Source organism: Salminus brasiliensis, chromosome 1, assembly GCF_030463535.1.
Source record: "Salminus brasiliensis chromosome 1, fSalBra1.hap2, whole genome shotgun sequence".
Classification (NCBI taxonomy): Eukaryota; Metazoa; Chordata; class Actinopteri; order Characiformes; family Bryconidae; genus Salminus; species Salminus brasiliensis.
Genome location: NC_132878.1, coordinates 64,774,266 through 64,835,213, shown reverse-complemented (window position 1 = coordinate 64,835,213; position 60,948 = coordinate 64,774,266). Strand labels below are relative to the sequence as shown.

The 60,948-nt window shown below is 37.7% G+C and overlaps 2 protein-coding genes across 2 annotated transcripts; both read right to left on the bottom strand.

The window, feature by feature from the left end:
* Window positions 1-10,122: 10,122 nt before the first annotated feature.
* clvs2 (clavesin 2) lies at window positions 10,123-41,995 on the bottom strand. The gene is made up of 5 exons (XM_072686466.1): window positions 40,781-41,995; window positions 38,010-38,184; window positions 23,115-23,225; window positions 22,422-22,642; window positions 10,123-14,411 (listed from the first exon to the last, which is right to left on the bottom strand). The coding sequence occupies exons 1-5, from the start codon at window positions 41,167-41,169 to the stop codon at window positions 14,318-14,320; spliced, it is 990 nt and encodes a 329-aa protein (XP_072542567.1). The 5' UTR covers window positions 41,170-41,995; the 3' UTR covers window positions 10,123-14,317.
* A 9,987-nt stretch (window positions 41,996-51,982) lies between these two features.
* Window positions 51,983-59,359, bottom strand: smpdl3a (sphingomyelin phosphodiesterase acid like 3A). The gene is made up of 8 exons (XM_072656586.1): window positions 59,197-59,359; window positions 58,494-58,713; window positions 57,105-57,249; window positions 56,016-56,112; window positions 55,690-55,853; window positions 55,028-55,208; window positions 53,630-53,754; window positions 51,983-52,939 (listed from the first exon to the last, which is right to left on the bottom strand). Exons 1-8 carry the CDS (start codon window positions 59,297-59,299, stop codon window positions 52,622-52,624), a joined length of 1,353 nt encoding a protein of 450 aa, XP_072512687.1. The 5' UTR covers window positions 59,300-59,359; the 3' UTR covers window positions 51,983-52,621.
* Between the last annotated feature and the right edge of the window lie 1,589 nt (window positions 59,360-60,948).

The following is a 60,948-nucleotide window of genomic DNA, read 5'->3' as shown; positions in this document are numbered from 1 at the left end:
AGAATCTTTATTTTCAAGAGTGGAAATGAACGGTACAGTATGTGAAATTATTTATGTACCTTTTGAACTGCACAAATTGCTCGCTTTGCAGTTATAATGTTTATGTTTCTTATCATCTTTAATTTACAGAGGCAAACAGAGGATATTACAGAGGATATTTTTTATTGTGCAGGAAAGTCATGGCCTTGTTCATACCATAGATAATTAATCCATGACATTGCATTAAACCAGAGAAAGGGCGTTTAACAGCAAAGTGGAAAAGTCAGATCATCCTTCATTTATTTACTTTCCAATGAAAAAGGTAATTAAGTGCAAATTATTCATTGTTAATTGTCTAAAAAATAAGAAAACATTAAAATATGTTAAACAGAACATCACACAGAAGCCATACTATACAAATTTATGATTGTGTTTTAGTGTTTATAGAGTCCACCCACTAGCATTCTTTAAGATTTACTGTCTGTGTTTCCGCAGAAATCTGCAGGAGATTTTTCCACTCTTACAGAGTTCAGTCTTAAACGTTTGAGGATTTTTAAAATGATCACCATCTATGTCCTTCCAAGCACATTCAATAATGTTGAGGACTGAAGTCAAGGGTGGCCAGTCTATTGTTCTAAGTGCTGCAGCAGTTTTTTATTTTTTTTATTATTTTTTTTAATCTGTTTGATTTTGTCAGTAAGTGCTTCTTCATTGTCTTCTCCTTAAATAATGGACACAAACATCTATAGCTAAAAACTTCAACTGCTCTTTATCTGATCTGTTTTGGTGGCCTACAGAGGGTTTATAATAATTTACATTTCCTCTGAATATTCTCTGCAACTCTTTGAAAAGGTTTTAAACTTTTTTTTACTTTTCTCAGTGATATAAAATGTAGCACCTAATGGCAGTTGTGACTGAAAATCAAATGAAGGTTGGTCTCTCATTTTTTCACAGTATTGTAAATCAATCTGAATTCCGAACAGACAGTGCAGCATACACAAAGAACTAAACCCTAAATTAACCTAAACTTAATTTGGTGCATATAGTAGGGATATAGTAGGGGCATAGAAAGCAAATCAAAAGTTAAAATGTTTGAATGTAATGTTTATCTAAACAAATGTAAAGTTACAAATGATCTGTTTACATTTCTTTTTGTTTTGTTTATTTATTTATTTTGTCTGCATTGGTTTATTTGAAATCTAAGCATATTTCATTTTTAATTGTCTGACATAAGTAATTTAAATATGTATTTTCTTATTTATTAGTCATATAATTTCACATTACTGAAGGAAGTTTTTTTTTTTTTTGCTGTGTTGGATTCTAGCCACGTAAACACAGTGGGCCTTATCTCCTGGCACAGGCCATTTCCGTTGACCATTCATAATAAGATTATGTAAAGAGCATCCGTGTTTGGCCACTAATATGCCTCTATCACCCTCATCTGTGTGTTGAGTGTGCTCATAGACTGTGGCAGGAGGCCTGAGTCTAAATTATAATTGCTACAAAAAGCTTATCTATATTAAAACAATACAGACAAACAGTTTCTGATGATGAATTTGAAACCCACAGTGCTTGACTGAAAGTAAATGACTTACACCCTTAATTTAATGCCATGATACTTGCTTTAAATGTCAAGAGTGTATGCTAATGCTAAACGAGAACCTTTGTGTTTGTAGATCATATTTTTGCTCTAATAAAAAGCAGAGCAAAAGTAGTATTTAACCACAGACTGCTCTCACTAAAGGAGCCTCTTTTAGGATTTGCATTGTGTACAATTGCATGTGATCGATTTGACTTGTTTGACATTTATACTGTGACCAATAGATGCTTTACTACAAACATTATGTCCTGACAAGGAGACAGTATAATTCATATTTCTCATTATGAAACCATGTTTTATTAGATTATAATGACACGTAACCAATTTTACCATCACTACATCTGTTATAAACATGACGCCCTGGTGTCCCGAAAGTCATGGCTGATATTTCTAGTCTGAAGTCTAGAAAAACACTTTTCTAATAATGTCTAATCCTTGGACAAATTCCAAGTCACTTGGGTGGATGTTTGAGGGCGACCTATTTAATAGTTTTCTGGTAACTGGCTAATGCAGACAGAAACCACATGACTAACATTGCAGCTTGTAACGTTGCAAGCTGAATGTACTGTTGATTAGTCCTGTTTATTAGTCTCTGTTCTTTTGTGTCATCATTGCAAACAGTTCCTGAAGGATGTACAGTATGATGTGTTTGTGTAATACATCTGGAAACTGTAGTGAAACAACACTGAAAAAAATGAATGCTGAATAATGATGATGCTGAGGGATACAATGTTGTGTTATTGAATATTACATGATGGGGCAAATAACATAGAAAATGTTATTTCAAGGCCACCATGATCCTTTAATGTAAGTTTATATGTCTAAAAATAGGCAGGATGCTTGTGAAACCCTGCAATAATGAGAAAAATGAGATAAATGTCTATATTTTTAGGCTGTTCTTTTTTGCTGTGTTGAAGATGGTGGTGTGGCGTGACTGTGTTGTTTGCTCACACACACTCTGACATCATCGCTGCTATGCTCCTGGAGTGTTTTCCAGTGCGTGGTAAATGTTCTAGGCCTTTAACTTAATTTTCATCGTCTTATTCAAAGCGACTTATGGAAGAAATGAATCTTTCATTTGTGTATATGAAGTATAGCTGGACCTAAAATATGAGGTAGCTTGTAAAAACATCAGCCTTTGTGATAGCAATGAGCCTTATTGACAGATGAGTAAGAGCAGAAAAGCAGAAAGCAACCATTTGCATACAAAGCATATGCCTTCATATGCTTACAGCGAGAATGGGCTGTGTAGTGACTGTACAGTTGTACTGCCATATGGTTGAGTTTTTGATTGTGATGGAGACAGTCAGCTGTATCAGCATGACTGAGAGGAGAGAAGTAGGCCACAGGAATAATCCCACTTTGAAGTTGCTGGGTGCTGTTTGCTGCTCACAAGCATTAAAGAGTTCTGTTCAGCAGTGGAGATGTCAGTTACTTCTCTCTAAACTATCAGCAACACTGACGGATAACCGAAATGTTTCAGTTGTGTCAGATCATTTACGTTCTTAGGAAACTAATGTCCAAGCGTATACTTGAGTGTGGATACTGATTTGATGCAAACGTAATGTTTCTGTGCACTGAAAGTGTAATGCATTAACAATTGCTGTGACTGTATTAAGCATAACTACATAGTTAATAACTTAATAATGCCTCAGTTAATCATTAACTAACTTGAGATGGCAGATTGTCTGATCCCTGTTCCCAAAACATCCTGGTGTAATCCTGTGCTTTCCTTTTTTTCGACTAATCTGCTCATGTACAGTTAAAGTAGGTGTGATAGAAATTAAAACGTGCTGGATTGTAAACTCTAGGAACAGGTTTGGGAACCCCTGGTGGATGGCAATGACTGTCTATCTTTACGAAGATAAGACTTGTTAAAGACTGATATCTTTTATTCAAACAGATTAATTCTAATTTATTACTTTCTATAATGTGAGAGCAATGTAATGAGTTCTTTATTAAACCCCCTTCAATGAATTACTCAGATTTTCTTCTAAATCTTTCTTTTCTTTATATATGTTCCATAAATGTTCTAAAAATTGTCGAATTTTTAACTGAACTTATTTAGCTATCAATTCATTTTTAGATTTAAGAATCTGTATATTTAAAAAATATTTAGGAAATAATTAAGAAATTATTTGTCTTTGTGACCCTTTTTGTAAAATAGCGAAAAAAAATCTACTTTTCCAGACAGAACAAGACAAGACAAACACTAATTACTGCAGTATTTAAAAAGTCATCATAAACTAATTAGACACAATGAATAATCTAAAAGAATCTTTTTTTCATCATTAGTGGATTAACTCATTACATGCCTATAGACATTTTCAAATGAATATGTTACATAAACAGACGTAACGCCAAACATAGTTAACCTGAAAGTCAAAGCTGTATATTGTAATACATTGTATTCATCATGTGGAAGTAATGCACACATTTGACTTAAGAAAAAATCTGCACATAGTTATTCATTATTTCGTTTCTGTTACTGTAGATATAACATGATTATAAAGAGGCATTTACTTTGACTTTCAACACTTGCTTGATTATTTCATTGCATGAGAATTTTTTGTTGTAGATATTTCTGGCATGTTGTCACATGTTAATTAATAAAGTATATTGATGCATCAATATAAATAAGGGGCGTTAAGGCTTACTGCTCTGGAAATTGACCCTATCCTGCTTTGTTGTGTTTTCCCTATTCTGTATGATCTTGCTTTCTTCCCTATTTTGCCCAATGCAAACACAATCAGACCGATCTGATCTGATCTCTGCAGTCAGATGGAGTTTGGTTGGTCGAATGTATTTCTTATGATATATGTGTTTCCTATGACTGTTTACTTGTCTGACATCAAGGCTGATTGGAAAAACAGTCCCCCACTCCTCCATTCAGAATTCTTTCAGCTGTGTAATGTTTTAGCTTCAGTTTTTGCACAGATGCTCTCACATTTTCCTGAAACAGCCTCTGATTCATAAAAAAGGATAGTGGGTTCTATGATGTAGAGCTTAACAGGCCCTGCTTGGTCTATGTGTTCTCTGGAAAGCTTTAGTCTTGCTTTGATGTTTATAGATAAACAGATGTTTCCTTTTTGCACATCTCCCATTAAATCTAACTTTTTTGGTCTCTTTCTGATGGTAGATGCTCTACTTTGGCTCCTCCAAAATCTTCTCTAACCATGTTCAAATCATCTGCAGTTGATGTGCTTAAAATATTAAATATTATTAGAATATTATTTATATTTGTTTGTTTAGTGATATTACCTCCATCTTTCAATATGTGGTAAACATCAAATGTTCATATGTTTAAATAAGTCCAAAGATGGGGATAAGGTAAATTAGAAAAGAATCTAAATTGTGCTCTAAAATAAAAAAAGTCATACATGTTTACATGAGATGATTTTTAAATGTATTTATTTATATGCATTATATATATATATATATATATATATATATATATATATATATATATATATATATATATATTACTGCTAATTGCTGTTGGAGATTATTTAACATATATTTATGTTATTTCGAGGCTCTAAAAAATCCTGCTTTTGAAATGTATGTTTATATTATTTAGTTCAGTTGTTTCATATATTTTTTCAAATGTAGGCATTGATTTCAGTCAGCTATTAAGGTTTCAGTGCTTCACTATACCTCACTTTTCGTCCAATGTTTCCAATAGATTTGTCTGAGCTGCAGCATGCATCACACTTGAAGTGGAAAGCTCAGCTTTAGCTGCTTGGCTTTTAAGGGCGAACACTTCTTGAACGTTTTTCTCGAGGGTATTTCTCAGCTGTTGTCTGGGCCCCCTTGTTAGAGGCATTCATGTTTTTAATTGAATCAAATGCTCTGAATTATTGGGCAGAAACGGAAGCAGATGGAGCAGTTCTGACTCTGCCCGGCTCTAATTCCCTTCAACTCTGTCTGACTTAGCCCACATCCATTAAGATCCAGCAGAAAAGGAGCACACTATTTTGAGCTGAATTCTCCACGGCTTCCCAGCTAAAATAAACATCATCTTAGCTGAGGTGTGGGCCTCCGGTCCCCAGCCTGTGTGAGCAGCCCAAGCAGGCCAGCATCAGCTGATGAGTGTGGATATGTGGGTCAGCCAGAGGACTAAATTACTGCAATGTGCTTTATGCTCAGTACTGCACTGCCTCCACATAAATAATAAAGATGAGGCACTAGCTCTGAGATTTTTTGTCTTTCATTTTAAGCCACCCAGTTTCTCCAAAATATCGTCCACTATAGCAACCAGGCACAGATGTCTAACCATTCTGCAAGATCTTACGATCTCTCCCTTCCCCAAATGCTGCCAGTACATATTTAGGACACAATGCCTCAAACTGCATGTGTTAAGTAATATAATATATATGTTGTTTAACATTGTACGAAATAAAGAAACTTATATGTATATATATAAAATAAAATAAATAAAAAAATAAAAATATATATATACTCCTTTATTCCAAACACCCACTATCACACACAAACGCAAATTTAACAAGACATAATAGCCCTAATAGGGTCTCCACACATGTGTCCAGTTTACTGGGACTTTGCCAGCTCAGCCGTTGTGTGCTTACTGTGGTTTTCCTTTTCGTTTAAGCAGGCCATTTAATGCCGTTCACCTAGGCTCGTTAGACTGAACAGCCACAGGTGAATGGCATCAGGGTGGTGTTGGGTCCCACCTCCTCATCACCACAAGTGACATACATTTACATTTACATTTATGGTATTTAGCTGACGCTCTTACCCAGAGCGATTTCCAGGTTTACTTGTATTACAGAGGTGGGCCAATGTAGTGTTAGGAGTCTTGCCCAAGGCCTCTTCTTGGTGTAGCGCAGCATAGTCACCCAGACCAGGAATTAAACCCCAGTTTCACACATGGTGTGGTAGCTCAGTGGCAGGTAGTGGTATTATCTGTGGCGCCGCACCAACCATGAGAAATAAAACAGTTTCAGAAACAATATAATAAACATATCAGGCCTATTATTTAATTCCCTAACCCATCCACACAGTATAATTTAATTACAACAGTGAAAATGATGCATGTGTGAGCTGCTTTAATTGAGATCAAGAGGAGAAACAAAAGACAAATGTCAGGCACAGATAAACAGCTCAGAAGAAGCTACAAAGAAGAACAAGAACAGAAAAAAGCAATGAATGGTAGCAAAATCCACAACGTACTAGCAATGATACAGGTCAAAGACAAGGGCTTTAAAAAGACTGACAGAAAACAAGAAACAACTGAGAACATTGACTGAGGAGCAGGGTCACAAACAAAACACAGGCGGACATGATAATAAGGGGGCGGAGCTATGGCAAACAGGAGAGGAGAGGTGGCATATGCTGCCTTCAAGGCAAGTTGGAAATATTGTGATTATGAGATGAACACACATAAATGCTACCACAATGATGTGAAAATCCTGTAGTTAAGTGAAAGTGAATATACCTTTTGTAAAGTGTTAACTGAGTAACAGTAGAAGTCTTCTGTGTATATTTGTTCTTAAGCTAATGGAAGGAGAAGTACTTGCAGAGTCCAGAGAAAATATCTACACTGATTGAACATGTAGAATTAGCAATTAGTTGTTGGCTGGATAAGCCTTTCTATATATTTTAACATAAATTAGCAGAGCTTTCTTTATATTACAGCAATGCTAGTATCCAATGTATAAGAAAACCAAATTGCTGATTAAATACATTTGGAGTATGAAGGTAATTGTGAAAATTAGTTATTGCACAAACTGACTACAAATAATTAAGTCTTACTAAAGTAAGAGAGCAAGCTTGCATACAATTATATTGTTTCTGAGAACTAATGCTATCTTTGTTATCTAAGTAATTCTGTCACTTAAATAGAGCATCATGACAATGATATGACACCTATGTTTTGTATAAAGTAAATAAAATATAATGAATTGCAAGGAATAGGTACGTGGCCTGTTTGAATGACATCATTTATTTATCAGGGGGAAAAAATCACCCGGATGAAAAATGTGCATATGCCACATTCAATAGACTGCTCCGTATGCCTGAAAATGTGTGAGTCACGAGCACACTGCTGCTGCACAACACTCCGTAAAAACAAACTGTCTCATGGGCAAGAGCAACAGAAAAGCGTCCTTAGGGCAGCCTCGCTGCCTCTTCTCCGTTTCAGTGTGTCCACTTCAGACTGAGGCGATTGCTACAATATGGAGGCTGCTGGTTTGAGTGGACAGAGTGACTGTGAGCTTCATATTAGCTCTGGCATCTCATGCTCTCAGTAGAGAAATAAAGGCCCCACAGATAAATGCGGTATGCTCAATGGTGAAGGAGCTTCTGTGCCCCTCGAACTGGAGACTCTGGACACATGCAGATACTAGAGAACTCAGCAGAACAAAGGAGCATCAATAACATTGTCAGGCACAGTCCTGGATTTAATAAACACATTTTTTTAATTAGTGTAGGTCCTCTAGTGCTGCTCATTATAAGTTACTAGAAGAGCAGCCAGGCGCCTAGACACTTTACAGAAGCTCCTCCACTAAATAATATATGAAGAACAGACATTTTCTTCTGCATGAGGACACAGAAGACTGGAGAGTGTTCTGAGTACTGGCAGAGGAGTGCATGAGTGGGTGGCACAGAAGGTGAGTGGGGGAAAAGGAAGGATCCTGCTGTGGGATGTCCTGTGTAAGCCTACGACATCACCTGCCACCTTTTTAAAGAAAAATTATCAGGGCTACTCGGGCATTAAAACGATGGTTCAGAGAAGATTCTAATTTGCACATTTTTTCTCTTTACTTAGATGTAGTTAATCAGCCAAGAGTTATGGAGGTAATGTACAGTTTGGGTCAACATTTTCCATACACTCATCATGGAAATTAATGTCATGGCAAAATCTTAAACCATCAGCTAGATGATTGAAACTTTGACACAACTGGTTGATCCAACAGGACCGTGACCATAAACACATAAAAAGTGACGGGGAAACGGCCTTCCCAAAGTCCTGACCACAACTCTATCAATTCTGCCAAGAGGAGTGGTCAAATATTCAGGCTTGATGATTAAGCTTGTTGATGGCTACCAGAAACGTGTGGTTAAGACACAAAACTCGCTAAGAGACATGTAACCAAATATCAGGAGAGCTGTATGTATATTTTTGATGCTGTATGTATACAGTTGACACTGTGTTGATTTCAGATGTCTCAAGTAAAAAAATAAGGCGAATAAATAATTTAAAGCCCGACTTTGCCTTGACATTCACTGGCCATGTTGAGTGCATGTAAACGTTTGACCATAACAATAGCTAAAGAATCTATGAAAGCTTTTAGCTGGCAAGTTAGTACTGCTATTACAATGTCAGTAGTTCTAGCTAACTTCTGCCAGAATCAGACACCACAGAAGTGCTTCCCCTTCTTTAAAGCTTACACCAATCTTTATTTTTGGGGTTTCTGTTAAAATAAAATACCTACACCAGAATATAGCAAAAATAAAATAATTACCCTTCAAGTAGAAGCAAAAGTAGCAAAATTTGACATTAGTCTGTTCTGGATTGGCATTCGTTTTTGTCTGCATGCTTTCTTTTCTGCAGCACTGCACTTCTAACTGAATGTCAGTATTCTCTGAAAATTATAATAACAACCTTAATCCTGCACTTATCTTGGGATCTAGAGATTAATTTATTCAAAGGTCTGCTACCTTTTGTGTCTTTTTCTATCAGCTTTCTTTGCATGTACAAAATAAATGACAATAAATGAGGATCACCCCCCAGAGGTTTTCTGGTTAAAATTACTGGACTGGCTGGAAATCTTTAGTTACCTGCAGAGCCGCAGAGCTTTGTTTGTTTCTGAGAAAAACATAAGTTCTAACAAATTGTGAGCACAGTTTGAAGCAACTGTGTGATGATTTAGGCACATAGTTTGAACAATGCTAAGCCAGAGGCTATAAGCTACACTCTAAGCAAAAATGGTTCTGCAAGAAGTTTTCCTTGCATGCGAAGGAATCATTCAAATGGTTCTGTAAGTGGTCTTGGTTCTAAATAGAACAGTTGCTTTTACTAGACCTTTTTAGGGCTGTACTGTTTCTGTAGCTGTAGTCACTGTACTGTAGCACTTATTGGACCTTTAGTACAAAGGCAAACTTTATCAGCTACACATAGGGTAAAGTGGAAAACTAAGTAACTTTGATTTTTGGCAAAACCCATCCTCACCTGCCCTGTGGGTCAGTGTTATCCAAAACAGAAATAACTTACAGAACCATTCAAATGTTGGATGCATTTATCTTAATAATTGAACAATAACTTATACAGTGTATAAAGGCTTATACAGTGTTTCAAACATGTTAATGTTCTGCTTGTGATAACCACATTTACTTACAATCAATTCTAGATATTACTTACATTATAATCCTTTTCTTAATTGTTTAACAATTCAGTCATTTAAGAAACAAAATAGTTTTGTACTAGTGCTGGTGATGGCAATCATTTAAACACAAGTGTACTTATGAATTCTTAAAATCTTTAAAAGTGAGAACATAAATGAATGTAAATATCCAAGCCATTTAAAGGTGTATCAATATTTATTGGTTCTATTTTGCTTCTTTCATAGTTCCGTTTCAGTTACATAACTTTTAACTCAGCATTTTGTTCATAAGGACATATACACATATTTACTCCTGCTCAACACTTTCCTTTCTGTCACAAATGGTTTTCTTTCTGATAACATCTTCATTCTGTATGGGCCCTTTCATCGTTATTAATATTATTATATACAATCAAGGTGATATGAAAATTCAACCAAACAGCTAAAGAAATAAAACAATGCTATGAATACTGGAAATATTATAATATTGAAATATACCTACAGTAACTGATCTTTAGAAAAGCAGAGGACTATTCTTTGTCTCATTGAGTGGGGTAGCTTTGGTTGTAGTGGTAATACATTTTAGTACTCGTATGAGTGCTTATATAAAGCAAGGCCTATAAATGAAGACGATTTGAGAAACATTCCAGATGCTTACAAATATCAAAAACAAAAAAAGGCTGTCCACAACGGTGCATAACAAAAGTACAAATGACAAGTGATCTTAAGACACTAGTCCTGATGGTAATACTAAACCCGGTTCAATCCACAGCACCATTGGAGGATTGACAGCTATAAATACTTTCCTGGTAAACATATTCCACATTTTGACAAATCACTACTTCATAAAGACAGAGAAACTAATACTGACTGGCTGCAGGGAATCCTCTGACAGAGCACAAAGCAGCATAAGAAGAAAAAAAAAGTTATGTGACATTTGTTCACCAAATCTAAAATGTCATTTTCTGCATTTTTTATCGCTCAAGTCTGCTGAAGGCCCGTGTTGGCCTACAGTGAATCTGAATACGGATGGAAGAGAAACGTGGAGGCCCTTTAAAAGTGAAATGTACAAAAATCTTATGCACAAAAAACTTAAGCACATGTCTAAAGTCTAAACTTCTAGCGTTGTCTTGAAGCTCTATTGCATTGAACTTTCGTTAGGCAGTCTTATTGACAGTTTGTGAATTTTTGTATTTTATATGTACATACATGATTTATTTTCCTACATTCTTTGCATGTACACAAAATACAATCTTGATGCTACCCTTTTGGTTTTGTTTTGAATTTGTATTACTACACAACAAAAATGTTTCAAAATTGCATAATTAAATACATAAGTAGATACACAATGAAATTTATTTACATTCAAACTACACTCTGTATTGACAAGCTTGAGTCTGCACTTCTGACTTACTTCTGATGTGGCTTTTTTTATGTGAACACAAGTGCAGGAAGACTTTCCTTCAAATTCTAATAAATGCCTTTTCTTTTACTACAAAAACATATCTGCTATGGATTGAAGCTGCCTGGTTCAAAGAGCTACTAGGGAGAAGTAATACAGTATATGAAATTGCAACCTGCTTTTAGATTTCTAGGGATTAATAGATTCAGTTTTCTCTCAATGAATTCAATGCATCAGCAAATCTTGAAACCAGTAGTTCTCTGTCTTTGTCTTGCACAGCTGATTGGACTCGTCAGGTAATTATGAAGCCCTTAATAAGCTGACAGATGTATTACAACAAAAAAAAGTAAGCAACATTCTCGCCCCAGGAATGCATTGGGAGCTACAATCTTAAACCTTCCACAGTCTGTCTTAAAGGAAGGAAAATGTTTAACTGAGCTGTGTGTGGTACTCAGTCTGGAATGACAGTCTAAAGTAAAGAGGTGCTATTCATGCCCTATTAGCTCAGATTTTTTCCCCATTGCTCCCTTATTAGGAGTAACTGAAAATAGTCATGCATAAAATTCACTTGGCCTTGTGTACAACATTTCCATAAGAATAAGACATATTACATTAACACAGTTACTGTGCAATGTAAGTGAACTGAAAAACTTGATTGTGCCCCCAGTGGTCTCTAGGTAGATACAGACGATAAAACCATGCAAGCTAGTTAGGTATTCTGCAGCTTGACAGTTTAAACACTAACATAATTAGAAATTAGAAAGTGATTTTTTAAATAGCCTTGTTTAATGTAGAACACCCAAATGATGCTCATACATATCAGTGTTACCTTAATGTAAACACACACTGGGACGGCTTTGGGGTGGTCACAGTTCTCAATGTTAAGTCTATTTTGACATTTTAGATAAAAAGAAAATCGAGTTGAACAAACTTTACACTGATTTATCACTGTGCAGTTTCTATCTTCCACTGTAGTTCGAGGTTGATTTGTGGTGCTTTTACTTGAGTAATTATTTTCACTAAAGCATAACTTAGCATGGGTTAAGCAAACTACCTACCTTTAGTCTTCATCACACTGCAGCTTATGCCAATATCGGACAGCAAGAGATTGAATAAAGGACTTTTCTGATTCGTGAGGAGGACTGACTGATTAAAATTCAATGCAATAGAACCAAGCTAAAGCACAGAGCTAGACAATTACACTATCTGCAATGTTAGCATTTCTCCTTTGAATCAACCAGAGAAGATCACGGCCCAAACCCAGAAACTGCTGTGGACATCTCCAGTATAGGCTAGATGGTTAGGTGAATCCATGCGGTAAATCATTACGACAAGCTGCTCTATGAATCTAATATTAATGTGCTGTAATTTGTACCAACATTCAATTCACAATGAACACTAGGGGTCAATATGCCCAGTGCTAAACACATTTTAGAGCTAAATATAAAAAATTCAGTGCTGTTTGACCCACTCTCATCTTCTTATTTGACCTTGCAATTGGGTAAACCTTAAGTTCGAGGTGTTTTCTAATTTCAACACCTGTCGAGAGCTTGTTGCACTTAAATAAAATAACACGTTTAAAGGGAAATTGAAATAACTCGAATAATCCGACCATAATAAAAAAATTCAGCAATAATTGGTTGATATTGTTCCTGCCATGCCCACTGCATATAAATCACTTCCTCACAGGCAATTTTCTCACTGAATGCTAGCAGGCCTAATCAGCACAGACAAGACTTCATTACTGCCATTGTAGGGTTAGCACAATACAATCCAACCAGTCAAGATGTTTGCCTTGTTTCCTTATAAAGACCCACAGCTTAGGCTTGTGGTAAACAAACAAGTGATTACTGCAGTCAGAAAAGTTTTCTAATACGATCTACATAATCCACATTAAAAATAGCCTAATTACAGCTTGATTTTGAATGCATTCTTCAAAATCTATGCAAACATAAGGAATCATATGATTATGCTGCAGGCTGTGAAATGCTTTGGTGGCATTTGCTTTTGGTAAATCTGCGAAACAGGCTGGTCATCTACGATGCTGCCAGCGTGCCGATAATATTATCTGAGGAAAAGCAGGAGATAAAACATCATTTTCATGTTGATTGGAATGAAAAATAATTGATCTAGCCAACATGAAGGGGTCTGATGTCTGGAGAACAGAAGTGTGAGGCTTTCATTAAACACAGTCCTGACTCAGCAGGAACACCTCTGAAACACTAAACTAATACGATTGTGTTACGGTAATAAATGTGAACAGCCCCTGCAGGCCATACTCAGTGTTGGCACAGTTCAGTCTGTGCATAAATCGAAATCATATCTGTAAATCATAACTCTAATTTGTTATGCCTTGCTGCGGTGTAAAGGGGTATTTGCTTCGAAAGACTACAACCTGAACCACAGACGTTTGACGCTTCACCCTAATGAAAGCAGCAAATGCTTATACGACACGGTTAACCACCATATGCTTTTCTGTTTTTTTCGATCTTTTTTGAATGTACTAATCATTAATCATAAATCCTGAGCTGCACTTGGTGATTTGGACGATCGAAATACCAAAAGCTCCCCCCACCCCAACCCCGCCAACAGTCTCCTACAACACCACTCTCCACAAACTTATCACGAGAAAGCACATACAGAAATATTCACAGCAGTCTTTTACAAGTGTTCATCTCACGATTACTCCCCGAAATCCTAAGCGTAGATCCACCCGTGTATTTACAGATTTAAATTGGCACTTAACAGTTACATATGAATGTCTTCCATCAGCTCTTTGCTTCAAAAATATCACTTTAAATGCTGTCTGTCCCCAGTGTTTCCACAAACTCTCCTCATCTTCCGTCCTTTTCTTTCTTTCAGCATTTTTTTTCTTTCTTTTTCTTCTTTTCTGTCTTTGTACATTTTTTTTCTCAGGTTGTGGAACTGGGTGCACTCGTCCCTGGCGTTCAGCGCTTGAAGTTTGCTCATAGCCAGGGGAATTAAAAGCCTTTAGTCCAGCGAAAGCAGCGGCTGCATGTTCTCCTCTTCGTTTTTCACTTTTTCTGGCCGTTTAAGCACTCCAGGCTCCACCACCGACTGGGACCTGCACACATAAATAAAATATGATCAGCATCAGAGGAAGCAGCGCTCAGCAACAAGCCACGGCTAACAATGTCTTGTGTTTGTTATTGACCGGCAGTAAAAAGTGCAAGTAAACATACCCCAAATTACATAGGCTAAAACACACAGGCACATACACAGAACTGTGCAAAGATGTTACTAAATATTTAACAAGGCTGAACAAACATAAAAATGCATAAGAATGTACGTTGTGCTTCAGTTTAGCTTGAAAACTAATCCGGAAGAAGCCTTTCCCCAGAAATGGGAAGTTTTATTCTCAGTGTAATATTTTCATGGTAGAACAACCTAAAAGTAGGGGGCAGCTGTGCCCTAAAAAGTTAGGAATCAGCCTTGAAAAGGGAAGGTTGCTGATTCAATATTCTGGACCGTCAGGACAGGGAGGTGAGGGAAGGGAAGGAACAGTACCTTCTTCTCCCTCAACATTCACAATGTGCTCATTGGGCGCTGAGATGACTGCCCACTGCTCACTGCCTTATTCACTCTTGTGAGTGGTCTGTGTTCACTGTCATTGATGGGTTAAAGGCATAGGCTGAATTTAGTTGTGCTGTTGGGTGATCACTGTAAAGTGTGTTTCAAATTCTTCTAAAAAAAAAAATCACTGTTTCAGCATATCCCTGTAATAACTGACTATGTAACCAATTACTAAAATATATTTTGAAAAGAACATAATGTCAAGGAAAAATACCTTGTATTGTGCATGACTTTGTATGAAACTACAAAACAAATAAAAGCGAATGCAGCTCAACCAGCTACCGTTGCTTTTGTGCATTAATATAATGTGATTATTAGAATGACTGAGCCGTGTCAGATGTAAGCTAAGTTGTTGTTAGGGAAGATAGGGTTTAACTCTGTTCCCAGAATAATAGGAATGCATAAAATGGCCATGTTGGTCACAGTAAAATGGGTTAGCACGAGGATTGGACCTTCTTGTGTGCTTTCTGTTTTCTAACACTATAAAAAAGCTGCCTTTGTTGTTGGATACCCTGTGGATTCCCACCACTATAGAAACAAAATTCACATTAATATGGAAAAACAAATGAATGATTAAACAAGGCTATTAAAAAAAATATGTTAATCTAATTATGTTAGTGGTTAAACTGTCAAGCTGTAGAATACCTAACTAATAGGAGAACTTACATGGTTTTATAGGCTGTATCTACCTAGAGACCACTGGGGGCACAATCTTGTTTTTTAGTTCCCTTACATTGCACAATAACAGGAAAATGAATTAGTTAGCATATCCCTATTGTTCTGTTCTCTCTCTCAAAAACTGTTAGGTCTTTCACATCATTTTCTTTACACTGTAACATTGAATTAAATGTGACAGTATGAGTAGAGTAAAAGATTACTTTTTTTTTGCCTGAGTATTAAAGTGTTACAAAACTTTATTTTTGCAAGTGTTGAATAAAGACATTATACTCAGTTGTACTTAAAATTGTACTAAAATTATACAAAAATTTTGCTATAGTTTTGCTAATATTTATTTTAATGTAATCACAAATATTATGATGCTTATTGAACTTTGTGAAATATGCTTTCAAATATCTTGACTAAGGATTTTTTGGTCCAGTTTTCCCCCTGATCTGATTCAAGTACCTTAATGCTGTTTATGACCTGATACCAATCAAATATTTGTGTTTAGTTTACGAAAAAGCCACAGAATTTAGGCAAGATACACTGAGAAATAATTTAAAGCAAAACACTTTTGTAGACTATGTATCTTTCATCTTTTGTTCTTTACACTGTAAAATTGAATTAAAGGTGACCGTAAGCGTAGATTAAAAGACTACTTTTTTGCCTGAGCATTAAAGGGTTAAAATGGATCACTGCAGTTTCTCAGTGAATGCACTTTGTGGTGATTGAGCCAGGGAAGGTCATTTAATAGGAAAAAAAAGTCAACCTCGGACACAGCACTGGCCTATTTCGGATTTATTCCCTAGTAGAGGCATAAGCAGCTTTGGGGACAGAGTGCTACCATTCATCATGCACAAATCTGGGACAGTTGACTGTGACAGATGCATTTATACTGGCATCCTGTAACATCATGACAGTCGGAGGACGAAAAACAACACACATTTACCTGTTGGAATCGAACAAACAGTTTTTTCACATATATTAAAAGCACAATCACTTATGTGTATTATGGGTGGGAAAAGTAATGATATGATAGCAATCATGGTCCATTACAACATATTACACTTTTGTGTAAAAGTGTATTTTAGTATCTGAACAGCAACACTGAACAGTTGCATGTATCATAAAAAGAGATGCACAATAAATACAGACAGCCTGTAAGCAACAACAACCATCATAAGGTACAGTAACTTACAAATCCTTTAGTAGCTGACTGAGTGTCAGCTCATCTTGCTCTTGTCTCATTTTGTTATTTTTTATATCAATTGAATATAAATGATTTTTTTTCCTGACTGAATACAAATTTATATAAAGTTTATTTTTGCAAGCGTTGAATGAAGACATTAAACTCAGTTCTACTTTTTGATAGCCTGTTGAAATGTTTATTTTAATGTAATCACAAATATTACGATACATACTGAACTTTGTATATGCTTTCAAATATCTTGACTAAGGATTTCCTGGCACAGTTTTCCCCCTGATCTGAGTACCTTAAGTACCTTAATGCTGATGATGAGCTGATACCAATCAAATATTTTTGTTTTTGTACATGAAAAAGCCACAGAATTTTGGCAAGATACACTGGCAAGTAATATTAAAGCAAAACACTTTTTTGTAGACTATGTATATATTGTGACATTCAAATGTTTTAATGTCAAATGTTAGCAGCATTGTGTGAAGACTTGTGAGTCACTTTTATACCAATGTAGTAAATACATTATATGGACAAAGTATTGGGACAACTACACATTACACCTACAGGAGCTTTTATGATTTGCATTTCTAAATGCCATTCAGGCCTTAATACCCCACTTTGCAGCAGCTCTAACAGCAGGTTTGAAACTCAGTCATTGAGACAGCAGAGCACTGGAGTCTTTTATGCACTGTGGGCTTTAGGGCTCGCTGACCCTGCTCTGTAACTTTATGTGGTCTGCCACTTCATGAGTTGCTGAGTTGCTAATGGTTCTTTTCAATAATGCCACTCACAGCTGATGGTGGAATATCCAGGTGGTAAAAGGGGGAAATTTCACTAACTGACTTGTTGCAATGATGACGTTCCCATACAGAACCACGCTGGAATTCAGAGAGCTCTTTAGACCCATCCATTTATTCATTAATGTGTGTAAGGGCAGACTGCATGGCTAGGTGCTTGGGTGTATACACCTGTGGCAATGGGACTAAATGAAACACCTGAATTTAATGATTAAGTGTATTAATAGTGTATTAATTATGCTTTGAGCTCCTCCTCAGGGACACCTGTACATGTGCATCTGTTGATGAAGTGAGTTGCAGAATTTATGTGGCAGAGTACAAGTATAGAATTGTACACATGACACAGCATTACACAGTTCTCATTAGAAGTCTCTTGCAGCCCCTTCAAAGTTCCATAGTGCAGTTAGCTCTGAGCTTCTGAGTTCTGAGCTTGTTGTGGGAATAACAGAGATGCCATTCACCTTATTAAAAGACAGTGGAGCATAATGATTCTGAAGCTGCTATTCTACAGTAAGACTGCTATATAATGTTGCTTTAACTTTACATACTTATATTTTGTAATATGTGCACAATGGTGTATTTTCTTTTTTTATAACCTACTTATATCTTATTACTTTAAAGTGTCATGAATGCTATATGGTTTGATCTTTCTCTAATGTGCACACATTAGACTGGTCCTCTCTCACTGCTTTGAATGCTCTGTTCCAATGCTGCTTTAAAGCCAGATAAAGCATGCAGTACTCCCACTAGTAAACACAGTGTTTTTCTGTGATGGTTTCAATTTTAACCAGCCGAGATTCATGAGTGGCATGGCCCAAAAAACAGCAGAACAGAAACATCCACAGAACAGCTGCCTGCTCACATTGTAAATGTATCTATTTGGAGGAAAGATGACTTCGTCAAATGCTTTACAAAAACAGCAGACTCTCTAAAATTTTCCACTGTAAAATAATTCCACACTAAACTGTTTTGTTAACTTCTATAAATGCATGTAACAATGTGAATAATGTCTGTTTAAGCAGCCTCAAAACAGCAGCACAGCAAAAACAAAGCATATCAACTGGATGAGGCTTAAAATGTCCAATACCCAATCTATTAAAATGTGCCTGAATCAGATCTGATCACAATCCACTGGACCTGAATTGAGACATCCTAAATTATGACATCATATTTTTGCCACACCGCCTTCCCTCATGAGGTATTAGGACTTAGAAGCCTTCTATTTTCAACATCTGATTCGATTTCAGGAACTGTGGTGTGCACTGTAGCATCAGTGCAGAAAAAGCCATTTAGAAAATGGCCATATGATCTTTCAAGCGCAGACCATGGCAAATACGCATTGTTAATTACTCTGACTGATGTAACCTTTTTATGGCCAGTTGATGAGGCTGGCTTTATTTGCGAGCGGACATTATCTATTATTCACGACACTGTTATGTAAAGGAATAATTGGTAAAATAATAAATTGCTCTGCTTGGGGAAATCAAAGTGTTATCGGATAAAAATGCACAGTGTGTTTTGTTGGTGGCTGGGGAGGCAGAAATGTCAGCTATGATCCATCTAACTCACACTGATCTGCTGATCCCACACAGTTTTCAGCAAGCGGTGGGAAAAAAACAAATAAAAAAAAAAACGTAAAGCTGGTGTACTTCCACTACAAGGCCTTGATGGACACAGACAGTGGGATTTGCAAATGGAGCACTACAGACGCTTCCATGCCTTGGGCTGTAGCGCTCTTTTTCTGCTCTGTCACACGTCTACACACCTTTCCTCAGTGAACTCTCGGTGGTGCAGTGGCGGTGGAGGCAGAAGTGGAAAAGTCAGATCATTGCCAAAGGTAAAGCTCCATCGCATCTGTTCATGCTTCAGAGCCTGCGACTGCAGTGTATCACTCATTGAGGGCAGCTCATGGCAGCATCTTTTATGTCTAAAGCTGATTTCATGACCCAGTAAGTCGAGACACCCCTGGAGACAATCAGGAAGACGATGAACTGCAGTTTCTAGACCTTAACCTTAGCCTAGACATTTCCTGATGTCCGCAGTTTGCTTCTGTAGTTTTGCACTGGAGCGATGAGGCTAATGTAGCTTAGAAACATAAGCTTATGGTGCATCAGTTAGTACTGTGCAAAATGCACCCCTAATTTATCACACACTTAACAATTTGATATCGAGTTAAAATATAATATAATGAAAAATGGAATGCTCCATTACTTTTGTTTTTAGACGCAGTTTATATCCCATTCCGGGTAGTTCATATATAGAAACTTCAGACACATAAATTATGTGTACATGTGTTTATATATTTTTTGCCCTTTCAGCCTACACCTCTGCACCCTGCTTAATCATGCTGAAGTTAGAAAGAGTGTTTTAGCCTAGATTACTTTGTGAATGACACACAATACAGGTCAGCCAATCAGAACAGAGCCAAACCTAAAAACACAGTAACAGAAACATACTGTTTCATTTAATTCTAAATGATAAAGAGAGATTTGGAAACAATGCTGAAAAACTCATAAACGTATACAAAAATGTAGGATATGGTTCTTCAAGTAATTAAAAATAGACTAGACTAAACATAGGCAGATGTATGGTTGTTGTAGTGGGCAGACTGGGGTCCGATTCCGCTGTCTGAGCAAGTACATCACACTACATTTGGGCAAGACGCCTAACTCTATCCTGTGTAACATGATTAGAGAGTGTCCATGCAGTGGTTTTTTTCCATCCACCCTTTTTTCCACATTTTAAAAATTTGCTTAAAAAGAAATAATTATTATATTATTAAATACTGTAAAAAAGTTGGTTTATGCATGAAGGATGAATGCAAACATTCACTGCCCATTGAAAGAGGAGTACCATGTAACAGTGAGACTTCAGTGAATGTAACCACACAGCAGTGTACCAGCCTTACTGAGAACTACTGCTCATTTTTGCTTCCTGTAAGCGGCTCATTGATGTGTTTGCAGGCAGCCCTACCAAGGTTTCAGAAGAATAAAAACAGCTCTGTCACCAAACAACTCCATATAATTAGTGTGATTCCTAGAACAATGTTGATCAATGCAGTTCACATCAGAATAATTTCAGCCACTTTAACCCATCTCACTTCATCTCTCATTAATCATACATTCCCTGGGTGAGTAAAGATCATGCAACCATGAACTGCTTTTAATGAAGAGCACCCTCACCACAAAACACAAATCCATAAGGAGCATATTCAGTTTTGTATTTATGCTCATCATCAGCAAACCCATGCTCATCCAGTCCGCTGGAAACACAGTGTAACTCAGTTTAATGATGCAATAACTCTAAAACAGCACGAAGAACACACAAACATTAATCAAGCATGCATTCTCTTAACCCTCGCAGATATAGCTGATGATTACAAAGAGGTGTAATTTCACATGTATTATTTCTCACGCGTAGCTTTTTACAAAAGCAGAAATATTCTATTCGAATTTTGTGATTCTAAACTTTGAATTAATTTCACATACTGTTTTATGCAAATATTAGGGTGCCCCTGGTCAAATGACAAATTTAGCTGATTCTCTAGGTGACAGTGAACAAATCCTTTATAGGAAATAACGTTAGGGTAAATATAAGATAAAATAAGACAGCATATTTACATATTTACAAGACAGCAAGTTTTCACATAATACATGTAATGTTTTGTTTTTGCAATATGTTAAATGAAACAAGCAGTAATTATGTATTAGAATGTGCTTGTTCTTATTTTTTTTTTTAGAAAATTAAAAACACATATCATTTCACCAGGGGTTCCAAACTTTTGCATAAGATCGTTTGTGCAGAAAGTATAAATAGAAGATGAAATGATTTTAAAATGATCATATTCATCTAAAATTCCTGCTCTATAGAAAGCCCTAAACTTACAGTCTGGTATTCTTATGAGCTATTTGTAGGAATAAAGAAAATAGTTAGTAGTTATGTACTCCTTATCTTATAATGTTTTAACTGTTTTTACATCACAGAATGACCTCCAGCTGGTACTATCTCACAATGAACAAAATGACTACATCTAATGCATGATTAAATCAAGTGCACTATGAGGTCTGCATAATCTCTAACTGCATCCAATTAACAAATGTTAAACCTTCCTTGTTTCTAAATGCCAAGCACCTCACTGATCTCCACTCTCAGTCATTTAGCAGACTCAAGGTTCACCACAAAGCGATAACAGCTGTAAAGTAGGTATTGTATAGATCAGTAAAAGAGAAAGAAGCTCATATCAACAGGATCTCAAGAACACATGTTTATAGTTAATTATGAACTTCAATAGCATCGGCATACAAAATAAACAACATATGGTTTAAGACGCTTATTCATTCTGGCTCTGTGGAATATGTAAAGTAGCAGAAATGGTCTCAGTCTTAGCCAGATGGAGTCCAGCTTGAATCAGTGACATCGACTGGTTTTATGACCAGTGACAACAAGCAAGTACTTCCAATACCACAATAACTTTTCCCAACAATGCAGATGCGCTATGCAAATTCACCTCTAGCTGGAGCTGAGCCTGAATGATTGTGTACAGATTTCTTTTACAGTAAGAAGAACAGGTCCTTTACAACTTTGTCACATCTTTGTCATGGTTTGTGACACAAAACCAACATTAACCAAATTTACAGACGTCTACACTCTACACTTAAAGCAATGAGCTCTGCTTTGAATTTTGCCTAAAACATTTACAGTATTAAATAGCTTTTATAAACATACATATAAAACAACATACAATCTGTTACCAGTAGCCTATTAAGCACTGGAGGGAGAGAAAGAGAGAGAGAGAGAGAGAGAGAGAGAGAGAGAGAGAGAGAGAGAGACAGGCAGGATAACTGACCTTTTCATGGTTTTTGGGGACAAGTCTTTCTCTAGGTCCTTCACAGACAGGGTGTAGGACTCAGGGCAGTAGTCAGTCTCCTCATCATAAGCGTGGTCCAGCAGTGTCCTGGCCCACGTCCCCATGTCATATGGTGGCAGCATTCCACCCAGTTCTGAGGGCAGAATCTCCGGCACGATCAGCTGGTGCAGACTATTCAGATTATTCCCATGCATGAAGATCTACACACACACACACACACACAACATAGCAGGGAGGAAAAACAAGCAGCTAATAAGTAGTCTGAGGCCTGCCTGTGCCTGAGCTAGAGCCACTGATGTAGCACTGTTGAGACTGTCATGGTAAATTGCATTTATTTAATTAAATGGCTGATGAACATTTTATTGTATCATATCAAGTTTAAAAGAGCAAGTGTTTTTACCCAATTTGAAATATGAGCTATATATATATCAATAAAAAAAATCAACAATACAGAATCGTTGACATTTTAAATGGTCTAGAGTAGGAATGAACTGAAATGCTGAAAATAATCTATTCTACATGCACCAAACACACACACACATACATATGTGACACAGCAGGAAAAAGGCAAACAGTTAATTACTGTCAGAGGCCTGCTTGTCCGTTATCTAGCGACATTCTATCGAGTTATTGATGTCTGTGCTAATCTGATTAGCCTTCTCTCTCTCTCACCCTTTTTCTTGTTTTGTCCTTCAGGAAGGGCCGGATAACTGTGTACAGAGCGTGGATGTACCACGGCTGGTTCACAAAATGGATCCCTCCGAATCTGGCAGGAAAGCTGTCCTGTGACAAAACACAAAAATAAATATCAGGTGATGTATTACCGTACATTCAATCATTACCGGCTATAATCAAAGAAATGAAGAACAACCAATTTCACTAGTTATTAACTGCATCTGACTCACCTCAGTTTGTTTCACAATGTATCAATGGAAATACCACCATCCATATCCAATATAAATACACCACTTCAGTAATTTTACCAACTGTTGAAAAGGACAACTTTTCCAACCACAAATTAATAATCTGAAATATGCAACAACAAACCAAGAAATGAACGCAATAGAAACAAATCACATTAGAAGAAAGTCAGTCTCAGAATCTCCAGCTTTCCCACAGGCACTCTGTGGAAAATGGTCAATTATGTCAACCATTAGTGTTGCTTTTAAGTACTTGCATGTCCTAGATTATAAGAAGGATTACTCTAAGAAAGATGAGCAAGCACCTGACTCTCCCAAGATCACACTGAAAGCTGAGGCTTAATCCCCACTCAACGGTTATCTGCATTTATAAGCCTGACTTAAATCATCCCTGCTATAATGCCTTAGATCAGCTCATGTAACTCAGGTTAGGATTGTCTGATTATAAACAGCTTGCTCTCATCCTATGCAGATAATACCTTGAACTGAAGCATGACAAAATATTTGGCTTACACAAAATGTTAGGCGGTTTAAGCTAAGCCGTATCAAATCTTTGACATTACTGTATATTTTACTACAATTATTGGAGAGGCAAGAAGTCTATGTGACTGCAAATTTATTCTTAAGGTAGTATTTAGGAAAAAATACAGTCAATGTGATATATATTTATGAAATCACTGACAAGCTAATGTGAGTATTTTTAAAGAACCTAAATTTACCATTTTCAATGTTGGCTAATATTTCTGTGGTATTTATTAACCTAATAACTGTTGAACTGTTAATGATGAAATATTTCTCCATAGTTTGCCACTCTAAAAATACTTGATCAACATATAACACTTAACCAATCTTTTAAATAGTATTCAGAATCAGAAATAGTCATTTTTTACCAAGACAATCAGGTACATAAATAGAAAAGATAATCACACACTGTTTTAAATTTTTGTTTCATGTTCAGCCAAAAAGAAAAAAAAATCACTCCTGTATTTAGGGACCTACTTCATTCCTAACCTATTAATTCCAAAGGCTAAATACCAAAGAGCAGTATGGGATGCTGACTCTATATAGGCCTCAGGCCCACAGAGCAGAGTGAGCCCCATGCTGGTGCTGGTGGTGATGGTGGAGAACAGCTGGGCCACAGAGCCACCAGGCCAGTGTCTGCGTCTGGCAGCAGGCCGCAGGCTCACAGGAGGCTGCTCTGGCATCACATCACACACACAGGCTCAGCTGACAGCAAGCAATGAGAGGGCAAAAGTCCTGGCCAGATCTCCATAGCAGGCTCAGTGAGTATTAACCAACCAAACAGAACCAGTTCTTTCAACAAAGCTGATTCGTCCAACATAACTGATTTACCGCACATTTAACCAAACACATCTACCCATTAAAAGGACCTCAATGGCAACAAATATGATTCATCAACTGATTCTTGCAACACTAGGGTTATTTTATTCAATATTGCTGATTATTTCAATCTATTCATCAATACTGATTCTTTAAACAGAACTGATTCATTCAGCAGAACAGATTCCTTCAACAGACCAGACCAAATCTTTAAACAGAACTGATTCAGCAGAACCGACACCTTCTCAATCCTCTGATCTCACTGTTAGGACTGGGGTTCAGACAAGAGAGCAGCTTTAAAAATAAAAGACAAAACCAGAATCCATCGCGGCTGTCTCTTTCAGCAACGTGAGCAGCTAAAGCCTGATTGATCGGAGCCGCCAAAGAGGAAAAAGCAGGGGGTGGAGAGTGGGACAGCAGAATTGAACACTAACAGATGGACATGGGCTTGTCCTGTTTACTGTGCTGTTGCTGTTTAGTGAAAGAACATGTTTAGTGTAAGAACGTTCAGCCAGGAAAATAGATGCTTATCTGTTTTACAGAAAGATATTCATCAGTACTAAAGCAGAAGCCAAGTTCATATGAAAACATACTAATAAAGTCCTAATAATCTGTCAAATCACAACTAAACCCCCTTCATAGATCAGGTCCAGGCAAGTGATGACCTGACTCACAGGAAACATATATATGTTATAACAGATATATGTTTTTTTATTAATGTTGATGTTCAAGTATCTGTAAGAACAGTACTGAAATATTAGTGTAATTATTGACAACATTCATAATTCATTTTTGATATAATACATGCATCAAAAAAGTATACCAATAATATACCATGTTAACTGAAATATACCATGTGAATGCTTCCGTTTTCAATACTAAAAGCATTTAGTATTATATATAATGTGTCAGCCACTAATTTGTTAGCCCTGAGCTAACATACACTGACAGGGAAAGTGCTTTTCCTCCCTGTATAGGATTTTGAAGTAAAGAAGGAACCCGTTGGTTCAGAGGAGGGATGATGTGCCCTAATTGTGGGCTTGCTTGATTCATTTTTATTATCCTTCATGCAGTATGATCATTAAAATCAGTACTTTATTAGCTTTAGTCTGCTGAACACATTATTCAGTGCCCTGTGTATCACTTAATACCCAGTGCCTGGTATTAAGTGATACAACATGATATTCTGCTCTATTGCACCCTGTTCCAGCACCTGTAGTAATCGGGATCTATTGTAATTGTGTTGCTTATACGTTCAGTATAATTATAGAATTTATTAAACCAACACATATCAATGAGTCACGCAGGTAAATCTGTCTCAGTGGATGTACCAACCCTGGTCAAAGCTATCTTGGTCCCACAAGCTTTTTTTGATCAGTCGAAGTGAGACTTCTATGAAGCGGAGGTAGGTTTCTAAAGAAGTGACCCATTTTCTCATTAATAGCAACAGAGCACTTAGTGGAGCATTAGGCTACACGGCAGCTTCCATAGATTTTGGCAACAGAGCCGATCAAATACGTGATGAAACAGGGGTGCATATAAAGTGCACTCAAAACCAACATAAAGCCAGGAAACACTTATTTATGTAGGAAATTTTACTTTTTGTTGAGCTCCATACAACGTCTCTTAAATTTGCTCTTTTTTAACTTTTTTCTTTTTGCTGGTAAGTGGCATTCTTACCTTGTCAGGACTCATTGATCAAGCATGAGTGAACTCTATAGTAACTGTCCATTTGTGAGACCTAGCCTAGAGTCAGGACAGTACTTTAGTATGGCTGCTGTGTCTAATAATGCTGCCTGGTTTATGCATGCTTCAGGAGCAGACTCCACTTACACATGCCAACAGAAGTAGCCACATGTGCTCCTCCTTCTGAATCTAGAGCAAGTCTTTAGAGAGAAGCTACATACATTTATTACAGACAAACAAATGATCAGTATGATATAAGCTAAACTATATATGACAGAGGCTTGTCACATGTGTCTCTGCAGATATAAAGTGAGTTATCCAGGGTAGCTACATGAAATTAGGGGAAGGTGGGTCAACCAACACAAGCAATAAACTACACCAGTAGCTGAAAAACTGCAGGGGGTCCTTGGCAGATGCACCATGTTTCATTAGCCCAGAATACTGGACAATAGGGCTGTGTTGGCAAGAACCACGATCTGAGGACAGAGTACACTGATAAAAGTATAAGATCCTTGATAAACTACTGGAGTTTTCTTAAAGGTTGCTTAAAACACCTTAAGAGGTTCCTCCACAGTTTACAATTCAAGAAAGTTCCTCAATGATCTTATACTTATAAGAGTTGGTATCAGGTGGTCAGGGTTTAAATGAACCACTGTCTGTCGCCATTCTTTACATATTCATACAATTTGATACTGTTTTTGAGAATCCATACAGAATTGCACAACATGATATCGCAATGCTGAACTGACATTTTCACCCCTACTGAACAATGTATCATACTTTCTCATAATCCTGATGAACTGCAGAAATAACAGAATGGCTAAAGTCTGACAGCTAGAAACAGTCACACCATTGAAAGGATACTACCTGCAGACAGAACCAGAGGGATATCTTTCACATTGTAGACCTGGGTGCGTGATTGAAATGAGTATAGGCCCCAACTTATCAGCCGACATTATATAACAATGAACATGCAGCTCTAATTTGAGAAGGGAAGTTAAAAAGGAAGCTAAATACATATAGTCTCGAGGCTTTCTTTGGTGCTGACCATGGTCTGATTCACTGAGGGAGGTACTAGCTAAAAGCACTGTATGGATTTGATATGCAGTTTAAAAAACTAGCTCTTGTAAATCTTGTAAAGCTTTTATGCCTGAACATATTGCCACATTTTACAGATTCTGCAGTACTCTAAACTAAAGGGAGGGGGGGTGTAACAGTCCTGACTTTTTTTGTCAGCACTTGAACACTAAAGTTTTACTACAAGAATCATGATTCTGTTTGTTTGGATGTGAGGCAGAAAACACTAGTTTGGTATTTTTAAATAGTGATATAAGTCTGGAAGTACTTTGTGCACTACCTTCCAAAATATTGCAATTCATATTATGTAGAATTAAGCTGATATTGATGAGCATTTTAGAGAACAACCATAGAGGCACAGAGCTAAAGTGTAGCTGCATGTGAGCAGCTTAACAAACATGCAACTGTTAACTGTTCCACTGTAAAAACAACTGCTAATGCAAGCATTCTGTATTTGTTTCACATCCAGAGATACATGGTGTACTTTAAGTACTTTTCTCATATCGCTGTCACAACACCTAAGAATTTTACCATACATCACGCTTTTTGCCCATGCAGCTCAGATCCCACTGAGATGAAGTTCTCGCATGGTTACACACTGCTGCCATTGACCAAAGCCAAAAACAAACAAAACCTCAGCCGTATTCCAGACAGCCAAACAATTACTCTAACCCCTACCTCACAGTCCCAGTTATGTGGCCTGTAATGTCTAAGCAGCAGACTTGGAGCTTTCTGCTGTTTGGGATTCAGTGGACTTGAACATCCAGATGGGCTTTTCAAGCTACCTTGCTCCATGTGTAAACTGCTCTGGCTTGACACAGGCTCTAACCTCTCCTCACAGTGCTCTCCATCGTTCCCCACTCTCTAATCTCCTGTGTTTGCACTAAGAAAACTGCTGCTGGCCTGATAAATATTGCATACATCCCCTCTGTCCTTTGCACAAAGCCACTCAAGCAAGGTTTATGAACCTGACTGACTGCTCAGGGTTGGTTGGTGTATGAACAGGTATACGGCCACCAGACAGAATATACAGAATCGTAATGCTTCTGCTTCACTGAGACTTAGAATCTAGTTTGTTGCTAGTTCTCATCCCTTAATGGAGTGCAGCTCTGATAACGCAATCAACAGGATGCAGGAGGTCGGGCGGCCTATTTTTGGAATGACCATGAAGTCTCAGTAACTCTGACCATCTGAATCAATCTATAAGATTACTCAGGCTTTAATTGGTTTTGATAGTTTTTGACAAAACCCTGGTTTATCCTGTTCATTGCATTACACACAAGTAAACCACTTCAGCAAAATGAGGTTACATTTTAAGAGAGTTTTCAGAAAGTGCATTTAAGTGCAGAAATTTCAGAAAATGTCCTGAATGTTTTCTGTTTTATTTATTTTTACTTCATTTAAACATTTAATAACAAACCATGACCAGCAGATATGATCTAACATGTCTATATGGAATAAAACCCTAGTTGCTGTATTAAGAGGTTGTCATGATTACCTGATTTTAAATGAACTGCTTAAATTAAAAATAATCAATTAGATTTTAATTCCAAACCCAACTTAATTGTTAGTTTGCAATTGGAATGACAAACAAATAAACTGCATGTCATAAAAACTGTGTCTGAACAGTGTCTGAATATGATCTAAATAGAGGAGCTGTTATCACTACCCCGATAATGCATATTTTACTCTATTCTAATGCAGCCAGAAACAGAGAGAAGTGGAAAACTCAGGTCCATAAGGGTAAACAGTAATGTTTATTTACACCAATTGTATATAGTGTTGTGCCATTTACTCTAAGTGTATGTAGGATTGTATCATTATGGAGCAACAAGTTACTGCAGATGGCATATACACCCAGTTTAAACCTCTACCAACAGTTTCATCTTAGTAACAGCATGCATTTTGTATTGTTTCATTATACATTTTAAACCATATTCAGCAATATAAGCCAATGATGTCCAGCAATAGCCCAGCAATACAATGAGTACAGTGTCAAAATGTCAGTTAAACAAAAGAAAAGTATAAAACATACAAATGTAATTTTGTGTGGTGAATACTGGTCCTAACACAGCTAAGTTCACTTTAGCCTCCAGTTTTATCCGTTTGCTCAGCCAGATTCCTGCACCACATTTCATATATGTGAAACTCTGAGGCTGTATTGAGCTATAGGCGCATGTTTTACTAGGTGAATCTAGTGCAAACAGCCAAGGCTGGGTGGATAATGCTATTTTCATTTAGTGCAAACAGACAGAGCGTCTAGTAACAAATCCTTCCCTGGACCCCCCCCCCCCCCCTCCAGCCTCTGTGACTCTTCTGCTGCTGGTGTGACCTAACTAGAGCTGCCCAGGAAGAACAAAATCGGAAACAAAATTGGAAGGGGATTTTAACTTTCCAGACATGAATTCTCCATCTTTAAGAAAAACAGCTTCATAGACACAGATATTTTAATGTACTGTTATGCCACAGTAATTTTTTATGTGAACTATTTTACTATTTTATTTTATCTAGTATTTTTTTTATTGAAGCACCTTGAAAACCTATGTATACCAATGTATACATACCAATGTATACCAATGTATATTGGTATATTGGTGTTTAATTAAGCCTGTTTTTTATTGTTTGATCTAAAAATAATATTACTCAATTATTCATCTAAATAATTATCTGATTATTTGATTCATGTAATTAACAGTGACCGCTCTAATTAACACTGATCGAAAAGCATGTAAAATACAAGGTTTTATTACAACAGCAATGATATGAGGAAATGCTGAGTCTAATTTGCCACAAATGAGTAAGTGAAAAATGTGATGCATAATTAGCAGGCCTGTAGCAGATATACCATTTGAACTGATGTCCATCTTAGTGCATGTGCACGAAAAGACAAGATGTGCAGTCTTAATTAACTATGGAGGCCGGATGAGATGCACTAGATGGTAACAGGCTCTGTCAGTCCTGTCTTATTCTCTTTCGAAAAAACACACTCTCCAAACCTCAAGCATCAATCTAGAGTGCAAGGACCTGACATGAAAACACACAGACATACGCATGCATGCACACACACACACACACACACACACACACACATACACGAAAGCAGAGCCATGGGGACTGAGTGACACGGGTGTGTTTTCTTTCTGTGAGCACAGCCCATCTGGAGGGTGCATAGCATGGCGGTCGGACAGGTTGCCAGGGAAACTCGGCATGGGGTGGGATGGGGAGGATTGGTCCACTGTGATTGGCTGCCAAGCGTGGGTTATTTCTCAAGACTAAGAGAGACAAAAGGCAAGTCCAAGACACAGAGGGAAACAACAGAGGGCTGTAATAACAAAGAAAGGCTCCAGGAGAGCCAGGCTCACTCTTTCTTTCCTCCAGTAGTCTGGAGAGTACATTGCCTTATTGCTTTTTGCCAAGAACAGCCATTTTCTAAGGCTGCATCAAGTGTTTTGTAAGGGCCACCATTTGCAGTGAAATGTCTAATCTAGCTGTTGTTCCTCAAAGCACAATCTGAAAGGAACAACTGCCAATTAAGCCATTTTGTAAGTCATATGTTTACACCAATACTGTGTTTTGTCTGTGTGCACTTTTACTCAGCTATTATCCTGAATGGATGTCTGTGGAAACTCTTAGGCATCTTAGTAATTAAACACTGTCAGACATTCCCATCAATACTTTGCTTATTTATTTCCATCTCTCCTCTCAATGCGTTCTCTCCATACATTCGCTAGAAATAATAATAATTATTTCATTAGCATAATGAATGCTTGTCTATGAGAACGGCACCCAACAGAAGAAGAGAAACAGACACTTTCAGCTTGAAGAAGGTTACTAGCTGTAGCATGTATGACACATTGAACATTTCAAACCTTCATTCATTGGCCTGACAATCCAAAGACATATAATCTCATATACAAAGTCTTCAGTTTGCTTACATACCCTACTTCCTTACTACAGTCAAGCTGCCATTGAGGTAAATTTAGACTTCAAAAAGGACAGAGAGCCCTGGCAAACTGCTCTGTTGTGGTTGGTGAACAACAGATCACGTGGTGGGCTTAGGCGTGGGTGTGCTGGTGGAGGGACCCCGTCAGTGAAAGCACATTTCAGCTACAGGATGAGTCACCATAATCATTCTATCACCCTTTTAAATAAAAAAAGACAAACAAGCCCACACCTATCATTCAGTATTGCGACGCCAAGGAAAGAGCTTTTAAAAAGCACTGAAAAGGGAAGAAGCTCAGTGAGAAATTCTAAATGTAAATAAAAGGAAATTATCTTGCAGTTAATGCCAGTGATGACAAATGCTGGATGTAATTTTATATAAAATATGTATTTAATAATAATTATTACTTAGTCAATAAATTCAAATATCTTTTGCAATTTTATATATTTTTGACAAATTTTTCACAAAGAAAAAAAAAATCTTTACAATTTTGTGATGTTTCTGACATCAAAACTTAAATATGAATGTCAGAATTGTAAACAAGAGTACTAACCCTCAACATCCGAGAGTTAAGTGGAAGAAGCATTGCTTTAAACAAGTAGAGGTAAAGTAATCCTTGTGCTTACCGCTTTCCTTGGGGGACCTGACTTCATGCTGACTGCTTTGTAACACTAAAGTAGCTGATTGTACATGGTTCTCTGTATTATCCGCTAAAATCTACACACTACTCTTTTATGCCTTATGGAAGCCAGTGGGAGGTCATTTGTGTCCATGTCTGGCTTTAGCAGGTGCTGATTCTTAAACTGTGTCAGTTATCCACACATGAGGGCAAATAATATAAGCACCTAATTCTGCACATGGAATTCTGCACAAAGATTCTGACCACACTACTTAAAGGGACACTCTAGCATTTTTAGCCTAATCTCTACCTGCTGTATCTGGAGCATACCGTCATTTAGCATGGCAGATAATGTGGCAAAAAGATAACATTAGAATACCTGAAGACATTTTCACAGTACATCACATGTATTTTAGTTTTTATAAAATAATATTCCTACTGACAAGTCTGGACTGATAACGTGCACCAGCACAACAGTCATGTTACATTTATGACAAGCTATGAGATGCTATTATTTACATTTTACATTTATATTTAAGGCATTTAGCAGACGCTCTTATCCAGAGCGCCTTACAAAAGTGCTTCACTGTTTACTCAAGAATAACCTCAGCTAGTTTAAATAGGCTAAAAATTTAAAGATACCTCTAAGCTTAGACACTACTGAACTTAAGTCAATATGGAGACCATAATACTCTACACTTTGCCCAAGAACTCTTGGAAGAGGTCTTCAGTCTGCGTTTGAACATGTCTGTCGATTTGGCGACAGACTTGAAGTAAGAAATACATAAATTAAGTCGTGAGGGTAGAATTTAGTATGTTTTAATGTTAACGTTTCCTTCTGCCAGATTATACCTCCTTAACAAGCAACTTGTTGCTGCGTCACTAAAGTGATTTCCATTGACTGCACAGGTCCTTCTCCAGTTCCACAGACTAATCAAACTCTGCTTCCTCACTTACAGTTTTCTTCTTTAGCTATTTTTATTGTGTATTCTTGTCTTAATTATTTTAGTTTCGTTTTAGTTCATTCTAGTGTTCTTTGCTCAAGGAATTTATGGACAGTAGTGTTTGTGGAGCTCTCTTGGTTAAAACTCACTGCTGTATTATGAGACATATAGTCCTAAGGTCCTAAAGATGAAGCGATATTGCATCACATTCACATTCAGGTATAAATAGAGCTGGGCAATATGACAATATTTTATCATATCGTGATACATTTTGTTGTCATGGTACACTATTACACTACTACACGCTTTTATAAGTGTATTGTGAATATCGCCAGTGCTTAAAGAGTACTGATTAACTGCACGTTGCAGTGTAATCATTTACATTTACATTTAATCATGTAGTATTACTTATTTGAATAGAGTGCAGCAAATTTTGAGGAAAAATCCAGGTACTTAGTATGGAAGAGTATTTGGATAGCAGTTTTGTCTACATGATGAAATATTGTGATAAATATCGCATCACAAAAAATGTTGTGATAAAAAATATTTCCATATTGCGCAGCTCTGGGTATAAGTTCTGATAAGCCGAGCTAGCATGATTGCTTGTAGTTAGTGATTTCCTCAGGGCAATAGCATTAGCTTACGGTTAGCTAGTTAAAACATGTTTACCACATTTGATTGAGGTTAGCACATAAAGATTATGATTAATACATTCACATTAACATACCCATGGACTCACAGCATAGACCAAAATCTGTTATAAAACTACAGGATTCTTACAGCACATTCAGACTATTGCTGCAGTTTACTACAGGATACTACACAAGTAAATGTTATATATGCACTAAAATACTCAGTACTAAAATACATACAGTTTATTATAAAAGAACTAATACAGATCTCATACAGCATTTGTTTGAATGCATTTCAGAGATATTTTTGAGGCACTTTTGAATTAAAAATGGATTCAGTGGACACCTCCAGTTATGAAGAAGCGTGATGAGATACTCAGAAAGGCACATTGTGACATAATTTCTCACAATCATCATCGTTTTACCCACACATACTGTATGCTAGGGATAGTTGAAGATTAGGCTGCATAAAGCTGGTGTATTTCTGTGGAAATCCGGCATGTCTGGAGTGAAAAGGGCCATAATGACGCAGGCCTTGGAAAGGCGTTGTTCAGATTTAATCAAATCAAGGGTCCTCAAACCAAAAAATGGAGGAGAGTGTTTTCATGTGCTGTAGAAGCCTCACAAGACCTCATGGTTGTGGAAGCAGAGTGGAATCTTACTCCAGGCACTAAATGACACGTTTAATGACTCGTTCTACATGCTGACACATGAAGAGCCCCTCAATGTCATTTCAGACAGCACTGCAGGGCTCAGGTCGGCAGTGTTACACGGTGGTATTCAAGTGTTAAAGTTTAAATGCTGACCTCTGAATGGTGTGAACCCCTCAGTGAGACTCCAGAATATGATTATTTGCATGCTAAAAATCATTCTACAGGACGCTTGCCAGGAATTAATCACAAACGCTGACCTCCATGAACTCGTGTATGCTGGCGGACATTAACGATGTTAACTGTTGAACATTCAGTTTAACTAATTAGTTGTGACTGTCTTTTCCATGCACCGCCATTGTTTTCCTTTCAAACGACTACAAAAGCACAGCCCCCCTCACTCCGCGAATGGCACATTCTGGAGGCGAGATGCTAATGGCTGCGATCAATTATTCACCAGCTAATCTGTCTGAAGAGCCACTGGAATGTGGAATGGGCTCATCATGGGCTTGCATTAATATTCAGTCAACAGGCCTCACTCAAAGCTGCCTGCGTGGCACATCAGAGCTGAACCGCCTCCTGAGCCATGCCTTACATGGACTGGACAGCCATTATTTACATCACACCCCTGCTGCTGACCACAAAATAGTGCGCTTAGTTAAAATGTGTCTAATGCAGGCAATACAAGCGTATCATTTTTGGAACATTTACAATGGGTTATAACCCGATGTAACAGTATCCAGTAAAGAATGCATAAAAACGACTGAATGTTGTTATTGGTTTTATTGAAATATGCCACTTCTTGAAAATAAGTGTACTGAAAAATAATGTTTCCAATAATATTTCATTACCGAGCAACTAACTCCTATGTGTAATACGTTATTCAGTGTAATTTTTAAAAATAAGTTGAAATCAACATCTCTGATAGGGTTGGGTGGTATACTGGTATTTTAAATATATTACCCTGCAGAAGCTTCAAATATATACAACAATTTAGGCAGGGCAGATGCATCCAGTTATGAAAGAATCAGAAAAATAACATAATTACTTACACAAATGTCACCATCATACGGATGCTTTGGCTGATACTTCAGATTCATCTTTGATGTATTTATTAGTCCAGACGAGCAGAATATTGATGCACTGCACTACAATAACTGCATTTTACTTACTCACTTTACTGCATTTGAACCCCTATAGGTTTGTGGACATCCCTTCTAATAAATGCATTCAGCTACTTTAGGTTGCACCCATTGCTGACATATATGTGCAGATGTGCACACACAGCTTGTTTAGTCCCTGTAGAGAAGTACTGCCAATAGAATAAATGAACCTATTGGCACCATGTCTAATGCAGGGTGTGGGCCAGAGGGGTATTAAGTCCCCCAGCATTGAGCTGTGAAGCAGTGGAACTGTGTTCTCTGGAGTGATGGAGCTCCATACCATACTTAAGTTGGGGTGATGACCATGTAACATCCTGACCATACTAATTCTCTTGTCGCTCAATGCAATCAAATTCCCACACCAGAATCTAGTAGAAATCCTCTCCGGAACAGACTCTTTTTTCTTTTTTTTTAATAATGAACAATGAATGAGCAGGTGTCCCAATACTTTTGTCCATATAGTGTATATGGGCTCACAATACTTGTTTTAGTGCATAATCAATAAGTTATGACTGATGTAATGTCTATACTAGTATAAACATCATGTTGAAATATAGTAAGTGATGTGGCACTGGTTTCCTTTTTAGTGATGTACTGCAATATGCAAAGGTTTGGACATCCCTGGTCAAATAACTTGTATTGTTGATTTTCTAAGTGAAAGTAAGATAAACAATTTCTACAAAGATAATGAACTAAATATCTATTTTTTCTGTACATTTTACACACAATTTCTATTTATTGTCTGAATGATTTTTCTGTCCATCATTTTAAATTAAGCAAACAAACAGTAATTGTGTATTTGAATGTATGTTTTCTGTAGAGGATGTGAATTTACAGCAATATATGTAATTCTATGTATGTAACTAAGACAGATTTGGTGGTATTATCTATTTTCATCCTAAAAAATGTTTATGTTCAAAGCGAGTTTCTATAGTGCAAGGCAGATTTAGGACATTACCACAAATTCAGTGTACAAAACAGACTACTTCTCACCCAGGTCCATGTCAAATATTAATTTCCCTCCCTTATTACATAGCAGCAAGGCTGGTCTACTGTGATTATATGATTATAAATTCAATGTATATGGGTACATATATCATGCTGCTTCCAGCCATACAACAGTGTATTTAGAGGAAAATACTAAACATGAGGGCTACAAATTTTGAGCAGAGAACTAGAATTGATATGATATTGCTATCTATTGAAACTGCAATAGGAACTTGCATTATATTACAAAACAGTGTTGAAACAGCTAACATCATGCTTAAATGGTTAAATGGATATATGATAAGGCTAATACCAAAATATTTCGGTCAGATTAAGTGTCTCATTTCATTGATCAAAACATCCACAGAAACACTTACCTGGAAGTGTGACTGTTCAAGATGCTCACAGCGCGCAGTAAAAATACTGAGATTGTATAGACGGTTTATTTGCATGTTGCAAACAGCCAATATCACAATCACGATTAACAAACAACACAGGCCTACAAAGCAGGCTACACAGCAAAGGTCTGGATCATGTCAAAGCTGACCTAAGTACTGCAGAAGTCTTGCGTGCATCCTATTGTTCTGACACTTTGAGAATTCCTGCACAGTAATAATGCTGACGGTGACAGGTGTAAGCTGTTAGTATACTGTAAGACCAAATGGAGGAAACAGAAATGCTGCACAGCTGAGAGTGATGACAGGCGAAATACACCTTCTAAACTGCTATGCAGGTGACGTTTAAAGCCTCAGAGCATAAGGTCAACTCCTGTTCATGTCGCTTTCACAGAGAATAGGTAATACTCGAGCACCTGCTCGAGCCTCCACAGGCAGAAGAGATGTTAAATTGCTGCTCAGTTCATAGGTTGATTACGATTATGCAGTTCAAATGGGCTAAGGTTGATTAAAGATCAGAGGAGCCGTATAACAGACATGGGCCTAAAGAAATTAAATTACTGTACATGCTGTATAGCTTTAATCGTTGGACGCCACAGTGAAGGGTAGGGGAAGAACTACAGTCACATTGCTAAATGTGAGTTAGCAAATTTTGAATTCTTGAAGGGCCTATCATCTCTAGCAAGGCTGAATTTCCCTGTCTTTTCCTCTTCATATATGGAAACGGAGCTGCAAAAACAGCTTGTTTTGAATTCAGTGTTTTTGTGATGTCACAGGCACCAACGTTTACATATTTGCCTATTCAACCCACTGCAGTTAAGCCCTGCCCATTCAAGCTGAAGTTATACGAAGTCTTTAAAGCAACTTCAGAAGTAGGCTAGCCAATCTGAACACGTGGTATTTACATACTGCATCAGTCGTAAAGAATAGTCTCTATATTTCTGAGGGATAACGAGAGGCTGGAAAATGATAGTGAGAGTTAATTTGGTGTAATTTCATTTTTAATTTTGAGTGTACTTTGATATAAAATCACACATGGTATGTTATGTTATCCTGTCCGTTAAAAATCCTACCTTCTTTACTTTAAAGGTGTCCATTACAAACATCCCTAGTTTAAAAGGCAGTTACAGCAATAAGGCAATAATAACATGCTGCTTGCATGACTCATCTAACAGCGCTGATGATATAAGTAAGCTAAGCGTAATGTTACCTGCAAGCCCTCAATGGCCAATCTCAGCATACTTGGAGTCAGTTTGGAAGCTTGCTTAAACGTGAAGTTACTCCAGTCGATGATCAACACGAAGCCATTGACTTGTAGCTCAGGGTCTTCGATCATCGCCTCCAGCGACAACAAAATAGCTCGCAGTATATCCACAAACGTGTACCTAACAACAAACAAGAGGTGTTAGATTAAAATAGTACACCATCATTTCTGCAGGACAAAAGATAAGAAGATTGATCTTAACAGTTCTTGGTTTTCCTGTACAGTTTTAGGAAAATCTGTCAGACAGTACAGAACCTTTATATTATCTGGAAGTTCTTTAAACTATTGCTTTTTCTTCATTTACAAAGATTCTTTTAAAGAGAGTCTTTTAATGAATTATCCATTCAATGGTTCTTTATTAAAAGTATTAAAAGTGATTATTTTACTGCCTAAAAAAGGTTCGAGAGAAACCATTTGAATGTTTAAATGTATATGATTCTTTAAAGAACCACCAAAACAGGTTCCACTAATGTTACAAATCAATGGACCACATTGCTTTTCTGTTTAAGATTTTTAAGTTTTAATATTTCCTGATTTTATTTTCCACTGTGTTCCTTCACTAACATTGACCACCACCTTACCTAAGATTGCAATTGTCCATCTTCTTAAAACACTGAGATAAATCACCAAACTGTGACAGGCCTCGGCACAGGCAGGGTATATTTCCTCTGGCAGCGAATAAAAATGTGAAGTAATTTTTTTAGAGGTGCTCAAATTAATCAAGTTAATGGAGGCCCATCTTGACCCTTGTTGGTGTTTGTCACACATTTTGTGAGAAGATGCAAGAGGCTCCGCCGCCCTAAGAGGCCATGGTGTGACTGGCTCAGATTCAAAGCCCCTTCAGAATGGGCCGAGGCATTGTGTGCACTTCTCAGTCTAATGAGCTGAGATTCATTAGATTCCACTCTGCCGATTAGCTATAAATGCCCACCACTCATGCAAGTAAACACAACAGTGTACTTGTGTTAATGAACTCACACAAAGTTAAATGTAACCAAATTTGAAAAGAGGGTTGCTTTTAACAGACCTCTACGCACTGCATTTAAACACGGCAGTGATTGTGGTATTACCCTTTTCTACTCTAGCTTGTGCAGCTTGTGTTTAAATTGTTCCTATAGTGCAAGATGTTTTAATGCAACTAATGCAGGCCCAGGTCCCAAAAGCACCTCAGTGTTAAAAGCAGTATGCTCTGTGTGATGCTCACTCGACTATTTAAGAATCATCTTGGTGTCAAGACACTTTCAGGAAACCCAGCTGTAATTTGTAAAACTGGCAAAGTGTCACTAATGAAGTGACCGATAGCAGGGTTTTTAAATCCCATGCTCCAGATGAGTCCACAGTTTATTAGTCAGTCGTCATTTTTATTCTGAGCTCGGGTTGCAGAGGTTTGTTAGGAACAGGGACAGAATGCAAGCTTTGCCTTGTTGGGGACAATCCCTGAGTATTGAATTAGGAGTCCTGGAGTAACATTCAACACACCTCTTGATTATGTGCTTGTGATGTGTTAAAACCCAGAACAGAATAAAAAATATCTCATTTAGGAGTCCTTAAGTAGTAGACTGAGAAACACTGTTAACCACAGTGCATGTTTCAGGGGTGTCAGGAACTGGAAAAGTACTATTGACTACCTGTCGTAAGTGTGAAATGGGACTGGAACAGAGTACTAGATCGGGAAATGTTGTTAAACACTCTTACTACTTTCTAGAAACCAGAACAGAACACACTTTTGGCCTTGTTGTGTGTTCATGAGTACCAGATTGTGAAATATCCAACAGACCACTGTTTTAGAACCCAAAACAATACAAAAAAAGTTTTGGATTAAGCAATACTATTTGCTTACCTGACTCTGGTGTGTTAAGAACCAGAAAAGGACACATACTTTGCCTGGTTAGGGGCTAGGTGAGTACTAGACTGGGAAACATTGATGATAATTGTCCCTTGAAGTACCTGCCTTGTGTGTTAAGAACTGGAACAGAACACACATTTGGCCTTATAGGGAGGTTACTTAATACTTGTTTGGGAAATGTTGTTAAACACTATATTTTTACTTGCTTCACATGTGTTAGAAACCAGAACAGAACACAAATCTGTCCTTGTTCTAGGGCTAGTGTTGAGAAATGTTAAACAGACCTTCATTATCTGCCTCAGGTGTGTTTAGGACCTAAGCAGAATATTTAGCTCCGCTGCTGGGGTCTTTAAGTATTGGATTAAGGAACACCATAAAATACCCTTTGCTTATCAGCCTCAGGTGTGTTAATAACCAGAATATAACACACTCTTGGCCTGGTTGGGGGCTACCTAAGTGCTGCATTGGAAAAATTGATAAATACCCTTAGTCTATAAATACCAAATTGTTCTTGTTGGGGTGTTTTTTTTTGTTGTTGTTGTTCTTGAGTACTAGATTAAACCGACCTTATTAGCTGCCAAAGTTGGCCTTGGTGCAGGATCCCTAAGTAAAATGTTGTTAAATACCCCTTGATTACTTGCTACAGGTGTGGGATTGGAGCCTAAACTGTCCCAAAAATGAAGATTAATGTTCCCATTATTGAAAATGAGCGAATGTGGTTATTAACAGTCAGTGAACCTAAGCTGAATAATGTAAAGTACAGTAAACCCACCCCTGACCTACAAAACCAAGCATGCTGAACTAGGCCTCATGGCTGAGTGGTGCTGAAGGACAGCGCCGCTGCACGCAATTAGTGAAAAGTCAATATTACCTGCTTTGGTCCCAGTTGGCTGCGAAGAGGACGAGTATTTTCCTCCCGTGTCTGTCCAGGTTGGAGAGCACGCCGGGAAAGCCGTCCTTTAGGGCCTGCTTGATGCCCGGGTCTGTGGCCTTGAGGTTCTTGAACATGTCCAGGTTCTGCTGTCTGTACTCGAAGTACTGGGCCAGGAGGCGAAACGCCTCGAAATGGTTAAACTTCCTGGCCCTGAGGAAGCGCAGGATGAAGGCATCGTCTGTCCTGAGAAAGCCAATGTCCGGACGAGTGATGATCATGTCCCTCACCTCCTGGATGTCCTGATGTAAAGTGTCCGGGTTCTCCTTTAGCTCCACCTTGGCTTTCTCCAGGGTTTCTGGAGACAGGCCTGCCTGCAAATGAGTCATTGTGTCCTCTCCTCCACCTTACGTGTGTTTGTGTGAGTGAGGGAGAGGGAGACAGAGATAGGGAGAGAGATGGAGATGGAGAGAGAGAGAGAGAGAGAGAGAGGTGGACCTACAGCAGAGAAGACACGCTGATGCTTCCCGATGCACCACTTTCTGAGGCTATAATATGATGCTCTCTGGGATTCAGTCCAAATAAAAGCAGACTTCAGGGGCCGTCCTGAGTCGAACTAGCGCCCACCGAGCTGGCTCAGGTTTACTCACCCTTCTGGCTCGTGTTCACCTGTAATGCAGAACCGCTTCCTTGCCAGAATCGCCTACATTCATCTGGTCGTTTCAATCGATGCTAAAATCGCCTCTCCAGTGCTCTAAAGTCCTGCCTGCACGGGAGCGATCCAACCGGAATGCATTAGAGGAATCTGGAGGAAGGTTTCTGTACCCTTAACACCACCACAGCCGTTCGTTCATCCTTCCCCAAAGACCCCCCACAAGATGCTAAGATCTAAATACGACCACCAGCCATAAAATGCTCCATCAGTCTACACTCTCCTAGCGTGAAGCAGCCAGGCAATGCGGCACCCTGCAGCAACTCTTCTCATAAGTCTCCATTTAGCGTGCATTTCAGATGCTGGCGAGGCAGGAACAGACTGAGGGGGCAAAAAAAAAAAAAAAAAAAAAAAAAAAAAATCAAAAATCAAAATATTAAAGTCAACTATTCATCACGAACAAGCATCGATCGATAATCCCAATCATCCCCCAGCAGCAGATGTCCATCCTGTATCTTTGGGAGACACTGTAAGGTTTCGGGTGCAGTGCTAAACCACTCACGGCGCCGTTTGCCTCTGCGTTAGTTATTTCTTTTCACGCCCGTTTTCCACAAAACCCCGCCCCCCTGCGCTTGGATTGGCTCTAGTGTCAAAACCTCTGCGCTAGGATTGGCTTGTGATGTCCCCGCGTCTGATTGGCGAAAATCATCCTCTCTCCTGTGCTAGGATTGGCTGGTAGCATTTCGGTTTCTTTGCTGGGATTAGATAACAGTACATCCCGCCCCGCGCCCTGATAGGCTAGGGGCTCTTGGTGCTGTGCTCTGATTGGCTAGTGTCTAGCTTCCTGCACTAGTACTGGGTAATAAGTAATGCTAGTGCGTTGGGACTGGCTGGTAGTTCACACTCCCAGCTTGTGACCATGAACTACTAGCCAGTACTAGTCCGGTAGGCGGGACCTGCCGCAATACGGGTGGGGTAAAACATCCTGGCTCCTGGTGCTGTGGCGGATGGTTTACGTCAGTGCTGCTGCTGCTGCTGCCGCTTTGTTGCTGGTGAAAGTGACTTAAACCCGGAGATCCAGTCAGACACACGGAGGAAGAGGAGGAGGAGGAGAAAGCGCCCCCCAGCGGTGCGTTTCATCCTACCACCTGCTCTGACAGGCCTTGTACACCAGTTCCAGTTTGCTCGCGCTGTTGCTGATGCTTTGAACAGTCATGCACAAGGATGATCTATCTATCTATCAGTCCTGATAGATTCATCACCATCAGCCTAAACTAAACTTTTTGAGGTTCACTTAATTCATTAATAAAAAAAAATCTGATTATTGTAGCACCACTTCATTAAGGAGGATAACCGTTTTCACAAAAATTAATATATAGCCTCATATTTCTATTTCTATATGTGTAGAATTATTCCATAGCTTATATGTGAAATATTATATATATATATATATATATATATATATATATATATATATAATTGTTATACATACATATATACATATATAATTGTTATACATACATACATATATATATGTGTAAGTGTGTGCATGTGTTTGGATTATTCCTGCTGGTCTGATTCAACAGCATCAGGCTTTCGCCAGTATTGAAATGTGGCTTTCTCCAGCAGGGACTATAGCAAATGTGATCAAAAGCTTACACAAGCTGTGCTGCACCGGTTGTTGGACTATACAGAGCCACAGCAACGAAAGATAATATCAGCAGTATTCGCTGAGCAGGGTTTGCAAATACATGCACACATATCCACACACACACATACCCCAACCTGAAGCCAGAAAATACTATGAATTATGTATTATGTACACCCCTATCCACTGTCAAAGAAAAATAAGTAAATCAATAAAATCCTATATACATGTAGTATTTGGACATTGACACAATTTGCAATTTGCACAGCTGTGGTGTTCCTGTCCAAAACACTTTTGACAATGTCCAAATACTTTAAAAACAGCATCTCCTTCAAAATAGTTTAATTTAATGTCACAATCGTACCACGGATTAGTTTTTTCAGTGTTTTTTTTAAAGGTGAAATTCCAGCTTAATATTTGATTGTTTGACATTATGCAGGGAGAGCCACATAAGCCACACAGCTGGCTAGGTGAGAGGGTGTTGTTGGGGGGGAGGCAGAAAGGCGGGGCTTCAAGGATAAAGCCACATGCGTGCAGGGTGGGCCAGAGGGCACAGTCACACACAGCTGAAGCTTCTGAGTGTGGGGGAGGGGCTCCCAGGGGACGGCGAGACGGAGGAACCATAATTACATTCAGCTCTCTGGGAGATGTAGAGGAAATCCACTGAATGGGCCCCACTTGCATAAGAAATTACCTCTGTTGCAGAAGAGCAGCTGTCACTTTAAAATGGGTCAGTCGGCCATTTTGTCTTCTATTTTTAGGCCCTGGGTTCTTCAGTGTTTGTGGAAAGACAAGGTTAATGATTTGACAGCCAGAAAGAGAGAATTACAGCTCTTATCAGTTCAATAGGTAGTTCAATATGTAATATGAAAAAACAATTGTGGGAGGAAAAGATATTAGAGATATTGCAGCTCAGATGTTTGAAAAAAAAACTGCACATGAACCCTCTTAGAAATTACAGTCATTTTTTACATAGTCCCTTCACATTCAAAAGTAATTGGACAAGTAACTTCTAAAGAGCTAAGTTAAGGAGATAAAAGGTCTGGAGTTAATTCCAAGTGTTGAAATTGCAATTGGTAACCATCAAAGAAAGCAGAAACGTTAGGAGTGGTTAAATCATTTGGTACATTTTAAAATGAAAGACTGCACTGATCAGCCCTGGAAGCCACCTAGGAAGGAAGACAACTACATTAGATGAATGCAGAAATCGTCTTTTCTTCTCTTGAGGAGGAAGATGTGTCACTGTCAAAGTTTACCATTGAGACACATTCATTCATTTAAAAAACACAAGGCTTACTTCAAGATGCAAACCACTGGTAATGCTCAAGAACAGAAAGCACTGCCAAAAGTACTGGACACTCTGGAGGTCACCCTGTCTAATGCCTTTGAAATAGACAGCAGTGAAACTGTGTTTTTTGGAGTGATGGAGATCCATCCAATATGTTTGTAATCCAGAACTGATCATCCATCATCAGTACCTGACCTCAGCAATGCTTTTGCACTCACCCTGTGTCATAAGGCACTTTCAGCACCAATAAATTGGACAGCACCGTATGTGTTCATTCAGCTCAGCTGTGCAAAGTGCGGCTTAAGATGGATATGGAGCATATGATGAGTTTCGTCCCACTGCCTGAATCAGAGGTGTCTTTTTTTAATAGTAATGTGGCTTGTTGACTGCTGATTCATTAGCTCCAACATAAACATTACAGAGTGAAGTGTGAAAACACATGAAAAAATTGCTCTTTTGATTTTGATTTCTCTTTATCACTCTCATATTAATTTACCTTACAGACCACTACATGTACGGTTGATGTTCTAAGTGTAAATATGCATAGAACATCTACAAAGAACATACTTCTGTCCATTTTAATGCACTTATACTGATTATTGACTTAGTTTTACATGTTAGAAAATAATAAAACATAAAACAATAATAATATTTATAGTATATTGCATAAGAAATATATATATACTAATAATACAAATTTTAAAATGATTTTCAAAGCTTAAGTCATTAAAAAATATAAATATGTAAAATCACCTCTATGTGAATGAATGAAGATCTTTATCATTAGACCAAAAAAATATATATTATAATTAGCTGTTGTGTTGTATGCAATGCAGCGCATCTAACTTAATGAATTAAACAAACGCCTTGAGGGTCCAAAGCCCTTGACCTTTGCTGATCGTAGGCGTGTATGTGTGAAAAACCCACTGCTCCTCACCCGTCACATGTTAGAGTGGGACCTCATCAAAGCAATAGCCCAAAAATTTATCTCACAAGCCAGATGGTAAAACAGCCTGATCCCTCACAGCTCATATAAAGTAGAACTAATGAGAGTGGCACACTGATGATTCTGGTCTGACATCATTCGTTTTGTTTGGTTTGTTACGTAGTTGAGTGTGGCCATACAGTGAGCTCCTATCAGTGCATCTCCAGTAACACAGATGGCAAAGACCTCTTCATTTACATTCAATTAGATCCTGGACTGCTTTGCTGTTGCTCACACTTTTGAGCTCTTTTTGAGCTTCTCTGAATAAATCACATCAGCTGCAGTGAAGTAAAAGACTAGATGCAGATTTGAACCTGAGAGACTCAACACTCAACTCGCACCCCAAAGACCCAAGACTCGACCCGATACACTCTCACACTCCACACCCTGGAGACTTGATTCTTAACTTGCACACCAAACATTTAACGCTCGACATGCATCCGAGAGACTCGATTTGAGACAAGCATCCAGGCGGGGTTATTAGATAGGTGTGTCTTATTATGGACGCATGCAATAGTGAGAGCGTTTGTCTTTAAGTAGACTTATCATGTAGCTATAGCCAACAGAGTGTTAGTCTTATGCATAGTATGTGTGTCTTATATTGGGTGTAATGAGTGTTGTTATGGGTGTGTCTTTTAATGTCTGGTGGATGACTGAGCTGTTTTGCATCTCCTTTTCCAAACTCCAGGGTAAGCTGTTGTAACTTGTGCGCCCTCTTCTGGTCACATTATGTGGGGGGCAGCTATTAACCCTTACTGCCAGAATAAGTCACTAGAAATGACACACCATATGGTGGATCGGCCCTTTGGTAGTGCAGTGACCCAGACTCCCTTATAGTGACATCTGGACAAGCACACACACACACACACACACACACACACACACATACACACACACACACACACACACTCATTGTGAATCACAGAGACACACTTAATTAGTAGACAAGTGATAAAGGCAGCCTAATAAACTGGCTAGTGTCCAAAAGGCCATTTTGCATTGTTAAATAATGTCATGTTTAATTACTGCATGCTGTAATGCATTCATACTGTAATCTACTGCTTTCTGCCATAAGATGGGATCAGAGCCAAAACTGTAATTAATTGATTTGCCTAAAAGCTCCATTATGTTTTTGTATTTATGTTCTTTGCAGGTATATTTATTATCTCTTGGAAAATCCAATTAAAGATTTCTCAGGGTTACAGGAAGTGCAGAAAAGGCCTTTTGCAGCAGTAGACTCTAATGATGCTATGTGCTCTCCTTGATGTAATTAGAAACTATACATATGACCAAATGCATCCACAAGGAGGCAGTGTTGCATCACTCACATATATTTACATGAAGTTGAGAATAGATCCTTTGAATAAATGGTGCAACCTGCACACATTACACTAGAACAATGTTGCATTGCTACATTTCTACATGTCCTGCAGCATGTGGACTCACAGGCTGTCAGGCAAACAGGGCACACTTAAACAGTGGACACACTCAACAGTGTGGAGGGTCTAAAGGTGAGATGGAAACACACGGAGCAGGCGACGGAGAAGTAAGCCAGGATGTCTTTTCACATCACTGGAAAAGCAGCTCTATCTCTTGGCAAGGCTGTGTGATGAGACAGAAAGGTAGCTGAGGGCAGGTCTGATTGAGTGGAATAAGTATGGGGTCATGAGCACAAGCTGTGCCAGGCCTGGGGACAAACTGAAATAACCATTGTACAGCACATCCTGTATGTATTATTGATTGCTATATTAGGGGAATTGTGGGAAAGAAACAGACCTTCAGCTTCACTAGAAGCTTTCTTGAAGCAATCCACAAGAGCACTGTCTTAACAAAATAGTGTGTTATCTATAACAATGAACATAAGCTCATATGTGTCATAAAGTGTGCAAAACAATAACTTCCCCATGTTCTAGTAGAAGACTGTATATGTATATTTGTATGTCTACATAGATATAAAAGCTTTTATTAATGAGTAAATATGTATAACAATGTGTCATGGAGGCAGAACACACAAAAATAAAGCACATTTATATTGATAGTAATTTCCTTTACATGTTGATAGGATGCATCAGAAGGACTGTTGTTAGATAGCTGGATGTTGAAGAAACATTTGCAAGCAGTGTTGGAAAGTTCTGTAGTTGGTGTTAAAATTCTTAATTACATGATGCTGTTTTTGTAGCTTTTTGTGCACAAAATGTCTTGACAAGTTGACATTGTATTTTGCCTGTATTTAAAGTTTTGTATTAGTTATAAAAGCCTTGTTAATTAAGCTGTAAAATGTGGAATACATTTTGGTATTCCATAAAATAAACATTTAACCTTGGTTAATAATGAGAGTTTTCATTATCACTTGCTAGCGAGCACTGTGATACTGTACTTGGTATGTACATTCTGGCATCATGAAACCCTTTTGCAGCAGAAGCTTTGTGTTTATAGGGGTTTCATTTATGGAACATGTGTTTTTAAACAAGTGTAGCTTTTGTTAAGTGGCAGCAATAGGCTAATCAGTATTTTACTATGCTTTACCAGAAGGCTCTTCTATCCAAAGGATAACAAGCAGTTCAGAGTGCATCTGAACTCCTGAACATTTCCTGGTGAAAATGGAATGAGCCAAGCAGAGACATTTTTGCTATGAGCTGTCTGAAGGGTTCGTAGAAGTAGCAATTTGGGTGGTCTGAAAAATCCTAATGATGTTTAAATCTCAAGCAAAACCTTGAGCTGGTTTTACAGTCAGGCTTTTTGTGTTCTGTGCCAAGTTCATTATAGGAACCATGCTTTCTGTCTTAACGTTATAAGAAGCAGCTGCCTTGCACTTCAGCTCACTCCAAATTCATAAAGACATCACATTCTGTTAATATTTCCATGTCAAATGACATATCTAAGTAGCAAGAAGTCTGCAAAAAATGATCAAGTATTACCAGTTTTACAGGTGTAAGTTCTTTTTCATTTACATGCAAGAAGCGTAGAAAAAATTATTTTGGTTCTAAAGGTTGACAAAAGCAATTTAACAATGTTACAATGTGTCTGTGTCTTTTTTCTGCTTTTGCAATATTTTACAACATAATATGTGTATACAAAGGATAATCATTGTATAAGGACTGTAAGAAAACCACACCCTGGCCATGCCTCAGGAAATGAACAGTTTCTACAGATTATCCTGGTGCAGCTAATACTAAACCCTGTGGTCCTTACTAAGCATCAGTTTCCAGTCTTGCAGGCCGGAAGACGTTTATACAGTTTAATTTGTCCATCCAGCAGATGAGAGCAGTAGTCCTAATTGCAATACCAATGAGTTTCTAGTTTATGGGCTCCACCTACTTTGTGCATAGATTCTTTGGTCATTTGATCACCCACAATATAAATGCACTCTGTAGGTTTACAGTTACTGATCTGTTCCTGTAGTTTATCAGCCACCCTCCAGCCCTTCTGTTCCATTGCTCAAAGAACATTTTTTATGCATTGTTTGTGCATTAACAGATTCAACTCTACCCCCCAAATGTGTACCAACAAGGCATGTGTGTCAAAGAAGTGACCAGCTAGTGTACACAGTGCATAAAAACCCCTGCAACACTGATGTGCCTGATGCATTTGCATCAAATGCATGGCACATTGCTATTTCGGAGTCATTGCTGTATTGAGCACAGTCTGCCACTCAAATAATATCTGGTCAGTGGTGCTGTGGTCCTTTGCATTTTGCTGGAAAGTTGATGTAACAGATCTGTCCGTAATTTTAAACCAACAAAGTGCAGCTGTAATAAACTGGCTAGAGATTGCAGACTAGAGTGTAGGTTAGGTGTACCTTATAAACTGGTTACTCGGAGTACAGTAAAACAGTTCTTATAAGTTTTCACAATAATAATATTATTCAGCAGCACAAACCACATTCCGTACTTCTACTTCTCATATTTCTGCACATAATAGAGATAAGTGAATGTTAGACAGACAAGAGGAAGTGCTCTGGTGTTTTTGTGGTTATAGTGCTGTAGAGCTTTCAGTCTCCTGAGATCAAACACACAGTGGAGTTACAGGGTGCACTCTCAGAGTAAATCCAGCACACATGCTGTAGACTATATGTGCCAAGTTGTGCTGGAAAAAGGCTAGTGTAGTGGTGTATCATGTGATTTCTAAAGTCATCACTAAATCAACCATAAGGTGGACACTGGTACTTAGATGTAACGTAACTTGAAATGCCTTAATCGTTGACTTTTTTGTAAGCTATGTAGATGATTGTGCCATTTCCTCTGCTGTGTTTTTTATGTGACATCAAATAATGATTTACTTCAGTTGTATACGAATTTAAATGTTTTTTGACCTTGTTGAATGGTTCTTACCTATGACTGGAAGCTGTTGTATATGGTTCTTTAAAGAACACTGAATGCTTTCAACATTCAGTCATTCAATCACAACATCAGTATCTGACCAGAAGTGTGGAGGCTGTTGCTGCTATAATGTCCTGGACATCAAAAAAAGGGTTGAATGATTAGGTGTCTACAAACAAGATGTCTTTTTGACATCTGTAATTTACACAGGTATACACACAAACAAGACCATTATATTGCTTTGTCAAACTGTAGTAAAAAAAATTGCAAAAGAATGTGAGGAGAGGTCACTCTTCTCTTAGCGGCCAAACACATTTGCATTTAATTAGACAGACAGAATTAGACAAGCAAAATGTTGATGAAAGACATTAAACAACTGTAATTAAGAGAAGCTACTCCAGGATAATCCTTTTCCTCATGCAACCTACTGTCAGAAAAAACTACAGTATTAAACAGATACACCATTGGCCAAAAATGCAGGGTTTTCTGAATAATCTTATTCTGCTTCATTATGCTCTTTAAAGAGCTCTGTCTTTGTGGAAGCTGACTGATGATGTGTAATCCTCGCTTCTTGGTCTGCACATTTCCTCATCCCCTGCTGTTACTCTGAAATTAATAGTCAAATTTTACAGATTTCAATGGCCCAGGGGTCATTGTTGTACAATCCTGGCAGTAATCCGTAGTTTAAACAGTGCGGTTGGTGAGGGCTCATTGGAGTGCTGGCATAAGGAGTAAACAAGCCCTGAGGATGTTTTCAGAGAGTGTTTTCCATACCACCACAATATGGTAACTGGATTCCACTGTAGCTAATAAAACACTAAATGTAAAGTTACAGTCTCTCATAACATAAAAAATCTAAATCATCAGTGTGGTCAGATTTCCAAGCTCTGTACAGTTATCTGGAAAAGCTTGGAGTAGACTGCTCATTTGCTGGTAAGACATGGAAATCAAGCCTTTGAAGAACGTTTAGCTGAGCCAATAAGACGTTGCACTGTTCCAATATACAGCCTTTTTTGCACAAACATAATAAAATAGAACTGTTTGGACTCAATCAGCAGAAGTTCATTTAAATAAATTACGAAACTGTATTTCATGAAGAAAAACACCTTGCCAACTGTAAAATTGGGGTGGAAAACACTCACAGATTTTTAAGATGTTTAATATTAACGAATGAAAAGAGGTTTGAAAATCATATTAGAATTATGACTCTTAGGACTGGGCAAACTGGGCAACAGGGGAGAACATGTGAGCTCTTGAAAGCAAATGCAAGCCAGGCCAGCCTGGCTAAACATATGCAGCCACACTATCTAGCTAATTGCTGGTTGAGTAATATATAATGATTACATGAGACCAGTACAAATATCTATCAAAGCCCTGGGGGTCAAAAAGCAGATGGCAAGATGTGCATTCCTAAACTACTTTACAGACATTTTCCTATGATTCTCTGTTTCACACTGTAAATAAAGTATCACAGCAGATGGCATTTGATTTCCCTGGCAGCTCTGACCTCTGTAAGTTCTAAAATTACACCACAGCATAAATAAATCAAGATAAGCAACATAAATACATACAGAGAGGCATGTTTGCATTTGCTTAAAATACACAATATGAGAATAACATGTTTATTAACAAACAAAGGCATTTTATCAAATATTTTATCAAAAATAAGTGTATCTCCTGCTTGACTTACAGCAGTTCTTATCATATCCACCTGATTCCCTCATCCAGTAGCTCCAAAAGGCTTTGGTTACTCAATCAGGTGGGTTACATTAGTAGTTAAATCAAAAACTGCTCAGTATATGGAACAATTTTAACTAGTTTCAGCAAATTCACTTAATTTAACTGGACTTTACTGATCACTGCTAGTTTTCATGCTTTTGGTGTGTAGTGATTGGATAAATAGGAATCTCAGCAAGAGCTGGCCTCATACCATAGATATTACAATCAAGGAGTCTCATTCAGCAGGAATACCGTATTTGTTCTTTACAAACTAAAGACTCAGATTTAAAATTAGCTGTTCTTTTTTGGCCTGGGGCTGTGGGTTCAATCCCTGTTCCTGTCACTGGCTTTGAGGAGTTTATTCTCCTTGTGTCCGTGCAGGTGACGTTTGGGTTCTCAGTTTTTCCTGTCTTTTGCTCGGTGATTTCTGGTAGGCTCTAGACTCACTGAAACCCTGATCAGGAAGATGAGCGTCTAAATGTCGGCCAGCATGCTTAAGCTCAAATCTGGGCAATGCCTGGTATGGGATTGGTTCCAGATAATGGACCAGATGAACTATGAAATGCTCAAAATCAAATGAGAGACATCCACTTAAAATGCTTGAAGGGATTTCTTTAATTAGAAAAAAAACAACAAAAAAAATGCAGCAGCTGTTAACAGTTTCATTTTTCTGTGCAAAGACGACACTGTCTCCATAACAATGGAGAGATAACTGGCCTGGATAAATCAAATCAGAATGTTAAAATTTAATCATGCTTAAATTAAAGTGAACAATAATTCAGCAGCAGGTTCATTTGAAGAAAAAAAGAAAAGTATTTGTCACTGCAAAAATTCAATCAAAAGATTTAAAATCATAATTTCACACTGGATTAATTTCATGCAAACCATTTGGCACTTTAAAAATGATTCCCCTTTAAATCAATTCTGTAAAATCAATTGCAACTATAAAAAATAAGTTTACCTAGAGTAAAGCATTGACAAATGACTAATGTCATATGTAGTTATTCAGTTAAAATAATCATTTGCACTGTTTTAATAATTTCCCACAGATTTGACTCTCCCTAGACCTTTTGTCGTATTTTCAAAAATGTACCCATAAATGTGCTGATTAATTCCCTTTAAGAAAAACTAAATTTACAATTCATTGCTTTTGATGGTGATTAAGTACAAAATACAAAAACATACAGAGGAAAAAAAATATTATTAATATGCCTTTTAGTTTTTGGCCACTTAATGGTGTCCACTTGCACTTCTTTTCTTCATACACTTTGAGTAGGACTCTCGGTCCAAAAAGTGCACAGAACAGACCTGTACCATCTTACAGCTGTCTTGACAGGTGATGCTGTCATTGTAACTCACCATGAAATAAGTGAAATACTTCTGAAAGGCTTTACTTTGTGGCTGCTCAAACTTCAGGGCAAGTTCATGCAGGCTCTGTGGCTGAATGTCTTTGATACCAAAAGCCTCAGTCATGATGTATTCAAGGCTCCAGTTGGGCTTCTCTTTCTTGTTTGCTTCAGTCAGATTCAAGTAGTACTGCCAAAGATCCTTTAGAGGAGAAGAGGGAAACTGTTTACCAACAGGAGGTGAGAGGGGCCCTGCTTTATGGAAGCACCCTAATTAAAACGCTCCATGTAATTAAAACTGACACTTCCATTCATCAGTTTAGGCAATAGCTGAGGAGGGGGCTAATCAGCTGACTCAATCCCACTCTGAACCTAAAGGAACCATTCTTAGCAGTATATCCTCAGTTTGAGCTGCTTAGATTCCATAGTTGGATATTGTAGCCTAATCCAGGACTTAAACTGAAAGGACACTCCAGCCAAACTTAAAGATTTAAGCATTTCTACATCTGCAGTAAAAATGCTTACTCATATCCGGCAGAATTATTCTTAGTATCACTAAGTGTACTAAGTATAAGGTCCTCTATATGAAGTCCTCTAGTGCGTCTCTCAGCACAGAAATCAGAAGTCTCTTGAGCTTTATTCTTCTCTTTTCTGATAAAACTATCTATATAAAACTCTATAAATGTCAACAGTTTTGATTCACAAAAATGCTTTCAACAATACAACCGAAATATACTGTTTTTCTACATTTGAGAAAAATTATTATTAATATTGATTCATCACATTGTACTATTTGCACATTTCTGATTCAAATAAATATTCAAACAAGTACTTTACTCAAGCCAAATGGCACCGATCATGATGGTGTTCTTGCCAATAGGTTGGTACTTACCTGTAAGCCATAGTCTTGAGGGTTGTACAGGTACATGCGGACAGCAGGGTTGTTTGAATACTGCTCCAGGAGACTTTTTATTGGGGTCACCGCCGGGGCAACAAAGATGGAGTTAACAGGCTTCCCTTTAAAAGAATGAAGACATACACCTGAGTAACCAGTTTTGTATAGAACAACATATTTAAACAGAAAGAGTGTGATTATGGTGAAAAATGTAATTTACCCAAGTATGACATTTGCTTCTGTAGTCCAAAAAGATGTTTTTACCCACCAGTTAGCATGATACAAACTGCATGCCTATTAATGAGTTGATCTTTAAAACCAGTGGTAACTGACTTTCTGTACATTAGTACATTTTAGACTAATTTTAATAAATAATAGTATGTAATACAGTCAATTTGTAAAATTTTAATTGGTGAGGTATAAGCTTCTAGTACTTCTTAGCTACATTAGACAACTACATTTAGGTTTTCTTAGTAGTTTAGGAGCATGTATTCTGGTGATTGGGAGATGTACAGTAAGCACAGAAAAAATATTAGAAAAGCTTTTAATGGTTTCTACTAGGGAAAGCTGACCATATTTTCTACCTGGAAAATGAACTTAAAAAGACCATATCTGGTATTCAAGACAGCAACCTTCAGGATAGCTACACACAGAGTTGTACACAAATAAATTATGCAAATTTTGCAGTTTTTTTAATAGTAATATATAATATTTTTACAAATATTATACACACTGTGTTTGGAACTGAATTTTATTGTATGAGGTAGGTTTGAGTAGGTAGGAGTGTAAAAAAGTGTGGGGATGAATATTTCCTACTAATGTCTACAATAATGTCTCATTAGTTTTGAGACTTTTAATGAGCATTTTTTTGAAGAAATATCAAATGTGTGCAATTCTGTTTTACATCAAATGTAGTTCAACAGATATACCAATATTTGTTTGCAGTCCAACGTTTGCTTCCTTATTTTTGTACTGGAACTACAAGTGTAATGTGTTAGATGTTTTGGTAGCTGCATGCCAAAAACCTCTAATAAACTTGCTTATGTGGAGTTTGATAGATCGTTATATGAAAAAATAATTATTCAGATGAAATTCAGGCCTCCCTGTTTTTGGCTAGGCATTGTGTGTATATGTATATGTATATATTCATCCATAAATATATATATATATATATATATATATATATATATATATATATATATATATATTTATGGATGAATATATACATATATATATATTCAGTATAACACACTCATTCAAACTGTTAAGTGCAGTACAGATGAGATGGCAGTAACTATGCAATTCTCCAGAGAGGTCATTCCAGGACTTTTCAGATTATTATTATTTATTTATTTATTTACTATGAAAATGTCTGAGGCTGTGAGAGACTGTTACCTTGGCGATCCAGCAGAACCATTATGCTGTCTCTGTGAGTGTGACCATAGAAGTGTCCCTGAATGATGCCGCTGTAGCTGCGGAAAATGTCCACCAGTCTTTCGTTGTGGTGCTCCCTCATGGCCGTGGTGTCTTTAGCATATGGCAGATAACCAATAGGGACATGAGCAATCACATAAACCTTAGGAAAAGGAAAAGAAGCAACAGAAAGAAATTCAATGGCCAGCGCACACAGATCATTCATCATTCTAGGTTCTACAATCTGACTGGTTGGGCTAAGCTGTGTTCTAAGCTATTGTAAAAAGATATATACAGGTATACACACACATATATAACTACACACAACAATCCAGTTCTCTATTAATATACCACTGTTTAAAAAAAGCTAGTTGTCATGACAATGCAGTGCTTGGTAAATATTGCCTACTGTTAATAAGCAATATGTTTTAGTGGAAGAACTGGTTACCATAATAAATAATGCATTTAGCACAGGTGTATTATCATATTGCATTTTGTCATTATTTAATCAAAGCAATAGGTCACACAAGGCCATGTGTGTTTTATTTCTACCACATCTCAAACAACACCCTTTAACCACAGTAAAATCACTGTAATGCATGGTTGAGTGTTTTTATTTTTTCTAAAATAAGGTGTGCACTTACTCTCTCCATATTTTGTTTGGATAGTTCCAGTGTGTCCTGCAGCCACTTGAACTGGCCGCCTGGGTCTGTCAAGTTCTCTGTTGCCTTGTTGGGGCTGTAATAAAAGTTTGTGTTCAGGCTCACCAGCCGGAGACCGGGCTTAATCAGCTGAGAGTAAAAGCCACCTTCATGAAAACATTGGCAGATAAAGGGCATCAACAGAATGCACAGCCATTTAGATATGGTGTTCACCATTATTGAAATATATTACCAAAATGTGTACAGCTGAAGCTGGAACAACATAAAATCAAAATGTTCAGAAAATTAACCTCTCACATGTCTCGTACCTTCACGCACAGTAGCGAGGGCTTCTGAGCCCAGCCATGGAGCCCAAAGTTTGGCTACAGCCTCAAAAATTGCGTTTGTTTTTGCTGGGAACTGATCCTGAAATAAAAGAAAAGAAAATGCTATTCGTACTATCTGGTTCTATAACAAATCTAACCTACAATATCACAACATTGCTCATAGTGCAACATAACATATAGCCAGAGTAACCACATACAGGCTATTCACACTTCACAATACACAGACAAAGAACCCTTTAACCAGGCAAATTACAATTTTGCTAGATGGGACCACGCCTTCAGCATATGATGATTTGGAGAAGACTGAAGACAGGGGAGAGAACCCAGAGAACTTTGGGTTGGAGTATATGCGTTTTCCGCCAGAGATCAGAAGTCTGTCCACCTTCTGAAGAGCAGAGCCAGGAATGAGAGATGACAGAGTTGAAAGGAAGAAGACGGGGTGACAGAGGGCTGCTAAGACTTTGTCATGGATTCGTAGACAAGGCAGAGATGGGAATTAATAGGATATTAGATATGGAGGAGGGGCATCAGGCATTTTCCTCCTCCCAGAATGTTGTTTTTTCATAACATCAATTAAGCTTCCAAAGGTTTCTTTTTGAGTTATTGTGGTTTTATACAGAACCATTACCATTACTAATACAGAACCATTAATGAACCCCCTATTTAACAATGCACCATTACGGTAATGCTACACTGTTAAATAGGGGATTCTTTAATAGTTGTATTAATACAGAACAATTAAAGAACCCCCCGATTTAATAATGTATTGGAATGCAGATTTTTTGCATAGTACCTTGAGATCAGTCTGGTCCTGAGGATCTGAAGATCTACTACCTTGAAGATTTCCCATCTAACACACCTAGCTCTAATATTCAGATGTTCCTGAAGGTTTACATTACATGAACCAGGTGTGTTAGACTGGGCTCAACTCTGCTGGGTGGTAGATGTTTAGGACAAGGACCGGGAACCCCTGCTTTAGAATATCTAAGGTTCTTTAACGAAAAACTTCAAAAACTTAAAAAAAAAATTGTTTAAAACAAATTTAAAACTTAGCAGCCTTTAAAGAAATACCTGGGGCCAGTAGTCATGGTTGCCCAGGGCTGGGTACACTGGCAGCTGAGGGAAGAACTGACGTATGGTGTGTGTCATGTTGCTCATCACACTGATCACAGCTTCCGTCGACAGCTCTGCAGGGGGAACGTGAGGAGGGCTATCTCTGTAGAAAAGAACACACTCTTCACACAAGTATTAACAATTCACATGCATACAGAGGGCCATTCAGCAAGTAATTACGCTAGAAATGCTAATCCTGCTTCAAAGTGCAGTGACTGGACTCCTGATGTAAAATACTTTAATTGTGCCCAACGTGCAAAATAAATGCCAGTTTTGGGCTTATCTGATTGGAAACTGCTTGCCATGGCTTAGAGATTTGTATTACAGCTTCTGAAAATAGGCTTTGGATTCATTTATAGTGGAAACATCAAGTCCTTCTCAGTTCACCTTCTGTAAAAGTTCACAGATCATATTACTGCCTTGTACCATCCATGCTCCACAAATGTGTTTGCTTTCGTAGCTTTTGTGTTCATTGGGAGTGGAATAAATGTAATTAAATTACATTATGGAAATTTGAGCTTCCATAATGACAATGGGCTTAATGTCTGCTGAATTAGTGGATATATGCAAATGTGTTGGGTTTCATGACATTACAATAAAATTGATAAAACAGGCTGCTTTTAAAGCTTAGTTCCCATATACAGTCCTATGCAAATGTTTGGGCACCCTTGGCCAAATGACACATTGGCTTATATTGTTGTAAACAGTGACCACTGTCTATGTATCTACTCTAACATTAAATACAATTTTCAGTAAATCCAAGCCTTTACAGGTGACCTGTGCAAAAGTCTTAGGACTTGGCAACATCCCCTCTGGCAGACATGACAGCTTGTACATGCTGAACTTAAAGCCTTCCTCTGCCTTGTGGGCATTGATTACTTTCATTTTCAGATCTTTAGACAGTTGCTCAGAGGAGCTCAAGGTTGCTGAGTGCTAGTACAAGATCTGAAGTGTCAAAGAATTGCTATCATTTGGAAATTTGAAAAAGCTCATAGTTTCTAATAACAATTGGTAAAATTTCTTAGGTCTGATTTTCTATTCAAGATCTGAGACTTTGTTAAGAAAGAAATTTAGCCATTGCAAAACTAATATTTGTAATATTTATTTAGATATTTTAAATGTATTTAGTATTTGCTGAAAATAATGTTTTGTGTGTGATTGGCTACAGAGTCATTCCTACTTCTATACAACCTTAAGTCCTTATGTCCTTAACCTAAATTCCTGTTTTAAAGGTCACTTTTATAATAGCTGTGCATTGTTCACAGAAATGACAACTGACTGCTCACTACGAGAAGTAGGAACCAAAACTCTGTAATCAGCATTTTGGCTGTGAACTAAAGTCCATACCCCGTCCAGATTATGAACTCAGGCTGTTGTTCCACGTGCTTCATATGACTGAAGGCTGAGAGTATTAGCTGGTACGGAGAGTCACACATGAAATCTCCAAAAAGTCCTGGGTCCTTCACAGGGATGCCCTTTGAAGAGAAACACACTTTGGTTGGGTCTTCCGTGACATGATAGGTGGGGTCGAAGTGCAGGTCCGAGAGATGCCAGAATTTGCCTGTAGCTGGAAACAATATTTAAAAGCATGCATAATGTGAAGTTTAGAATTTCCATCTGATCACACACCTGAAGTGTGAACATCTTGTCATATTACAGGGCATTAGACAGCACTGAGTGTGCCGACATTAAGACAAGCTTCTATACAAGAAAGCTCAACGTAATATTTAGAGCTGTTGCTAAATAATAGAACATTTAACAAGTCTTACAAAATTAAATAATCCATAGCAAATCATACACTGTATTTTATCATAGCCAGTAGTAATAATAAAAAAGGAACCACTTGGACAAACTGGTGAATTGCTAAAGTGAAACCAAAACAATACATCCCATTTTAAACATGGCATGTACAGATATAAATGATTTGAAGATCTTCAAGCACAAAAGCAGCTGAAAGATTAACAGTGACACCAGGTTCATATTCATAAGTTTAGCATATTTTTGCAGTATTAATGGAGTGTAGTGTGTGTCAGTACAGCAGTGCACTTACTTGCTCCCTGCAGGTGTTGCAGAACAGAGGACTGCTGTATTGGTGCTGCACAGACTAGGTGGCAGAAGAGTGGTCCAGCCAGGCAGAGCAGAAGCAGCCCCATGTTAAGCACAGCTCGGCTATTATCTTGGGGTCTGGAACAGCAGTGGAGAGAGTTTCAAAGCAATACCCAAACAGGAAGTATGTCATGGTCACGTGACTCTGCTGTTGCCTCATTCCCAGGCAGTCATGTGAGCAGACTGGATTTTCTACTCTGGGGGTCAAAGTTGCTGACAGGTTTGGCTCATGAATATGTGAGCCATATGAATAGGGAAAAACATTGATATAGAAATCTGTACTTTGGTTGCACAGTATACAGTTTATTTGATCACTGCCGGCACACAGATGTTTTATACATTGTATTGTTACTGTAAATAATATTGCTATTGCTTTTTTAATTCTTATTTATATTGTGTATATAGTGTAAATGATTTATCTATGTTTTTTTGTAACTGAGTGTCTTGCTATCCCTTTCTGCTGTGACACTGAGAGTCCCACTGTGGGACTAATAAAGGATTATCTTATCTTATCTTATCTTATCTTATCTTATCTTATCTTATTACATGAGTTGTCCTGCTAGTTAGTTACTGCTAGTTAGTTATTAACATGTGTTGTACAAACCAAACGGAAATGTTTTGTATAATATATAAAAACAACAACAAAAATCACATGGCACATAGCTCTCTACTAGCATGGCACTATTGTTGCTCTTTGATTGTGGGTGCCATGGACCTAGTCCTGTGCAAAATATAACAGTTAAAAGTTATTCTTCTGAGTGGACATAATCTAGCACCCTCTGTATAAGAAAATGATAAATTATATATTTGAGTTAAATTCTATATTTGTCTATTTTTAATGTTCTCTCATGTACTTAAGTGCAGATTCAAATGTCAAAAAGAAAAAAAAAACAAACAGAAGTTTTTAGGATAGCAACAAAATACACAAAAAAGTCATAAAACCAAGTGAACCAAATATTCTGAAATGTCCAAAAAAAGGATTAAACTTTATTTAAAAACCTGTCGCACAGACCAGGAGGACTAAAAGGTGTCTAGTGAAATAGTGTTTTGTTTTGTTTTTTAAGGTAGCTGCCTTTATTTTATTTACCATTTATTGGTCTTGGTAAATGAGCATATGTTAATGTACTATTGTACTTGCATGTTTTAAAGGGATTAACATCCCTCACACCCTCACACATACACACAGTCCTACAAACTTAGACATACTTGAAGCCCTCCTGTCACAATATCCTGACCAGAGTGAACATCTGTGTGTCCCAAGTGGCCTGTTCAAATAAAAATAAATTAATTAATTAATTAATAAATAAATATGGTTACCCTAGTAAATATCCTTCTCTTCTAATTCATCCTCTTCTTTTTTAACTCTTTAAGTCCTGTCACTAGATGGCAGATTTTCCAGTATTTAGCCCCTTTCATAGGTGCAGACTGCTATAATAAAAGCAACCAAAAGAAAGCAGTGAGAAGTGTGTTGTTATGTGTTTTCCAATAGGCCATCTATACTTTTAGTACTTTTAGGGAAGTTCACAAGTCACAAGTGAAGTGAGCACATTCTCACCATGACCATCTGAACGTTCTTGACCTCACAAGTGACTTTACCTTCCCACTTCTACACGTGCCCGAGTTTGTCTTCTTTCAGGTACACAACAGACTATAAAAGAGTAGAGTCAGATTTACAGTTCAGTTTTGTGGGCAGCCT

Bases quoted from the DNA above. Each gene is read 5' to 3' on its own strand.
- clvs2 (XM_072686466.1), bottom strand. From the start codon at position 41,169: ATGACTCATTTGCAGGCAGGCCTGTCTCCAGAAACCCTGGAGAAAGCC. The intron at 23,226-38,009 runs GTAACATTACGC...GTTTTGTCACAG, and splicing joins TGGCCATTGAGGGCTTGCAG to GACAGCTTTCCTGCCAGATT. The intron at 14,412-22,421 runs GTCAGTTATCCT...TTATGTGTGCAG, and splicing joins TCCCCAAAAACCATGAAAAG to GTCCCAGTCGGTGGTGGAGC.
- smpdl3a (XM_072656586.1), bottom strand. From the start codon at position 59,299: ATGGGGCTGCTTCTGCTCTGCCTGGCTGGACCACTCTTCTGCCACCTA. The intron at 56,113-57,104 runs GTATTTCTTTAA...CTTTTATTTCAG, and splicing joins ACCATGACTACTGGCCCCAG to GATCAGTTCCCAGCAAAAAC. The intron at 53,755-55,027 runs GTAACAGTCTCT...ATTCTTTTAAAG, and splicing joins GGTTCTGCTGGATCGCCAAG to GGAAGCCTGTTAACTCCATC.